This window comes from Syzygium oleosum, unplaced genomic scaffold (assembly GCF_021117445.2).
Source record: "Syzygium oleosum isolate NSW1041296 unplaced genomic scaffold, Sole_v2.1 Sole_v2.01, whole genome shotgun sequence".
NCBI lineage: Eukaryota > Viridiplantae > Streptophyta > Magnoliopsida > Myrtales > Myrtaceae > Syzygium > Syzygium oleosum.
The window spans coordinates 8,457,335-8,526,935 of NW_026607485.1; the positions used below are offsets into that span (position 1 = coordinate 8,457,335).

At 42.6% G+C, this 69,601-nt stretch overlaps 9 protein-coding genes and 2 pseudogenes across 14 annotated transcripts; 9 read left to right on the forward strand and 2 right to left on the reverse strand.

Moving 5' to 3' along the window:
• Positions 1–15,299: 15,299 nt before the first annotated feature.
• Positions 15,300–16,251, forward strand: LOC115666469 (uncharacterized; annotated as a pseudogene).
• A 3,383-nt stretch (positions 16,252–19,634) lies between these two features.
• LOC130138388 (uncharacterized) lies at positions 19,635–21,588 on the forward strand. Of its 5 annotated transcripts, XR_008816800.1 has the most exons (4): positions 19,879–20,468; positions 20,727–20,801; positions 20,884–20,942; positions 21,293–21,574. XR_008816800.1 is itself a non-coding variant. In XM_056312365.1 (3 exons), exons 1-3 carry the CDS (start codon positions 19,706–19,708, stop codon positions 21,410–21,412), a joined length of 228 nt encoding a protein of 75 aa, XP_056168340.1. In that variant the 5' UTR covers positions 19,635–19,705; the 3' UTR covers positions 21,413–21,573. The 5 variants fall into 5 exon arrangements, 3 of the variants coding, with proteins under 3 accessions (XP_056168340.1, XP_056168337.1, XP_056168332.1); XM_056312365.1 differs by lacking the exons at positions 19,879–20,468; positions 20,727–20,801 and adding an exon at positions 19,635–19,754 and having other exon boundaries at positions 21,293–21,573; XM_056312362.1 differs by lacking the exon at positions 20,727–20,801 and having other exon boundaries at positions 19,864–20,468; positions 21,275–21,588.
• A 975-nt stretch (positions 21,589–22,563) lies between these two features.
• LOC115677622 (uncharacterized) lies at positions 22,564–23,562 on the forward strand. The gene has a single exon (XM_030600806.2). It carries the CDS (start codon positions 22,665–22,667, stop codon positions 23,352–23,354), a length of 690 nt encoding a protein of 229 aa, XP_030456666.1. The 5' UTR covers positions 22,564–22,664; the 3' UTR covers positions 23,355–23,562.
• Positions 23,563–26,618: 3,056 nt separating this feature from the next.
• On the forward strand, positions 26,619–27,604 carry LOC115668112 (uncharacterized). Its single transcript, XM_030589618.2, has one exon. The coding sequence runs from the start codon at positions 26,833–26,835 to the stop codon at positions 27,394–27,396; it is 564 nt and encodes a 187-aa protein (XP_030445478.1). The 5' UTR covers positions 26,619–26,832; the 3' UTR covers positions 27,397–27,604.
• Positions 27,605–29,539: 1,935 nt separating this feature from the next.
• Positions 29,540–30,120, forward strand: LOC115677623 (uncharacterized; annotated as a pseudogene).
• Positions 30,121–35,138: 5,018 nt separating this feature from the next.
• On the forward strand, positions 35,139–35,959 carry LOC130134550 (uncharacterized). Its single transcript, XM_056312336.1, has one exon. The coding sequence runs from the start codon at positions 35,139–35,141 to the stop codon at positions 35,694–35,696; it is 558 nt and encodes a 185-aa protein (XP_056168311.1). The 3' UTR covers positions 35,697–35,959.
• Positions 35,960–38,378: 2,419 nt separating this feature from the next.
• LOC115677631 (uncharacterized) lies at positions 38,379–39,339 on the forward strand. Its single transcript, XM_030600817.2, has one exon. The coding sequence runs from the start codon at positions 38,631–38,633 to the stop codon at positions 39,192–39,194; it is 564 nt and encodes a 187-aa protein (XP_030456677.1). The 5' UTR covers positions 38,379–38,630; the 3' UTR covers positions 39,195–39,339.
• A 1,179-nt stretch (positions 39,340–40,518) lies between these two features.
• On the forward strand, positions 40,519–41,335 carry LOC115677630 (uncharacterized). The gene has a single exon (XM_030600816.2). It carries the CDS (start codon positions 40,654–40,656, stop codon positions 41,218–41,220), a length of 567 nt encoding a protein of 188 aa, XP_030456676.1. The 5' UTR covers positions 40,519–40,653; the 3' UTR covers positions 41,221–41,335.
• A 3,594-nt stretch (positions 41,336–44,929) lies between these two features.
• Positions 44,930–47,623, forward strand: LOC115677694 (protein CDC73 homolog). Of its 2 annotated transcripts, none has more exons than XR_004005311.2 (4): positions 44,930–46,081; positions 46,268–46,350; positions 46,488–46,669; positions 47,228–47,623. XR_004005311.2 is itself a non-coding variant. In XM_030600895.2 (4 exons), the coding sequence occupies exons 1-3, from the start codon at positions 45,007–45,009 to the stop codon at positions 46,578–46,580; spliced, it is 1,251 nt and encodes a 416-aa protein (XP_030456755.1). In that variant the 5' UTR covers positions 44,930–45,006; the 3' UTR covers positions 46,581–46,628; positions 47,228–47,623. The 2 variants fall into 2 exon arrangements, 1 of the variants encoding a protein (XP_030456755.1); XM_030600895.2 differs by having other exon boundaries at positions 46,488–46,628.
• Positions 47,624–47,703: 80 nt separating this feature from the next.
• On the reverse strand, positions 47,704–49,041 carry LOC115677695 (non-specific lipid transfer protein GPI-anchored 5). Its single transcript, XM_030600896.2, has 3 exons — positions 48,349–49,041; positions 48,195–48,254; positions 47,704–48,060 (listed from the first exon to the last, which is right to left on the reverse strand). Exons 1-3 carry the CDS (start codon positions 48,665–48,667, stop codon positions 47,927–47,929), a joined length of 513 nt encoding a protein of 170 aa, XP_030456756.1. The 5' UTR covers positions 48,668–49,041; the 3' UTR covers positions 47,704–47,926.
• Positions 49,042–63,607: 14,566 nt separating this feature from the next.
• LOC115677643 (non-specific lipid transfer protein GPI-anchored 5-like) lies at positions 63,608–64,309 on the reverse strand. Its single transcript, XM_030600832.2, has 3 exons — positions 63,976–64,309; positions 63,844–63,903; positions 63,608–63,747 (listed from the first exon to the last, which is right to left on the reverse strand). The coding sequence occupies exons 1-3, from the start codon at positions 64,307–64,309 to the stop codon at positions 63,617–63,619; spliced, it is 525 nt and encodes a 174-aa protein (XP_030456692.1). The 3' UTR covers positions 63,608–63,616.
• Positions 64,310–69,601: the final 5,292 nt, after the last annotated feature.

The window sequence follows — 69,601 nt, forward strand, 5'->3', positions numbered from 1 at the left end:
ATATTTTTCGCATTCTATAAGGCCTTTATTAATTTATTGAATAAAGACAATATCATAGTTTTATTACATTATGGAATTATCATAAAAAAAGGTGTAAGTATTAAGAAGGAAAATCTGTGCTGGATAATTTTTCTCTTCAACTATTTAAATAATAATTACAAATGCAAAATATAGCATTATTGTTAGGGATGATGATATCACAAAAAATCTTAATCTGGTACACCTACGACACATTATCTCAAATTAATTTTCGTGCACAAAAAATTTATAAATAGTACGTATATCCCTGATAAATTTACCATTAGTTTCTATCTAATATCTCGCTATATTGCTGATGTGGAAATACACGTGGCAAGCAAATTGGCTGACGTGGATTCAATGCGAAAATTCAACATAAATGGTTCATAGAAATGACGTTGTGGAGATTCAGTCTCGTTGGATGAATCAGTCTTACAGGGAAGAGAAGATCTTGTAATGAGTCATGAAACTTCGGCCATTTCAGGGCGAGCATTGAGATCGTTGGCAACATATCTCTTCGCAAGCTTTTTCATGGAAAAAAGCCAAGATAGAATGTTCAATTTTGAGCGAAGACTCTTTGAAACCCTAGCACATTCTATCTCACCGTATCTCCATCGAGCACACTCTTGATGGGTAGCAATCCCTCTCTCTTGTTGCCATTTCCAGGGGGAAGAACAGCATTGGTGCCAAAACTTGTGTACGGAGGCTACTTTGGTGCCAAAAGTTTCAATCGGATCACTTAAGTGCTAAAAGTTGTGAAAAACGATCACTTAAGTGCCACTTCACCGGAAATCCGACGTGGCATTTTTTTATTAATTTCTCAAGCTGATGTGGCTCGCCGGAGACTAATGTGGCTCGCTGGAGGCTGATGTGGCATTTCTTTTCTTTTCTTTTTTCCTTTCTTTTTTTTTTTTTCCTTTTCTTTCTTTTTTCCTTTCTTTTCTTTTTTTTTTCTTTTCTTTCTTCTTATTTCCGATGGCCGGCGTCCGGCCACTAGCCATGGCTGGCCTCGCCGGGCGTCGCCTTCCTCCGGGGGAGGCCCGGCCTCGCCGGATCTGGTGAGGCGAGCCCTCGCCGAGGCTCGCCTTGCCCGGGCGAGGTCGAGGTGGCCTGGGCGGGCGAGCCCCGGCGAGGGCTCGCCTCGCCGGATCCGGTGAGGCCGGCCCTCGCCGAGGCCACGGCTGCCTCGCCGGGCGTCGCCTTCCTCCGGGCGAGGCCCGGCCTCGCCCGGATCTGGCGAGGCGAGCCCTCGCCGGGGCTCGCCCCGCCCAGCGACCTCGACCCTCGCCCGGGCGGGGCGAGCCCCGACGAGGGCTCGCCTCGCGTATCAGCGAGGCCGGCCCTCACCGAGGCCACGGCTGCCTCGCCGGGCCTCACCCGAATGAAGGCGACGCCCGGCGAGGCCGGCCATGGCCGGTGGGTGGCCTCCGGCCACCGGCCATGGTAGAAGAAGAAGAAGACAGAAATGAAAAAAGAAAAGAAAGAAAAGAAAAAAGAAAAGAAAGAAAAAAATCAGAAAAAAATATTTAAAAAATTGAATTATACACATGGAAATGCCATGTGTCATTAAAATTTAACTATAAAAGCCACGTATTAAATTTGGTCGGAATTTCTCGCCGTTGGCACTTAAGTGATCGTTTTTTCTCCGATTTGGCACTTAAGTGATCGCCGGCGTAAACTTTTGGCACTTAAGTGATCCAAATGAAACTTTTGGCACCAAAGTGGCCTCCGTACACAAGTTTTGGCACCAATGCTGTTCTTCCCCCTCCAATTCCAGCAGCTTCCATTTTAAATAAGAGCTTCCTCGTGTTTCGAAACCTGCTTCTATCCCTAATTTTACCCCAATTTTGCCCTAATATTTTGGTGATTTGATACAGAGAGAAGGGGTAGATTCATTTTTGTCACGATTCCCAATCCCAGTTCATTTTCTTCAGATTTGTCTTCCCCACAACAACTTCCTTCAAAGAGAAATATGCCGAATTTTCATGTCGGATCCAAGTCGGATGAGTTGCTTAACACGTGTGTTTCGCATTAGCAATTTTACAAGGATATTTAGCGAAGGCCACATAGGGTAGATCTATCATAAGTGTATTGGTTTGGAATTTTTTGTGAAATAAAAATTAATTTGGGATAAATATGTCATGGTTATGCTAATTTGAGATTTTTTACAATGCAAAAATTAATTTTTGGTGAATATGTTATAGGTGTATTAGTTTGAAATTTTTAGTGGTATTGTCTCTTTTTGTTATGGAAAGCGAAAGTGAAGCCAAATGTACCATATTTAGACTTCAAGAACTTAAATAAGCATATATTGATTGATTTTTTTTTGTACTTCTCTAGGGATTAGACTATAGTATCATCTCCATTATGATTATATGCAACGATAAATAATGTCCATGTCAGCGCCAGTCATCTAGTCGTGCCACATAGAACGACCGGTATTCATGTTTGCAATTTTTGGCCTAAATTGGCCGGATGGACTCAATTGGCACTAATGTGGATAGATTTAGGATTAAATTGTTCCAATTGAAAGGTTTAGGACTAAATTGGTACCAATATAATATATTTACGACTTTTTTTATGCTTTTCCCAATTTTAGGTCTCACGCTAATTTTTGACTCATGGTTCAGCTTCTCTATTTAATCCCCAACACTTTTGATAATTGATTTTGATTGGCTATAGTCGATTCACCGTACTATATGATAATTTTTCCGTTGGCCCAAAAGTGCTAGTATCATCAAATTTTTAGTTTAAAAATTACAATTTTTAGATTAGTGCCGTTGCTCGATCGGGGAAAGAATTGCTCCAGTAATAACCGTGGTCGTTGAGGCTGAGCTTAGTCCTTGGTCGATCGCCTTAGGATGAGTACTTGTCAACAATCTACACATATGTGCATCTTCCGTGTGTTCGTTAACTAGACTGTATATTCGATGTTAATCAAGTTCACTACAAAAAAACATGTTCTTTGCGACGGATTTTGCGACGAAAAAATCGCAAAAATCCGTCGCAAATCGATTTTGCGACGGAAAAAATTCCGTCGCTACTAGGTCGTCGCAAATATTTGCGACGGAAAAAAAAATTCGTCGCAAAATTAGTTGCAAAATTCGTGGCAAAATTCGTCGCAAAATTCGTGGCAAAATTCGTCGCAAAATTCGTGGCAAAATTCGTCGCAAAACTAGTCACAAAATTCGTGGCAAAATTCGTCGCAAAATGTATTGGACGGAAATTAGGCACGAACTTGATTCGTCGCTACTTATTCGTCGCAAATTAGCCACGAACTGTAATGGTCGCAAAATTCGTATGTAAATATTCGTCACAAATTTTACAGCATTTCGGCCATCAAATCTTGTCCATATCAATTGCTACGCATTATTGAACATCATGTAATACATTGAAAACAGTCAAAGGACACGAGAAAACAGTAGATTCCGCTTCAGAAACAGAAAACGAACAAACCAGACACAAAGCCATATAATTGAAAAATGTAACTGAAGGAAAGATGCTAGTTCGCAAAAAATAATGATATATATCAAGTTGCAAAGCCTGACACGATGATATTTGATATCCAATCTTATAATACATTCAAAATATTCATAGGAGGCGGGACAACCATAGAGATGCTTAGAAAATGAAAAATCGACAAACCAGACACAAGATTGGGCAGCTGTGATACTCGGCAGGACACCAAAAGCAGTTACTTTTGTGGACACCTGATGAAATGTGGATACATAAATAAAGATATTCAGTCAGTACAGAATATAAAAGAAGTGCTTATGCATGGATGTGGAACTAGGTATAAAAAAACAAGTAAGAGGGTTAACAAAAAAACGGGCAAAAGAACACTACAAGTGCCATAACTTGTGTACGGCGCTCACTTTGGTGCCATAAGTTTTTTTTGGATCACTTTAGTGCTAAAATTTTTGAAAAACGATCACTTAAGTGCTAAAATTTTTGAAAAACGATCACTTAAGTGCCAACTCCGGTGCCGTACACAATTTTTCTCCGGAAATCCGACATGGCACTTTTTTTATTAATTTCTGAAGCTGACGTGGATCGCCGGAGGCTCGTCGGAGATTGGCACTTAAGTGATCGTTTTTCAAAAATTTTAGCACTTAAATGATCATTTTTAAAAAATTTTAGCACTTAAGTGATCGTTTTTCAAAAATTTTAGCACTGAAGTGATCCAAAAAAAACTTATGACACTTAAGTGATCGTTTTTCCTCCGACTTGGCACCAAAGTGATCCGAAAAAAAGTTATAGCACCAAAGTGATCTCCGTACACAAGTTATGGCACTTATAGTGTCCTTTTGCCCAAAAAAACGTTTCAGGACGAACATCAATGTTCTTACATATGAGTATGAGTCAACTTTGACATCCACTGTAGTTTTTTCACCCTTGTAAACCGTATTTCTGTCACATAGGAAAAATTAGATCCTTGAACCTAGTTGTAAGAAAGTTGTGCACAAAAAGTAATTGTAGGGCAGGAACAAATTAGGTGAAACTGCACTTATGTCATAAAAGAGTGTGAAGCAAGCTTACCCCCGATTTTGGCAATTTCAACTAGAAAGGATCGAGAAAATCATCAGCATCATCATCAATGTCAGCATCATTGTGCTCATCACCTATTGGATTGGCAGGAGGTACAGGAGGAACCTGACCGCGATTGATGTTGAGGTGTTGCATAACGATTTGCATTTGCTGTTTCAAGTCATTTATTTCTTCGTCCCTCTCTACAATTATATTTTTCAGGTGGTTCACTTCTTGGGTCAATTGCTCGTCATGTCGTGTCCTCCTTCGACCAGTCGCATTGGATGATGAAGTTCCAGCTTGATTCGGCATGAACATCCTTGACAAGGATCCCATCCCAAATATTTTTCCTTTTTTCACCCCACCCGTTGCCTCCACCCATAATGCCATACTGTCAGCTGATGGCTCAGACGCACTTGCAGAACCATCACTACCACTAGCATTGCCCATTAAAAGTTCATCATATTTTTCCTACATTAACAATATAGATGAAAATAAAATAACTTCATATATATCTCTACCATAAATATTAAAAGCATTCACGGTTTTCATTCTAGTTTCCATAAAACCCAAAGTATAACCTTACATACCTTAACAGCTTTTGCTTGATCGCCAATCCATGTCTTATCTTTCTTTTGAAATGTGCGTTCAAATGTAGCTGCAAATGTCGGTTCTGTCCCCAATTCTTGTGCCTACAAAATGTAAACATGAGTAATTGAATTAAATTAACTTATAACTTATTTAACAGACTTACCAGTCGTTTGCGATGCTCCCCAATGTTGATACAGCCCCTAGCATATGTGACAGACCCTTCACTAGAACTAGAAGATCGATTCTTTTTATTCTGCTAACTGATTTGCTGACTCTTCTCAGTTTCCCAAATTCTGTTAATTTTCGCCCAATTGTCAGCTGTAATGAAAGCCGGCTTCACTCTCCTGCTCTTCGCTCTATTCATCACATTTCGTATGTGATCACTGACTTTCTTCTGAAAAATTCTTCTCACTTCATTCTCGAGCTGGTCATCCCACATGAACTTCCGCTGCAATCAATACAAGCAAAACTGAAAGTTATTAGGATGGTCACATATCCATTACCATGCACCAGACAATTCGGTTATAGACTTTGTTAAGTTCATCTCGGGGAAAATATTCTTTCCCCTTTAGTACCGAAAACTAAAGAGCTGTTCTGGTCCCTTTACATCATTCTTGACCATCAATATACTACACCGAACTTAGTTGGTAAGAAAATAGAATATCTAAAACTTACCTTGAACTCATTCCACCACAAATCTTTCACCTCTTGTGGAACACTTCTGTAATTAACATACTCCCCCATCCAATAGTTTTTGATTATTTTATTCAGTTCCCTCACAACAAACGTAGCATCCGTGAATCTGCAAACATACGGATATTGTGCAACATCGACAATTCAGTTGACATCCATATCGAAAGCCATAAATATTACATATACTAAAAAAAAAATTGAAGTACTTACGAATCTCCAAATGGGCATATCAGGATTCGGTTATCTTCTTAACCTTCGTTTCCGTCATTATGCGAATGTTGCGCTGAATAATAAGGTGGAACGGAAGGAGAGGGAGCCAAAGGTGATTGAACTGGAGGAGATTGAGCTGGCATGTGGCCAAGTCCCATAACATGTTCTTGAGCGTTGGAGGAAGGACCAACGTGTCCATATTGTGCATCAGCATATCGTGGTTGCGGGTTAGATGAAAGGACAGGAGACGAGGAAAGGGCGGGGGATGAAGACGTTGAAGAGGCTGGTCTTCTATGCACGTGACCTCCACGTTTAAACTGACAAGTAGGAAGGTTAGACAAATATGTAAAAAAATATGAACACGTATTACGGAGACATAATGACATACATGACGAAGCTTACCATTTTGATAGGCTGCAGAAAATGTTCCCTCTTAATTAGCCAATGCCGAGTGTTTATGACGTGCAATTTCCTACGAACAAATATACTATGAATCGCACTCATTTTGATATCAAACATCAATATATGAGCACGATATGCCATGCTAAGCCGACATTAGCCATAATTAACCACACGATCCACTTTCAAACCACACGATAATTCATCAAGTACAAGAACAACCATGAAACATCAATTTCAGCCACATGATCTTCGTTCTCGGCCACACGATCATCAATCAAAGTGGCTGACCACAGGCATTATAAGCCTTTAATTTTTTGGCCATCTAAAAAAATTTAAATTTCACTCAAAGTGGGTGGCCACAGGTATTATAAGCAATTCTGAGGAGTTTTCAAATTTTTTACATATTTAATATTTTTTTGGCCACCTAAAAAAAATTATTTTTCACTCAAAGTCGATGGCCACGTGTATTCTAAGCCATTCTGTGAAGTTTTGAAATTTTTTATTTTATTAGTATTTTTACATTTTTCGTGCACCTAAAAAATTTACAATTTCTCTCAAAATGGTTGGCCACAAGTATTTTAAGCCATTTTATAATTTTTTGAAAATTTTGAATTTTTTATTATTATTCTTTTTTCGGGCACCTAAAAAAAATTAAATTTCACTCAAAGTGGGTGGCTACAGTTATTTTTTGCCATTTTGTGATATTTTGAAATTTTGGTTTTTTTAATTTAAAAAAAACATTCACCAAATTTAATATTTTCCCAAAATATGAATTTTTTTAAATTTTCACGAAATTTTTCGGATTTTTTCAAGAATTGTTCAATTTTAATGCATTTTCTGAATAAACGGTTAATCAATCACCCGATAATCATTAAACGGTTAATCGGCGATATAATGAACAAATTAACCAGTCGAACATCGACCAAAGCCACATGCAATCCTCAAATCGACTCCTAACTTAGCCAAGCAATCAGACACTAAACAATCCATAAACAAGTCCGATTAATACTCATTATAATAGGTAGCATTTAGAGAGTTGCTTACTTGGTTCAAGGCCAACAAAAACCCAACAATAATTAGATTTTGCGACGGTTAATAGTGGCGGGCTCGGCACAGGCGGCGGTGGCGGGTGGGCGGCGGCCGGGTGGCGGTGACGGCGGCAAAGCAGGCGGCGGCGGCCGGGACGGCGGCGAGCCGGGTGGCGGCGACGGCGGCGGCAGCGGGCGGGCCTGGCGGTGGCTGGGCGGCGGCGGCCGGACAACGGCGAGCCGGGCGGCGACGGCCTCTGGGACGACGAGCCGGGCGGCGGCGGCTAGAGGACGGCGGCGACGGCCTCAAGCGGCGGCTAGGCGGCGACGGCGAGCCCTGGCGAGGCCGGGTGGCCGGGCTTACGGCCGGCAACGGATCGGGCGGCGGCCGGGCTGGGACGGACGGGCGACGGCGCGATCGGGCGGCGGCCGGGCGGGGACGGCGAGCTCGGCGGGATTGGGCGGCGGCCGGGCGGGGATCGGCGAGCTCGGCCAGGCTAGGCCGCTGCTGGGCAGCGACGGGGAGCTGGACGACGGTTGGGCGGCGGCTAGGCGGCGATGGCGAGCTCGGCGAGGCTGGTTGACGACGGCTTCAGGCGACTGCGAGTCGGGCCGGCGAGGTGCGCGAGCGAGCGAGGAGGCGGCGAGCGGCGACCCCACGCATGGGCAGACGACGACGGGGACGGCGGTGACGGCGACGGGGGCGACGGCTGGGAGGTTGCGGCGACGGAGCAAAGAGACGAAGAAGACGGTGAGCTCGGCCAGGCTGGCCCGCTGCTGGGCAGCGACGGGGAGCTCGGCGAGGCTGGGCGGCTGCCGGACGGCGATGGGGAGCTCGGCGAGGCTGGACGGCGACGGTTGGGCGGCGGCTGGGCGGCGACGGCGAGCTCGGCGAGGCTGGTCGACGACGGCTTCAGGCGGCTGTGAGGCGGGCCGGCGAGGTGCGCGGGCGAGCGAGGAGGCGGCGAGCGAAGACCCCACGCGCGGGCAAACGACGATGGGGATGGCGGAGACGGTGACGGAGGCGACGGCGGCTGCGGCGACGGAGCAAAGTGACGAAGAAGATGGCGGCGACAGCGACGGTAGTGCACTCGGCGATGAAGACGAAGAAGAATAATTTTAGGTGAAAAACAACAAAAAATGTCAGAGAGGAAAAGCTGACCGGGGCACGTGCGCGTGTAGGCGGGACAGAGAGATTGCGACTGACGGGAATTTTGCGACGGACGGGAGTGGTGCATCGCAAATTTGCGATGGACGGGAGTGGTCCGTCGCAAATTTGCAACGGACCACTCCTGTCCGTCACAAATTTGGGACGGGAATTTTCCCTCCCAAATTTGCGACGGACCACTCCCGTCCGTCGCAAATTTGCGACGGCATTTTTTTGTCCGTCGCAAATATGCGACGGCATTTTTTTGTCCGTCGCATATTACCGGGGCACGTTGTTGTATCTGTTGCAAATTTGCGACGGACATGATTTTGGTCTGTCGCAAATTTGCGACGGACATTAGGTTCGTCTGTCGCAAATTTGCGACGGACTTTGTTATGTCCATCGCAAATTTGCGACGGGATCATTTTCCGTCGCAAATTTGCGACGAAATGTTAGTCTGTCGCAAATTTGCGACGGACTTTGTTGTGTCCATCGCAAATTTGCAACGGATTGAATTATTTTCCGTCGCAAATTTGCGACGTATTTTTTTCCATCCACAATTTTGCGACAGACAATATTTTTCCGTCGCAAATTTGGACGGATTTATTTCGGATTCCAAAAATAAAGGACATTTTCGAATCCATCGCAAATTTTGTGACGGATTCGAACAATTGCCGTGAATTTGCAAATTCGTCAATAATTATTCGATGAACAGTAGCCACGAATAAGTTGTTGTCATAAAATGAGCAACGAATTTAGCGACGATCCAAATCCATTGGAAAATATAATATCGCAAATGTCATCGCACGAATAATATTTGACTTGTTGTCATTTAGCGACAAATTTTCCGACGATCAATTAAATTAAGAAGAATAAGCGATAACAACAGTAAGAACAACAACAATAATGTTAATAACAATATCAATAATAACAAGAACAATAATAATAATTATGACAACCAAAATAACACTTGTCGCAATAATAATTACACATCATTAGTGTTTTGTCACAAAAATTTTAATCTTCGTCTTCGTCTTCGTCTTCCAATTCGTCTTCGTCTTGCTCTTCCTCTTCATCATCTGTCTCAAAATCAGATTCTGAACAGTCTTGTACATTTAATTCGCAAATTTCTGTTGGATCCACATCTATCATAGCTCCACATGGATCTCATAAAGTTGGAATGTTATATTCCTCAGTTTCAACCGTGTTAGAAACTTCCTCTTGTTGATAGGCTCTGTCCTTTCAGTGTTCCTCGATTTTTCTCCGTGCTTTGATTTTACATACAGCCCACCAATCAGCTTTATCACGTTTCAAACTAGGATATGATGCAAAACATACTTGAATTGCTTGTTGTGCCAAGACAAATGGTTCATATTTCATATACATTTTCTTGTGATTTATTTCAACTAAATTAAACTTCGTATGCACCTTCATTCCTTTGACGGGGTCGAACCACTTGCACTTAAATAACACAACCCGCATCATTAATGGTCAAAGGTACTCTATCTCTATGATTTCATCCAATAATCCATAAAAATCATCTTTTGAACTGCCACCATTGGATGACCGAACAGACACACCACTATTCATTGTGGCTTTTCCCATTCCATATTCTTGAGTGTGAAAATTATATTCATTTATGAAATATGCTGGCCAACTCCGCACTCTTAACTGTGGACCCCATGACAGATAATATAGCAATCCTTGCTCTCCAAGTTCATCATGATTATTGTGAACCTAAGGTTACACACGCAAAGTCAATAATATATATTTCAATAAATGATGTATAAAATTTTAATAAGGCAAGTGAACGGTCCATAGGCAACTTACATATGTTTTGAACCATGCTGCAAATTGTTCGTCGCACATACGGTCAAACTCATTTTGTGGTAGTCCATACATTGAAGTTTGGAAAATCCTAGTAATAAATACCATTTATATATTAGCAAATATTTGACACACAATACATATATTTGCAAATTTACACTTACTCGAAGTATGGCTCGACTTCTGGGCAGTTCAGTAAAATATATGTATGGGCTGCATGCAATTCTTCGCCTGTTAGGTAACGAGACTGACATGCGCCGCTTGGTCAACCCAGATAATTGAAAATAGAGAATGCTTTGCAATTGGGATCAATGGGGCCCTCATCATTTCTGCCTGCTCTCCACCTCTTGCACTGCACGTGCGGCTCAAAATAGTATGATGCAAATGTTGTCACTTCTTCCACAATATATACATTACAAATTGAAGCTTCAACACGTGCCTTATTCTTCACTTTTTTCTTCAATGATATAAGAATCTAGTTGCAATAGAAAGAAGTTTATCGGAACATAATATATAATAAAGTAATTTGAACTTTATTTAAAAAAAAAATTTACCTCTCAAATGGATACATCCATCGAAATTGTACGGGACCTGCAACTTTGGCCTTATAAGGCAAGTGAACTAAGAGATGCTCCATCGAATCAAAAAATGATGGAGGAAATATCCTTTCTAAGTTGCAAAGAATAATTGGAATATCTCTCTCTAGTTTGTCCATGTGCGATGCTTTTAACACTGTCGAGCAAATATCATGCAGGAAATTGCTTAACTCTGTAATGGAGCCCCAAACAAAATTCGGTAGAACTTCCTTGAAAGCTATTGGAATTAGTCTTTCCATCAATATGTGACAATCATGACTCTTCAAACCTGTCAACTTGCATTCATTCAAATCAACACATCTTCCGAGGTTCGAAGCATATCCATCAGGAAACCGCACAGATTTCAACCATTGACAAACAACTCGCCTCTGCTCCTTATCCGATGTATAAACTGCTTTTGGTTTTGGTCCCCTGCTGCTTGCATCCACATCTAGTGTTGGCATCCACATCTAGTGTTGGTCGATCACAAATATCTCTCATATCTTTTCTTGCGTTCAAGTTGTCTTTTGTTTTTCCGGTGACATCCATAACAGTATTTATGACATTGTCGAAAATATTCTTTTCTATGTGCATGACGTCAAGATTATGATGAATAAGATGGGCCTTCCAATACGGTAGATCCCAAAATATGCTGCGTTTTGTCCACTTATGTCTACTTCCGTACTCAAAAGTCGTACCGTGAGGGTTCTGAACAACAGTTGGAAAGTCCTGCACCCACTCCCAAATTTGATCGCCGGTCAACCTCAATGGTGGACGTGTTCTTTCATCCTATTCTTCATGAACTCTTTTTATTCCTTCGAAGGTATGATTTATCGGTAAAAATTGTCTCGTGATGTCAAAATAGCTGGCTTCTTTCCATGTTTTAATCTAAATGACTTTGATCTCTCCAAACATATCGGACATCGTAAGATCCCAGCTGTACTCCATCCAGATAACATTCCGTAAGCTGGAAAGTCATTTATCGTCCAAAGAAGAGCAGCCTTCATTACCAATGTTTGATCGGTAGAAACATCATATGTAAGGACACCTTCCTCCCATAGCCGTTGTAACTCTTCAATCAATGGTTGCATATAAACATCTATTAACTTTTTCCGATTTTGCGGGCCAGGCACGATCAATGTCAAAAACACATAAGGTGTCTTCATGCACATACCAGGTGGAAGATTGTACGGCGTTAAGATAACTGGCCAACATGAATAATTTTTTTTGATTTCGCAAATGGGGCAAATCCATCAGAGCAGAGACCTAACCTGATGTTTCGAGGCTCTATCGCAAACTCAGGGTACGTTCTATCAAAATGCTTCCATGCCTCTGCATCTGAAGGATGACACATTAGATCCTCTTCTGGTTCATGATTTGCGTGCCAAGTCATGTGTTCAGCTGTGGCTTGAGACGCATAAAGCCTTTGCAATCTGGGGATTAAGGGCAGATAAAACATTTGCTTGCATGGTCTACGCTTCTGATTACGACCCTGCCTCCTGTTAATCTTGTATCTAGGTTGGCTACAGAATATGCAAGATTCTGCATTTTCATCATCTCTCCAATATAACATACAACCCCTACTACATACATCAATCCTTACAACCGGAAGACCTAAGTTATCCACTAGCTTTTTCATATCGTAACAATCACTTGGCATGCTGTTATCACGAGACATTGTTTCCCGCATTACTTCAACAAAAGAGTTGAAGCAATCTTGCGACACATTATGCTCTGCCTTGATATTTAACAGTCTTGCTGTTATAGATAACTTAGTGTGGTTGTCACAACCTGGCCATAAAGGTTCATCTGCTGCTTTCAACACTTCCCAGAATTGATTATATGAAAAAGCTCCATTACACACATTCTCATCAAAACCCGTTACTCCCATGTCTTCCAATTGTGATGCATGACTAGTACCCATTTGTTCTTTTGTAGGAGTATAACTAGTACTTGCATGGTTCGAATCTGAAATAAAATTCTGACCAATTGCATCAATCACCATCCTCTCGTATTGGTTCAATTGGTCATAATAGCTACTTTCTTCCCCTCCTAAAAATTGGTCACTTCTTCGATATCCTTCATCAGATATAAATGGTTCACCATGGCAAGTCCAATTATAATAATTCGGAGTAAACCCAAATCTACAAAGATGTTCTCTAACTGTATCACACACATGAAATTTACCATTACTGCACTTTCTACACAGACACCTTAACTTATTTCCATCCATGAACTCATATTTACTATTAGCAAAGTCTAAAAATAGCTCCAACCAAGTCCGAAACTCATCGGTCAATCCTTGACGTCCAGGTAAGTTCTTATTATACATCCAAGCTCTGTTTCTTTGCATTGTGTCTGTATTAAAATAAAAAAATATCGTAAAATATTTAAAATATCATATCTACCGTTGTTAATTAAAAAAAAATTATGAAAATTAAAATTTTGTTTTTCACGCAATAATTACTACGAAATTTTAAAAAATGAAAAAATTACCATGTTAAAAAAGACTTACCCAGATATTTGACTGAAATCTTGGTAGCAGAAAGTGGTCAATTTGAAGAGAATTGCAAAGTTCACTTGGATTGCGAGACCTTCAATTGGACATGTACCTAAATAAAAGCAAAATCACTTAACATTCACTTTTTTAAATTTTTTTATTTTTTCCGAATATTTTTTAAAAAAAATTTCTTATAATTTTCTCCCGTTGCCGGACCGGCCACCGGCCACCGGCGAGGTCGCTCGGCCTCGCCATGGCAGCCGGCCCGGCTGACGCCGGCGAGGCGGCTCGGCCTCGCCATGGCAAGCCCGGCCCGGCTGATCTGGGCGAGGCCGAGCGGGTCGCTCGGCCTCATCAGGGGAGGCCGACCGGCCTCACCGGGGCCGTGGTCGACTCGCGGCCATGGCCACCCCGCGCGGCCTCGCCGGCCATGGGTCGACGTCGGTCGGCCTCGCCCAGATCTGGGGGAGGCCGCCACCGCGGCGAGGTCGACCGGTACCTCGCCCTTTCGTCCATCGCAAATTTGCGACGGACGGTATTGGTCAGTCACAAATTTGGGACGGACGAAAGGGCGAGGTGCCGGTCGACCTCGCCGCCGTGGAGGTCCGTTGCAAATTGGTGGCCGGTCGCCGGTCGGCGACCGGTCACCAATTTACAACAAAAATAGAAAATAATGTCAATAAAAAAAAAATTTGCATCTGACGATGAATCAGAAGGACAGGACAATATTAGTTGCACGTTTAAACGGACTTAATTAGCTACGATACTTACCTGTGGAAAAGCTTCACCGAGATTGATTTCTGTGCGCACGGATTATTGAGAGAAATGATAGAAGGAGAATGTGAGAGAAAAGCGGGCGACCTGACGAATCACTACTGAAAGAGAGAGAGAGAAATTGACGGGTGGGGTGGGGTGCATATCACAAAATTAATTTTCCGGTACAAATTTGCGACGAATCCAATTTCGTCGCAAAATCCATCGCAAAATTCGTCGCAAATTTGCAACGGAAAATTAGTCGTCGCAAATTTGCGACGGAACTGGCGACGACCAACTTTCCGTCGCAAATTTGCGACGGATTTATAAATCCGTCGCATTTTCCGTCGCAAATTTGCGATGGATTTATAAATCCGTCGCAAAGTTTGTCGCAAATTTGCGACGAAAATAATCCGTCCCAAAAAACATATTTTTTGTAGTGGTTGTTCTTGCGTGCATCCGAATGAATTGAGCACAATGTATATAAGCCGTTAGATCATGTGGATTCAAGTTGTGCGGCATTGAATCTAATTGTTTAACATGAGCAAGTGTATGCCATAATAAGCAAGACTTGTATATTACCATATTTTCAGGAAAATGATGTAAACAGTCCTTAAACTTTGGCTCAATGTATAATTTGGTCCCTGAACTTTTAATTTGTTCAATGTCATCCTCGAACTTTTGATACATATTCAATTCAGTCCCTGAACTGGCAGTCCTTTCCATTAATTCAAGTTCAGAGACTATATTGAACATTTACATATGAGACTGAATTGAACATGTATCAAAAGTTCACAAATTAAAAGTTCAATAACTACATTGAATATTGAGTTAAATTCAGGGACTACATTGAACAAATTAAAAGTTGAGGGACTAAATTACACATTAAGCCAAAGTTCAAGACCGTTTGTGTCATTATCCAATTATTTTCCTTCTCGTGGGTGGTTAGCCAACCGTGGAGCCCATCCATTAGCCGTTGTCCTCGATGCCACATCGCCACCATGTGTGGTGCTGCTACTCCTTGCCCTCCACTCAAAAGTCGCCATCTTCTTCGACCCGGCCACGACCTCATCAATTCCATCAACTTTAGACCTTTAGTTCCCGACTTCTCCGTAACTTGTTCTGCCGTCATCGCCACGGATCTCGATGAGTCTTTTGATATATAAGAACGCCCTTCTTCTCAACTTTCTCTCGAAGAAGTTATCATCGTCTCATCAACGACATCGACGCCCATTCACCACACTCCATCTTTCCAATGGAGGGGCAGGATCAACAAACCACCCCCACCTCAGGCGGCGGCGGCGGCGTGATATCCCTCCGTCCTCTGCAACTCTCTGACGTGGACGACTTCATGGTTTGGGCCACCGACCCGAAAATCACCCGGTTCTGCAGGTGGGAGCCCTACACGAGCCGCGACGACGCCCTGGCCTACATCGCCGGCACCGTCCTCCCCCACCCTTATTGCCAGGTCATCTGCCTCGACGGCAGGCCCGTCGGGTCTATCTCGGTGATGCAGCATGAGGTCGGGAGCGAGGCTTGCTGCTGGGGCAGCTGGGCTACGCGCTGGACTCGGGCTACTGGGGGAGGGGGATCGCGATGGAGGTGGTGGAGGTGTTCGGTGGGGAGAGGTCGGAGCTGGAGAAGGTGGAGGCCAGGGTGGACGTGGAGAACAAGGCGTCGCAGAGGGTGTTGGAGAAGGCCCGGTTCAGGAGGGATGGGGTGCTGAGGAAGTATCTAGTGGTCAAAGGTAGAGAGGCCGGGGAGAAAATATTAGGTGGAGGAGGGAGGACCCTGGATTTGGTCATGTTCAGTCGTCTCTCCACTGACGTTGATCCTTGATATGTTATATTATTCAGCACGAACGTTGCTCGCATTCTGATGCACCAGTTGACTTTTCGTCATCCATTTGTTTAGAAAACTTCGTACGTAATTGTAAATGCAGTGCGTGCGCTCTTAAGTTTATAATAAATTGTTGGATTTGATCGATTGTATATGAAATTGTCAGTTTTCATTCATATTTTTTCCCAACATTATTAGAGATTTTGCCAATTAGTTCCTAAACAATTGGATGGGGACACTCACATGGTTTTCTGTCCAACTTTAGCTCCCTGAACATCAGGCACACGTTTATCTGTCATGTCATAATTTTAATTTCGAGCATGATGCGTTTGTTAAATAGATTACATGACGTGTTATGTTTCAAAATTTTTCTTGTATTTAATTTAAAAATACAAACAAGTTCACATCCATCCATCATTGGCTACTTCATTTGTAGGGATAAATTGTCCAAAAAATTCTAAATCTATTCTACTTTTGCCAATTCATTTCTAAACCTTTTGATTTTGTCAATTAAGTCCTAAGCCTTTTTACGTTTTGTCAATTGAGTTTACCCTACCAATTTTGGCCGGAATCGCTAACGTGGCATGATCGGCGCTGACGTAAATAATTTTTAATAATATTTAATTTTTTTTCAAAATTGTTTATTTATTCATTTCTCATTTCTTTTTGTTCTTCTTCCCTTCTTCTTCCTCTGGCCGATCGCCGAGCCTCAGCGACCGGCCAGAGGTGAGGACCGATGAGGTCGACCTCGTCAGCCTCTAGCGAAGCTCGCCGTCACTAGGCAAGGTTGGCCTTGCTATGGCTAGGCGACGCTGGAAGTCGCCAAATCTGGTGAGGTCGAGCCTCACCTAGCCACTAGCGAGGTCCACCCTTGCCATCATTAGGTAAGACTAGAGATCATTCTCTCCGATTTTGATTCTCATTGTCGACCCTCCACACAACCAATTAGAAACCATGTCCGCGAGTTCACTCAATTTGCAGCTATCTCATTTCTCGACTTCAACAAGAAAAAGCAATAGCACAATGCTTGAATTGAGGATCGTATGCTCCATCAAGAACCTTAGCTATAGAACTCTGTCCGTGCATTATCGTTATGCCAATCTTTGACAGGAGACAGATCGGCTTTCTCCAGTGCCAGATGCTTGAACTCGAACTCCGCCTCAATGAGGACTACTCAGGTGAGCCTTGGTGTTTTAGAGAGTAGAGCTGAACCGACGATTGATGGCGGTGGCGGTGAAGACAAACCCTGCGGAGGTGGCCGAGGTGGAGGTGACAACGGTGGAGGTGGTGATGATGGAGAGGAAGAGGAAGGGAAGAAGAAGAAAAAAAATTAAAGAAAAAGAAAAGAAAAGAAAAGAAATAAGTTTGAAAAATATTAAAATATTATTAAAAATAGTCCATATCAGCGCCGCCCAGATCACGTAAGACGGTTGACGTCCACATTAGCGATTTCCGGTCAAAATTGGCCGGATGGACTCGGTTGGTAAAAGTGAGAAGGTTTATAACTCAATTGACAAAATTGAAAGGTTTATAACCAAATTTGGTGCAATATGTTTAGAACTTTCACTACAAAAAAACAAGGATTTAGCCACGGAAAATTAGGGACGAAAATTATTTGTTGCTAATTTGCGACGAAAACTAAACTCGTCGCTAATTGCGACGGAATTTGTGACGAAAAAAAATTTGTCGCTAATTTGCGACGGAATTTGCCACGAAAAATTTTCCGTGGCTAATTTGCGACGAAAAAAAATTCGTCGCTGATTTTGCGATGAAAAAAAATTCGTGGCTAATTTAGCCACGAAAATAAACTCTCGCTTCACTTTCCCGACTATTTTTTATTTTCGTTTAGCCACGGATTTAGCCACAGAAATAAATATAGTAGGGAAATGCGGCGATACTTAGCCACGGATTTAGCCACGGAAATAAATATAGTAGGAAAATGCCGCGATACTTAATTTCCGTGGCTATATCCGTGGCTTAGCCACTGAAATAAATATAGTAGGGAAATGCCGCGATACTTAATTTCCGTGGCTAAAAATCCATGGCTTAGCCACGGATTTAGCCACGTAAATAAATATAGTAGGGAAATGCCGCGATACTTAATTTCTGTGGCTAAATCTGTGGCTAATTTGCGACGGATTTAGTCACGGAAATAAACATAGTACGGAAATGCCGAGATACTTCATCGCGACGGAATTTGCGACGAAAAAAAAATTCGTCGCTAATTTGCGACGAAAAATTTTCCATGGCTAATTTGCGATGGAATTAGCGACGAAAAAAAATTCGTCGTTAATTTTGCAACGGAATTTGCGACGAAAAAAAATTCGTGGCTAATTTAGCCACGAAAATAAACTCTCGCTTCACTTTCCCGACTATTTTTTATTTTCGTGGCTAAATTAGCCACGGATTTAGCCACGGAAATAAATATGGTAGGGAAATGCAGCGATACTTAATTTCCGTGGCTAAATCCGTGGCTAATTATCCACGGATTTAGCCACGGAAATAAATATAGTAGGAAAATGCCGCGATACTTAATTTCCGTGACTAAATCCGTGGCTAATTAGCTACGGACTTAGCCACGGAAATAAATATAGTAGGGAAATGCCGCGATACTTAATTAGCCACGGAAATAATTATAGTAGGGAAATGCGGCGATACTTAATTTCCGTGGCTAAATCCGTGGCTAATTAGCTACGAATTTAGCCACGGAAATAAATATAGTAGGGAAATGCCGCGATACTTAATTTCCGTGGCTAAATTAGCCACGGAAATAAATATAGTAGGGAAATGCTGCGATACTTAATTGCGACGAAAAAAAATCCGTCGCTAATTTGCGACGAAAAAAAATTCGTTGCTAATTAGCGACGGATTTAGCGACAAAAAATAATTAGCGACGAATTTAGCCACGGAAAATAATTCGTCGCAATTTTTTTTTATTTTCCAACTTGTTAATGTCAAATGTCGTCGCTAAATCCGTCACTGATTAGCGACGAAAAAAAATTGATTGCTAATTAGCGACGAAAAATAATTCATCACTAAATTTTTTATTTTCTGAATTAATGTTTCAAAAATTAGCCACGAACATAAAAGTTGGTCGCAAAAATTAGCGACGAACTATAAGGGGCGGCGGAGCCCGAAGGGGCGGCGGCTCCTCCCCCCGTCGAGGGCAAGGGGGAATGGAAATGCAGAAAAACAGGTTCATCGAGGACTGGAGCACGGCGCGCGAGAACCTGGAGCACAACTTCCGGTGGACTCGCTAGAACCTCGCCCTCGTCGGCATCTTCGGCGTCGCACCCTCCCCCTCCTCGTCTACAAGGGCATCGTCCGCGAATTCGTACGTACCTCCCCCTCCCCCTCCCCCTCCCCCGATTGATTGGCGTGGCCTTTCGGATCCGTCACTTGCCGATTGATTCGATTCGATCGTTATTCGTGAAATCATGTCCGTCGTGGACCTTCGGCTCGCACGGGGTGGTCCTATTGATTAGCCTTCAGGTCCGACACTGATTGCAACATTTTGATTGCGGTGGTGATTCGTTCATCTCCACTGGTGACTTCTTCGGCCGGAAGGGGGCTGCGGACTGAGAGGGGTTTGGCAATGGGGAAGATCACGAATGGACTTGTGTTGCCAGTGCTTCTTTTGACAGGTACCGTCTTGCTTGTCGAAGTTTACCCGGGAATTTTGATGGTGATGGTGCATGGCAGCTCTGGGATGACAAGGTCAAGGTTATGGCGACGTAGTTGTGTTCACTGAGATCGTTTTTGGTTATACGAGGGGATTAGTTATTAATCGTTGTGTGCTTATGCATAGGTATAGTAATATATCTGTTCGGCGTGATGATGGACAGTGTATCTGTTCGGTGTGACTCGGTTGTTTTAGGCTATCATTTCGATCATGCTGCACATATACAGTATGGTATTGAAGGAATAAGCAAAATAAATGTCCTGAGATTGAGTTATTAATGATCTATTTTGGTCGATGGGATCCTAAATGTTTTAGGTTTTGGTCAATTGTACGCATGATGCAGCAACCTTTAATAATTCAAGATGTGAGTTTAATATTGCGCTGTACTCTAACAAGCTAAGTTTCTGGAGTAATTGGTTGTGCATGTAATTTATTTAACACTTCACTCGGAGAAGTAGGAGTAGAGAAATCGCACAACAAGTCGGTGTTTGCTTTGAGTGGGTTATCATGATGAACATGATTCCGCCAGGGGTTTCTTATAATGTTACTACTTGCCTCTCTAATGGAACTTCATTTTCTTTCATGATCTCTCCAGCTGCTTTACTCAGTTCGAATCTGATATCTCTGGTCGATTTGTCGGCTTTTCTTATCATGCAGTTCGATGGTTCAAAAGCAGGTAAAAAGCTATGCTAATGTTTCTTTTCGCAATGTATTCATCTCCTAGTCAATACCATCTTAGGAGATGTTTTGGTATTAACACTATTGTCGCTTATCTATCTTAGACTGCTTTTTATCCTTGAAACAGCACAAAAGGAAATGTTGTTTTTAGTTTACCTTTTAATCATCCTTGTCTTCTGTGGGGAGTGGAGGTGCTACTTGCCTAACTGACTTTGTATTGGACTTCACTTTCACTCTTTGGTACTTTTTTGAACAGATTGTATTCCTATGCCCCCTCTACGTCTCTTTTACTCGTGCTGTCTACGTCCCCTCTACTTGAGCCATTGAAAATGTTAGTTATTTGAACGCAGTGATACCTCCTTCGAATCATGCATTTGTGGAAAGTCATGTGTATTGTTCTTTGCACGTTGCAGGTGCTGGAAGCACTCCACTTCATTATGCTGCTTGTGGTGGAAGTGTGCAGTGTTGTCAGGTATTTTGTGGTAGCTAAAAGATAAATAGCATCCAATACCATTCTTTATTTTGTTCATCTCACTTACATAAATGTTTTTTTTTTTGTGGTGGAAGTGTGCAGTTGTGGACAGTGAACCAATGTGGAACACCTGCGTTGCACCTTTGTTTCTTTACTTCTATTAGATTTATCACTGAAAGTGAACTTCAACATTTTTCCTCTATATTTCATTTACCTTCGTTGCTTTACTTAATTAAGATTGCTTGCTTCATAGTCATTATGCATCCTTTAGAAGGTGAATATATTAACATTTAATGTGGAAACAATGCCACTAATTTTGTGTCTAATTCCAGACAATTTATGTTTTGTAGAAGAACGGCTTTGAGCAATTCTGCATAAGTTATGCAAATGAGAGGTTGCAACAACATTTCAACCGGCATTTGTTAAAACTGGAGCAGGAAGTGAGCATCTCACATGGACCGTGTCTTTAGTTTTGTTCAGTATTTTATATGATGGGGATTGTCGCTAAAAGCAGGATATTCTTTTTTGATTCAGATCTGTCGTCATTATTTATTTTGCAAGATTATTTATTCTCTCATTATGTGTACTATAAAGAAAAATATTTATGTCATTCTTGTGGAAAATGTAGATGAATGTATTTCATTTTCATATTATTATAATATTTTGATGTTATTAAGTGCTTAATCAATGTTAAATATAAATTCCAAAAATTAATTTTGCTTTTAATTAGGTTTAAAATCAAAAAATAAAATAAATGATTTTATCGTACGATCACAAATTACAAAAGTTCGTTGCAAAAATAAAATTTCGTCGCTAATTTCGTCCCTAAATGATAATCGTCGCAGAGTTCGTCGCTAAAGAATTAATAAAAAATCGTCACTAAATTCGTTCATGAATAATGCTGATGGCAAAAGTAAAAAAATTTGGTGGCAAATTAGCAACGAATTTTGCCACGAATAAGTTCGTCGCAAATTACTGACAAAAGAAAAAAAATTCTTGGCAAATTAGCTACGAATTTTGCCATAAATACAGTTCGTGGCAAATTAGCGACGAATTTTGCGACGAATAATTTTGCGACGAATTAGCGACGAATTTTTTTTCGTCACAAATTAGCGACGAAAATTGAAATTTTGCTGTTGCCCCAAAAGTGCTAAGATCATCAAATTTTCAGTTTTAGATATACCAATCCTTGATCAGTGCCATTACTCGATTAGGGAAGGAGCTGCTCAAGTAGAAACCGTGATCGTTGAGGCCGAGTTTTAGCTCTCGGCTGATCGCCTTAGGATGAGTACTAGCCAACACATGTTCGCATTTTCAGTGTGTTCGTTAACTAGACTGCATACTCAATGTTAATCCGGTTGTTCTTGCAACGAAATGATCATAATATACATATACGCCGTTAGATCACGTGGATTTCAGTTGCGCCGTATTGAATCTAACTGTTCAACACGAGCAAGGGTATGCAATAGTAAGACTTATCAATCAAGTAAGGATATTTTACCACATCTTTGTCTTCTTAGGTGGCTGACAAATTGTGGAGCCCATCCAGTAGCCGCCCTCCTCCATGCCACGTCACCACCATGCATTGCTTCTCCTTCCTTCCTTCCTTGCTCTCCACTCAAAATTCGCCATCTTTGACCCGGCCATGACCTCATCGATTCCATCGACTTTGACCTTGAATTCCCAACTTCTCCGCAGCTTCTTCTACCATCATCACCGTGGATGTCGATGAATCTTGATATACAAGAAGAACGTCCTTCCTCTCATCTTTCTCCCAAGGAAGTTTATCATCGTCTCGTCGACGACATCAACGCCCATTCACTACACTCCATCTTTCCAATGGACGAGCAGGAGCAGCACACCATCCCCGCCTCAGGCGGCGGCAGCGGCAGCGGCAGCGGCGGCGGAGTCTCCCTCCGTCCTCTGCAACTCTCCGACGTGGACGACTTCATGGTGTGGGCCTCCGACCCGGACGTGGCCCGGTTCTGCAGGTGGGAGCCCTACACGAGCCGCGACGACGCCCTGGCCTACATCGCCGGCACCGTCCTCCCCCACCCGTACTTCATGGCCATCTGCCTCGACGGCAGGCCGGTCGGGGCCGTCACTGTGACGCGGAACGAGGCCGCGAGCGAGGCTTGCCGGGGGGAGCTGGGCTACGTGCTGGGCTCGGCCTGCTGGGGGAGGGGGATCGTGACGGAGGCGGTGAGGATGGCGGTGGCGGAGGTGTTCGGCGGGGGGAGGCCGGAGCTGGAGAGGGTGGAGGCGGTGGTGGACGTGGAGAACAAGGCGTCGCAGAGGGTGCTGGAGAAGGCCGGGTTCAGGAGGGAGGGGGTGCTGAGGAAGTACTACGTGCTCAAGGGGAGGACCAGGGATGCGTTCATGTTCAGTCGTCTCTCTACTGATACTGATTGATGATTCTTGAAGTTTATTCAGCATGAATGTGGCTCCCATTTGGTTGGGAAACTTCTTACGTAATCTTGAATGCAGTGGCTGCGCTGTTGATTTTGTAATAAATTGCTGGATTGGATCGATTGCATTTGAAAATTTGGCAGCTCGGTTCCTCTGTTTTCCAACATTATCATAGACTTTTACTTCGTGAACAACTAGATCGGCTCACCCACATGGTTTCCTGTCCAACTTTATCTGCCTGAACATCTAGCACACTGGTCATCGATCATGTCAAAATTTTGATTTCGACCATGATGTGTTCGTTGAGTTTATTAGAAGATATGCCATGTTTCTAACTATTTTATGTAATTCGAATGTCGTCAGGATGGATGAGCTCATTATAGTACAGTCCTGCCGGCCAAAACTTCTCGATCACTTGCGCACCATCGTTGACCCTCCACACCACCGATTAGAAATCATGCCTGCGAGTTCACTCAATTTGCAACTATCTCATTTCTCGACTTCAACAAGCAAAAGCAATAGCGCAACGCTTGAATTGAGGATCGTATGCTCCATCAAGAACCCTAGCTATAGAACTCTGTCTGCGCATTGTCGTTATGGCAATCTTTGGCAGGAGACAGATCGGCTTTCTCCAGTGCTAGATGCTTGAACTCGAAATCTACCTCGATGAGGACCACTCAGGTGAGCCTTGGTGTTTTAGAGAGCAGAGCTGAACCAACGATTGATGGCGGTGGCGGCGAAGACAAACCCTGTGGAGGTGGCGGAGGTTGAGGCGACAACGGAGGAGGTGGTGATGATGGAGAGGAAGAGGAAGGGAAGAAAAAGAAAAAAAAATTAAAGAAAAAGAAAAGAAAAGAAATAAATATATTCGAAAAATATTAAAATATTATTAAAAATTATCCACATCAGCCATACAGGACGGTCGACGTCCACATTAGCGATTTCTGATCAACATTGGCCGGATGGACTCGATTGGTAAAAAGTGAAAATGTTTATAACTCAATTGGCAAAATTGAAAGGTTTATAGCCGAATTGTGTGCACTATGTTTAGAACTTTTTAAATAATTTTCCCTCATATGTATGATAACAATTTGTTATAAAACGGACCAGATTTTTGCAATTATATTGGGACACAAGGAGATGCATTTATGAGACAAAATAAAATGGGGAACAATAAATGACATGAGAGATTTACCTGTTTTGGTCGGAGTTCCACGAAGAGAGCCAACCACCAATAATTCACCAATGAATTAGAGAATTACATGATTACAATCGTTCACACACTCGCGTATTTCCTAACCCTTGATTATGCTCAAATCCCCACAGCATTTAGCCTCTCGCAATTGCTCAATGAATAAATTACCGGGAATTACCTGACTGCTCAAAATGCAAAAGGATTTTCTGACAAGGCCACATATTAACTAGACTATATACTCTATGTTAATTGGGTTGTTCTTGCGTGCATCCGAATGACATGAGCATAATATATATTATCAATTAAATTGTGTGGATTCAATTTGTCGCCTTGAAATGGTTAGACTTGTAAATCATGTAGGGATATATTACCATTTTTTCCTTCTTGGTGGCTGGCACATCCATTAGCCGCTGTCCTCCATGTCACATCACCACCGCTATGTACGCTACTCCTCCCTCTCCACTCGAAAGTCGCCATCTTTGGCCAAGTCATGACCTCATTGGTTTTATATCAGCGATTTCTAACTAAAATTGACGGGGTGAATTATATTGTAAAGTCGTCAAAAGATTTAGAACTCAATTGACACAATTAAAAGATTTATGATTGAATTGTCCCAAACGCAATATATTTAAGAATTTTTTGGTACTTTTCCCATCAATTGCACGAACAAATCAAGTGAAATGAAAGTTAACAAAGGTCACGAGCTGCTACATTCGTGTTAATGCTGAACTTGGGAATCATCCCGTCAAGTAAGGCCTGGCTTTTAGGGTTGATCTGCAACACGAAATCCGGGTTAAGGCATCCTGGTTTAGGACCTGGATTGGCCCTCCGATGATTAAGCCAGTAATTGGAAGAGAATGGGGATGCAGGGTATTCAAATTCACTAGAGTCGAACTCCTCATTTGAAAGAGCCCTTTTAACTTACACAAACATTTCTCTTAGTGGGTCGCGGCTGACAAGTGGTGACTCTTATTGGCAATTGGCAATATGCATGGACAAATGTTCATTAAGAACACTAGAGACCTTTTACTACTGTAGTGCTTTGCCTGCAGCAGTGAAACCGCTTTGATGATCAGTGCATGCGTGGCTTTTGAATGAGTGGTGGCACCGTTGTGGTTGCCAACGAAATAATGGTTAAGTGGTGTCTAATCTCCATGCCGGTCGCAATGAATGACCTTCCGGCGGTATTGTCTCCAGCCCAATTTTGTTACTTTGCCACGTGAAGCGTCTAGTAGGTTACTTAAAATCTCATCTACTATTGCTTAAAGAAGGTTTAATAGACGGGAAACTTGGGGTATACATCTATTCTACTATATTTATATACAATTCATCTACGAAGAAATTCCTTTTCTGACCGTTCAACTTAAATTACCTCAAAACCAAATTGTCATGTTAATCTCAAGTGAATCCACAGGCTATTTTCGTCATTGCCAAAGTGGTCTCCATTCAAATTTTAGGTCTCTCAGTGATCTTTGGCTCATGGTTCCTCGTCTATTTAATTCCCTAACACTTTTGATAATTAATTTTGATCAGGTATCGTCGATTCGCCATACTATATGATAATTTTGCTGTTGCCCCAAAAGTGCTAGGATCATCAAATTTTCAGTTTTAGAAATACCAATCCTAGATCAGTGCCATTACTCGATTAGGGAAGGAGCTGCTCAAGTAGAAACCGTGATCGTTGAGGCCGAGTTTTAGCTCTCGGCTGATCGCCTTAGGATGAGTACTAGCCAACACATGTTCGCATTTTCAGTGTGTTCGTTAACTAGACCGCATACTCGATGTTAATCCGGTTGTTCTTGCAATGAAACTACCCCAATGTACATATGCGCCGTTAGATCACGTGGATTTCAGTTGCGCCGTATCGAATCTAACTGTTCAACACGACCAAGGATATGCAATAGTAAGACTTGTCAATCAAGTAAGGATATTTTACCACATCTTTATCTTCTTAGGTGGCTGACAAATTGTGGAGCCCATCCAGTAGCCGCCCTCCTCCATGCCACGTCACCATCATGCATTGCTTCTCCTTCCTTTCCTTCCTTGCTCTCCACTCAAAATTCGCCATCTTTGACCCGGCCATGACCTCATCGATTTCATCGACTTTGACCTTGAATTCCCAACTTCTCCGCAGCTTCTTCTTCCACCATCATCGCCGTGGATGTCGATGAATCTCGATATACAAAAAGAACGTCCTTCCTCTCATCTTTCTCCCAAGGAAGTTTATCATCGTCTCATCGACGACATCAACGCCCATTCACTACACTCCATCTTTCCATCTTTCCAATGGAGGAGCAGGAGCAGCACACCATCCCCGCCTCAGGCAGCGGCAGCGGCAGCGGCGGCGGAGTCTCCCTCCGTCCTCTGCAACTCTCCGACGTGGACGACTTCATGGTGTGGGCCTCCGACCCGGACGTGGCCCGGTGGTGCAGGTGGGAGCCCTACACGAGCCGCGACGACGCCCTGGCCTACATCGCCGGCACCGTCCTCCCCCACCCGTACTTCATGGCCATCTGCCTCGACGGCAGGCCGGTTGGGCAGGTCTCGGTGACGCGGAACGAGGCCGCGAGCGAGGCTTGCCGGGGGGAGCTGGGCTACGCGATGGCCTTGGGCTACTGGGGGAGGGGGATCATGACGGAGGCGGTGAGGATGGCGGTGGCGGAGGTGTTCGGGGGGAGGCCGGAGCTGGAGAGGGTGGAGGCGGTGGCGGACGTGGAGAACAAGGCGTCGCAGAGGGTGCTGGAGAAGGCCGGGTTCAGGAGGGAGGGGGTGCTGAGGAAGTACTACGTGCTCAAGGGGAGGACCAGGGATGCGTTCATGTTCAGTCGTCTCTCTACTGATACTGATTGATGATTCTTGAAGTATATTCAGCATGAATGTGGCTCCCATTTGGTTGGGAAACTTCTTACGTAATCTTGAATGCAGTGTCTGCGCTGTTGATTTTGTAATAAATTGCTGGATTGGATCGATTGCATTTGAAAATTTGGCAGCTCGGTTCCTCTGTTTTCCAACATTATCATAGACTTTTACTTCGTGAACAACTAGATCGGCTCACCCACATGGTTTCCTGTCCAACTTTATCTGCCTGAACATCTAGCACACTGGTCATCGATCATGTCAAAATTTTGATTTCGACCATGATGTGTTCGTTGAGTTTATTAGAAGATATGCCATGTTTCTAACTATTTTATGTAATTCGAATGTCGTCAGGATGGATGAGCTCATTATAGTACAGTCCCGCCGGCCAAAACTTCTCAATCACTTGCCCACCATATCCCCCCCCCTCCGTGGCTCTCGAGCCCGTGGGAATTCTCGAGTTTGAGAGTAGATAAGCTTCATGCCATGTCTCACATTTTAATCTCGAAAACTGCGTGAAACATACTTCCTTTCAAACTATTGTATCTCTATGAGTCCATCTATACCTATGTTTAAGGCCTGCTGAAGTTGGTTCCCATAAGCACTATTCTTTTTTTCTGATCTTCCTCAACTTCCTTTCATCTCTTCAATCCTTTGGCTTTATCCATCTACAATTGGGGAGATTGATCAAAATGGCAGACTCAGACTCACAACCGGACGTGACATTTCTTTTTGCCTCTTCATCTCCACCGCCGTCCTAGGGGATTTTTATTCTTTCGAACTATTGCATCTCTATGAGTCCATCTATACCTATGTTAAGGCCTGCTGAAGTTGGTTCACATGAGCACTATTCTTTTTTTCAGATCTTCCTCACTTCCTTTCATCTCTTCAATCCTTTGCTTTTATCCATCTACAATTGGGGAGAATGATAAAAAAGGCAGGCTCAGACTCACAACCGAACGTTGCGCTTCCTCAGGGCTGCTGTTGTTTGAAAGAGTTGTATATCTTCATGTTCCTGAAAGGGAGGAATGGGCTTTACCCCTCTAGGTCTGGTTTTCTGCCATCCATGGGGAACAATTGGTGACCGGGCTTAGATTTCTTATTCCCTCCAAATCGACCAAAATTATGCGAGAGGTAGGTCTCCTGCCGGGCCAGTTGAAGGGTCTTTCTTATTTAAAAACGATCTCGATGCGCCTTAGCATCAGGACATTGGTTGCTCAAGTCAGCTAGTATACTACCCATTGTCGAGGATAATACAAACCGCATAGTCCTTTGAACTGGGCCAACAGCCCGGACCTTGACACTTAGGTACACGGAACCGTCTATTCTGGTAAATATAAAAGCATAATATAGTGGTATACAAGGACCGTGGTCCTCGATATGGTTTTGCAGCTAAGAATGGAGCATGACAGAAGAACTGATAACGTTCCGCACTCTCCAATCACCACCGAATGTACCGTGATCGAAGGCAGGCCCTATGCTCCAGGCGAGAGATAGGATCGAGCTCTCTTTACCAGCATGACTTGCTTGAGACCAAGACATACAAGAATTGGCCCAAGTATTAATTCATTCCCGACCACCTACTGTACTGGAGTTTTCCCGAGTTAGATTTCCTCAAAGCAAGTTGCTTCTTGCATCGCATGTCCAAGATTCCTATTGCACTGACTACTCTGATCTCCTCTGTATTTGCCCAAAATATTTCTTCATAACTTAATTTTAAACAAGCTTGTTGACTTTGACCTTGAAACCAATTTACTATCGTCTATTCATAAAATCCCTACTTTGAAATAAAGCAAACTATCCCTTCTTGCAAATCTCCATTCTACCAAACTTTAACTCAAACAATAGGTTCCATCAGCTAGATGGCTAGACCCCATCTCCAAACTACCAAACCATATATACAATGTACTGCTCCATGCTCTCCACTGAAAGGTCCCATCTTTGGTCAGTCCAGGAACTCATTGATTCCATCCACTATAACCTTAATTCCCAAAATTCTCCGCAACATATCTACCATCATCACCATCGATCTCAATGCATCTAATATAACGACACCCTTCCTCTCTATCTTCCCCTAAAGAAATTATCATCATCTCATCGCCTAAATCAACGCCGGTTCACCACACTCGATCTTCCAATGGAGGAGCAGGGGCAACAAACCACCCACACCTCAGGCGGCGGCGGTGGAGGCGAAATCTCCCTCCGGCCTCTGCAACTCTCTGACGTTGGCGACTTCATAATGTGGGCCACCGACCCGGATATCGCCTGCTTTTGCTGGTGGGAGCCCTACATGAGCCGCAACGACGCCCGGGCCTACATCGGTGGCACTGTCCTAACTCACCCTTACCTCCAGGCCATCTGCCTCAATGGCAGGCCGGTTGGGCTGTCTCAGTGACGCGGAACGAGGCAGGGATGGAGGCTTGCCAGGGGGAGCTGAGCTACGCACTGTGATCGGGCTACTTGGGGAGGGGGATTGCAACAGAGGCAGTGAGGATGGCGGTGGCGGAGGTGTTTGGGGAGAGGCTGGAGCTAGAGATGGTGGAGGCGATGGTGGACATGGAGAACAAGGCGTCGCATATAGTGTTGGAGAAGGCCGGGTTCAGGAGGGAGGGTGTGCTGAGGAAGTATGCAGCGGTCAAAGGGAGGACAAGGGATGCGGTCGTGTTTAGTCGTTTCTCCACTGATGATGATTCTTGATATATTCAGCATGAATGTGGTTCGCATTTCATTGCAAAAGTTCACGTTTTAATTGTCATCCATTTGCTTGGAAAACTTCGTACGCAATCATAAACGCAGCATGTGCGCTTTTGAGTTTGTAATAAATTGTTGGATTGGATCGATTGCATGATGCTTTCTTTAAATAGATTACGAGACAATATATGTTTCCCCATTTTCATGTACAAAAAACGCAAATAAGTTCACATCCCTCGTTGGCAACTTCTTTTGTATGAGAATGGATAGAGGGAGTTTTAACATAATTCCCAAGTCATTGGACTAAGATCTGCTTGTTGGAAAGCTAATAGATCACAACACATTCAAATTCTTGGTTGAGAATATAACGATTGAACATAATAATAAACATAATAAGGAAATAAATCATATATTAAATTTACGTGGTTCGGTTGATATGACTTTTTTTACAAAGAAAACAATACTCAAGTTAGTCAAACACTCTCCACAAGTAATATAATAGAAATTACAACTACACTCGAATTAATCAAACACTCTCGTGTTTTCAACCCCCAATTATACCCAATAGATGCATTTGGTCGTCTTGAGATTAGAAATCCTCCGAATATCATTCTGATTGTTGAAATGAAATATCTTAGAAGACTCAATTATTTTTTGTTGTGCCGCAAACATCTTGTGAGTATATTTTGCTATTATTTTATGTGAACGACATGGTGTTATTACGAGCAATGATAATACCGGCATTACAAAACTCCACCAGTATCTCAGTCACCAGTTTGAAATGAAAGATTTTGGACGACTCAATTATTTTCTTGGCTTGGAGGTTGCTTTAGATTCGTGCGGCTAATATCTCACAAGTGAAATACACCGCTAATATTGTTTCTCGAACGGGACTCATTGATAATAAGAATGCTACAATTCCCATTGAGATTAATGCAAAATTTTATGACAAAGATAGAACTCTTCTCCTGAATTCCACACTTTATTGACAGATGGTTGGTAATCCCATATATCTCACTATTATTCTTCTTGACATTGCCTATACTGTTCATATTGTCAGTCGGTTTATGACCACAGTATGTATGCCTCACTTTGATGCTGTCCTTTGCGTTCTTCACTATGTCAAGGGTACCTTATTTTTGACAAAAAAAAGGATACCTTATTTCATGATCTTTGCTTTTCTACTCACTCTACTTTAGAGTTGAGGGCTTATTCCGATGCCGTGCGCTGGTTAGGAGTGTCAAAACCAAACACAATATCCGAACCGAAACACGAACCGACCCGACCCGAACACGAAATTTTCTTATTAGGTCGGGTTGGATCTCAACTTGTTTGTGTTACAATAAAAAGAATTGGGTATTGTTTGGATCTATTGGGCTTGGGTACCCAAGCCCAACCCAAACAATAACCAAAACCCTTAAGATCCCAGGACCCTGCCGCCGACTTCTTCTTCCCCGGGTTCCGCCGCGCCGCCGCCGCCGGCAACATCACCCTCAGCGGCGTCGCCGAGATCGACGGCCGCGGCGTCCTCAAGCTCACCAACGAGACGCGGTAAAACCCAGACTGAACCGATGACCATTTGATCAGCACAACGCGACATCATCGGCAAGAAGAAGACTTTCAGAGGCTTTGGACAGAAAGATGGCCGATGGATTCTAATGACGCATGCAACACCAATCTAATGCACTTGAATTCCACAGGAATGCCGCTCCAAGTTTCAACCGCGAGCGAAAAGTAAACAAAAATTACCTGGTAATCAGAGAGGCTGAGTTCCTGCGCCGGCACGCACTCTTACGTTGGGCTAAAAACATGCAGAGAGAAGAGAATGGCTCCCTCGAAGGATCCGAAACCTGGCATGAGGGGGCGTAAGCCCGGGACTTCGATGCGCTTCAAAGGGTCCGCAATGATCGCCCGAGAAGTCGAGTGCGTGTAGTAGCTCCAAGAGCGAGAGCTTGAGAGAGGCAGAGCTCGGACTCCGAGCGAGCAAGCGAGCTCCAAATGGAGAGTGCGCCGAACTTGAGTTTTCAATTTGATGGAACACCCATCAAGTCATATCAAATCAAATGCAAGAAAAGTGCAAAGTGCAGATGCAACTTTGGAAGAGAGAGAGAGACAGAGAGAGAGAGAGGTGGAACGCGGCGGGCTCGTCGACGACGCGGAGTCCTCCTGCTGCGGCAGCAACGATGCCAGGACGGTGGGCGCAGAAGGCGGCGATGCCGCGGCGGCGGTTGAATCGCTGAGGCTGGGGCGGTGATGCACGGGGTGCTGCTGGGAAGATGATGAATTCGGGATCCGCAACAATGGCGTCTCTCTCTCTCTCTCTCTCTCTCTCTCTCTATATCTATGAATTCATTATTTGAAACACAAAACTCGCCCCGACCCGACATGACCCGGCCCGATCGTGTAGCTTTATCTTGTTCGGGTCTTGTCTCGGGTCGGGTCGAACACATATGTCCAATATTTTGGATCGGGTCGGGTATCATGAAAACCCGACCTGACCCGACCCATTGACACCCCTAGCGATGGTAACCCTCTTGGTCGTTGCTTCACTTTAGGCTATTGCTTCTTTCTAGGTAACTCACACATCTCATGATGTAGCAAGAAATAGACCATTGTCTCTCGATCTAGCATCGAAGCAAAATATTGTGCTTTTGTTAATACGACATCTGAATTACTATGGTTGCGATGGTTGTTAAAAAACATAAGAGTCCGTCATAACTGTGGAATAATCGTTTATTGAGACTATATATATATATATATATTTTGGGCCAAAATCAGGGTGATTTTGAAATAGCTCATAATGATGGTTTTTCATAAGCGCACCAAGCATATTAAAATAAACTATCACTTTATATGATATCACGTGCTTCATGGAATATTAGAAATATTTAGGATATTTAGAAGATCCCTAGTATCTTTCTAAATGATTGTAATTGATATTATAATATTTTATTAATGTATATAGTCATCCTGTAATGACTATAAATAACTTAATGTACTCTTCATTATATACATCAAAATATACATAAATTATACATTTCTCTCTTTCGCATTTTCTCTGGGAAAGACTTCTCCAACGCAATAATCATATTTTTTTAATTTTCAGTTTGAACAGACAAACAAGGGGAGTGCTTTAAATAGAAAACAAAAACGAGAGGGAGAGAGAGAGAGGGCTACATGAGCGGAAATTTTATCTTACACAGACCACAACAAGTTGTTTTATTTAATCAGTTAATTTCTACAAAAAAAAAACTACAAATATCAAATCTTTCCATCCAAATTAATAATGACGTGCAAAATTACATAAATCTTCGATTTCTTTAATCCGAAACGACTACACCACATTATGACAAAGTTAGGTGGACAGAGACATCAATTGGTTGGAAACTTCTTCTCGTAAATACAATTCTCCACGAGAGGCCTTAATCAGATACGATGGATCCTGATTTATTCACTCGGAGCTCGCGTGCTCCGTTAAGTTCTGTAATTGAAGGCCCTGAGCTCCATGTGATATGATAACCATCATGACTTTTTATTTTTATTTTTATCTTTCTTACTTTAGCTCTCAACTCACTCTTAGACTTTTACCCTGCCTCTTTGCAGAGCGTGAAAATCGAAACGCACATCCGAAACTAAACGTTCTCATGCCTAGCCCCCTGAAAAGATGAGAAATCGAACTCCTCACCTCCTTTTTCTCAAGTAGGAAGGATGATCACTAGGGTAAATTCCAGTGGTTTGATTATCATGACTTGTTAAAGAGTCGAGATCAAGACATATAAGAATTGGCCAATAACTAATTGGTGCCCGACCACCTACTATTTTGTTTTTTTTGGCGGATCCCGACCACCTACTACTATTCACAAGTTGATTTCCTCAAAACAAGGTCCTCCTTGCATCGCATGTCCAAGATTCCTATTGAACTGACTCCTCTGTATTCGCCCACAATATTCCTTCATGACTAATTTTATTCAGTATAAGGTAGGCTTTGACCATAAAACCAATTCGCTACCTAAAATCCTTACTTTAAAAAAAGGCAAATTACCATTTGTTCGCAAATCTCCATGCTGCCAAATTTTCTTCCCGCCACCACCCACCACGGCCTAATTTCCTAAAAAACCCCAAACTTTAGGTTAAATCTCAAATCTGCCCCGAACTTTTTTTTGTCTCAGAAAAAACCCCAAACTTTAGGTCAAATCCCAAATCTGCCACGAACTTTTTTTTGTCTTGAAAAAAACCCCAAACTTTAGGTTCAGTCCCAAATCTGCCTCAAATTTTGTTTTATGTAAAAAAAATCACCAAAATTCAATTTATTTTCAAAAATATACCCCGATGATCCAGTTCCAACTTAACGTGGCATTTCCACGTCGATAATAAATGATTTTATTTGGTTTTATTTTGGAGAATTTCAATAATTTTTATTTGGTTTGATTTGTTGTCGAAGTGAAAATGCAACGTCGGTCTGTTCCTATCGCCCCATTACTTTGCTGATGTTGATTTGTTATGACGTGGAAGTGTCACGTCAAGTTGGGACGGGATCACGGGGGTATATTTTTGAAAATAAATTGAAATTTGCTGATTTTTTTACATAAAACAAAATACGGGGTAGATTTGGGACTGAATTTAAAATTTGGGGTTTTTTCCGAGACAAAAAAAAGTTCGGGGTAAATTTGGGACTGGACCTAAAGTTTGGGGTTTTTTTCGAGACAAAAAAAAGTTTGGGGCAGATTTGGGACTTGACCTAAAGTTTAGGGTTTTTTCTTAGACAAAAAAAAATTCGGGGCAGATTTAGGACTTGACCTAAAGTTTGGGGTTTTTTAGGGAATTCACCCTTTTATTCAATATAGGTAGGCTTTGACCATAAAACCAATTTCGCTACCTAAAATCCTTACTTTAAAAAAAGGCAAATTACCCTTTGTTCGCAAATCTCCATGCTGCCAAATTTTCTCCCCGCCACCACGCACCACGGTCCTCTCTATCTTCCCCTAAAGAAGTTATCATCACCTCATCGCCTACGTCAACGCCCGCTCACCACACTCGTTCTTCCAATGGAGGAGCAGGAGCAACAAACCACCCACAACTCAGGCGGCAGCAGCGGCGAAATCTCCCTCCGCCCTCTGCAACTCTCCGACGTGGATGACTTCATGGTGTGGGCCTCCGACCCGGACGTGGCCCAGCTCTGCAGGTGGGAGCCCTACACGAGCCGCAACGACGCCCTTGCCTACATTGCTGGCACCGTTCTCCCTCACCCTTACTTCCGTGCCATCTGCGTCAACGGCAGGCCGGTTGGGCAGGTCTTTGTGACGCGGAACGAGGCTGGGTCGGAAGCTTGCCGGGGGGAGCTGGGCTACGCGCTGGCCTTGGGCTACTGGGGGAGGGGGATCACGACGGAGGTGGTGAGGATGGCGGTGGCGGAGGTGTTCGGGGGGAGGCCGGAGCTGGAGAGGGTGGAGGCGATCGTGGTCGTGGAGAACAAGGCGTCGCAGAGGGTGTTGGAGAAGGCCGGGTTCACGAGGGAGGGGGTGCTGAGGAAGTATGTAGTGGTCAAAGGGAAGACAAGGGATGTGGTCGTCTTCAGTCGTCTCTCCACCGATGATCATTCTTGATATATTCAGCATGAATGTGGCTCGCATTTTATCGCAGAAGTTAACTTTCTAATCGTCATCCAATGCTCGGAAAACTTCGTACGTAATCCTAAATGCAGCATGTGCGCTTTTTTTTCTATTTTTTTGGTTGAAAGCATGTGCGCTTTTGAGTTTGTAATAAATTGTCGGATTGGATCGATTGCATGATGCTTTCGTTAAATAGATTACGAGACATGATATGTTTCACCGTTTTCATGCATAAAAAACGCAGACAAGTTCACATCCCTCGTTGGCAACTTTTTTTGTATGAGAATGGATGAAGGGAGTTTTAACATGATTCCCAAGTATTTGGACTAAGATACGCCTGTCGGAGAGCTAATAGACCACAACACATTCAAACTCAGTTGAGAAAAATAACGATCGAATATAATAGTAAACATAATACGGAAATAAATCATATACTAGACTTTTGTGATAAATAGCTGGATTGGATCGATTGCATCTGAAAATTTGGCAGCTTGGTTCCTCTGTTTTCCAAAATTATCATAGACTTTTACTTCGTGAACAACTAGATCGGCTCACCCACATGTTTTCCTCTCCAACTTTATCTGCCTGAACATCTTGCACACTGGTCATCGATCATGTCAAAATTTTGATTTCAACCATGATGTGTTCGTTGAGTTTATTAGAAGATATGCCATGTTTCTAACTATTTCATGTAATTGAAATGCCGTCGGGATAGATGAGCTCATTATGGTATAGTCCCGCCGGCCAATTTCGTTACTTTGCCAAGTGGATGGGTAACTTCAAAAACTTAATTCTCTATCACTTGCCCCCCCGGATCTCGAGAGTTTGAGAGTAGATAAGCTTCATGCCACGTCTCACATTTTAATTTCGAAAACTGCTTGAAACATGGCAAGGAAGTTAAATCGTTTTCCATTCTCAATCATTGAATTTCTTATGTATAATCGCGACCGTCAATTGCGGATGTAATTGACAGACGTGACATTCCTTTTTGCCTCTTCATCTCCACCGCCGTCCTAGGGGATTTTCATTCTTTCGAACTATTGCATCTCCATGAGTCCATCTCTACCTATGTTAAGGCTTGCTGAAGTTGGTCCCCATAAGCACTATTCAATGTTTCTGATCTTCCACAACTTCATTTTCATCTCTTCAATCCTTTGCTTCCATCCATCTACATTTGGGGAGATTGATCAAAATGGCAGACTCAGACTCACAACCGAACGTTGAGCTTCCTCAGGGCTGGTGTTGTTTGACAGAGTTGCATATCTTCATGTTCCTGAAAGGGAGAAATGGGCTTACCCCTCTAGGTCTGGTAGTATGCCATCCATGGGGAACAGTTGGTGGCCGGGCTTAGATTTCTCATTCCCTCCGAATCAACCAAAATTACGAGAGACGTAGGTCTCCTGCTGAGCCAGTTGGTAGGTCTTTCTTTCTTAAAAACGATCTCGATGCGCCTTAGCATCGGGACACTGCATACTCGAGTCAGCCAGTATACTATAATACACACCGCACAGTCCTTTGAACTGGACCAACAGCCCGGACCTTGACACTTAGGGACACAGTACTGTACATTCTGGTCAATATACAAGCATAATATAGTGATTTAAAAGGGCCATGGTCCTTGATATGGTTTTGCAGCTAAGGATGAAGCATGACAGAAGAACTGATAACGTTTCACTCTCCAATCACCACCGAATGTGATTCCGTCCAGCCAGGTCAATGAAAGTAACAAACCGATACTACTAAATGAAAGGCTTTAAGTCTAAGAGAACTAAATGAATGAAAAATGCTTAGGAAATGGCAGTACCATTCACAGCCTGGGATGTTAAAGGAGAAGGAGCACTAAGTGGAACACCCATTTTAAGACGGATCTTTCGCAGTCAGGGCAAACTTTTTGCAGAATTGCTGCGTTCGGGTCGATGCATTCAAGATTTTACTTCCTATGCGGCATTTCCCGAGTGCAGACCACTTTGTGTCCAGAATTATATAGACTCTCTCTGATTTTCTTTTTCCGAAACGACAGAACTTCTCGCATGATGAAGTTAGGTGGATGGGGACATCAATGGATTGGAATTTTTCTCCCGTAAAAAGAATCTCCACAAGTGGCCTCAATCTATATGATCAATCTTGATGAAGACCATCTGTAGACTGAATTTTTCCACCTCTAACAATGTCTGTTATATGTATAATTGATCCGGTGCAACTTGCTCGGAGCTTGCATACCTCATAATGTACCGGGATCGAAGGCCCTACGCTCCATCCGAGAGATAGGATCGAACTCTCTTGACCAACGTGACTTGCTTGAGACCAAGACATATAAGAATTGGCCCAAGTATTCAATTCGTTCCCGACCACCTACTGTACTGGAGTTTTCCCAAGTTAGATTTCCTCGAAGCAAGGTGCTTCTCGCATCGCATTGTCCAAGATTCCTATTGCATTGGCTACTCTGATCTCCTCTGTATTCGCCCAAAATATTCCTTCATAACTTAATTTTAATCAAGCCTAGTTGACTCTGACCTTGAAACCAATTCACTACCTAAAATCCTTATTTTAAGAAAAATCAAATTACCCCTTCTTGCAAATCCCCAAACTACCAAACTTTCTCTCAAAACCCTAGCTTCCATCACCTAACACACCCCGTCTCCCCTCCACTACTCCCCAGTGTCCACTCACTTCACCAGATGTACAATGTACTACTCCTTGCTTTCCGCTGAAAAGTCCCATCTCTGTTGCGGTCCATGACCTCGTTGATTCCATCCCACTTTAACTTTACTTTCCCAACATTCTCCGCAACTTCTTCTACCATCATCACCATCGATCTCAGTGCACCTGATATAACAACACCCTTCCTCTCTATCTTCCCCTAAAGAAGTTATCACCATCGTCTCATTGCCTGCATCAACCCCCGTTCACCACACTCGAGATCTTCCCATGGAGGAGCGGGTGCAACAAACCACCCAGACCTCGGGTGGCGGTGGCGGGGGCGGCGAAATCTCCCTTCGCCCTCTGCAACTCTCCGACGTGGACGACTTCATGGTGTGGGCCTCCGACCCGGATGTCGCCCGCTTCTGCAGGTGGGAGCCCTACACTAGCCGCGACGACGCCCTGGCCTACATCGCCGGCACCGTCCTCCCCCACCCTTACTATCAGGCCATCTGCCTTGACAGCAGGCCGATCGGGGCCCTCTCGATCACGCGGAACGAGGACAGGATGGAGGCCTGCCGGGGGGAGCTGAGCTACGCGCTGGGCTCGGGCTACTGGGGGAGGGGGATCGCGACGGAGGCGGTGAGGATGGCGGTGGCGGAGGTGTTCAGGGAGAGGGCGGAGCTGGAGAGGGTGGAGGCGATCGTGTACGCGGAGAACAAGGCGTCGCAGAGGGTGTTGGAGAAGGCCGGGTTCACGAGAGAGGGGGTGCTGAGGAAGTATCTCTGGATCAAAGGGAGGACCAGGGATGCAGTGATGTTCAGTCGTCTCTCTACTGATGAAGATTCTTGATATATACAGCATGAACGTCGCTCCCACTGTAATGCACAAGTTGACTTCGCTATGGTCATGCATTTGCTTCGAAAACTAGGTAAGTAACTTGAAATGTAGTGTTGCGCTTTTGAGCTTGTAATGAATTGCTCGATTGGATTTGAAATTTGGCAGCATAATTCCTCTTTTTCGGCCCATTATTGGAGATTCTAGCTCCTAAGCAACTGGATCAGGTCGCTTTCCTGTCCAACTTTATCTACCTGACCATCGTGCGCACCTTCTTCGCCGACCACAGGCGAGAGCCAGCGACACTCGTCGGCCACTGGGCAAGGGTCCCGGCCGTTGTCCGTGACCAACGAGGGCTTTGCGGGGACCTTGGCGAGGGCTTCGTAGCCCTCACGAGATCTAGGCAAGCTCGTGAGGGCCGCGACCCTTGCCCTCGGCCGGTGAGAGTTGGCCGGCCCTCGCTTGTGACCGGCGAGGTTGTGCCAGCGACCCTAGCCGAGCTTGAAAGAAAAAAAAAAGAAAGAAAGAAAAGAAAAAAATAATAGAAAAATATTTAAAAATTATCTACATTAGCAATTTCTAACTAAAATTGACTGGATAGACACAATAGGCAAAACGTGAATATGTTAAAGACTCAATTGACAAAATTGAAAGATTTATAATTGAATTGGTAAAAATATAATAGGATTATGACTTTTTGGACAATTTTCCCATATATTTTGAGTTTTTCATGCATCCGAAAGCACAAACAAGTTCACATCCTTCGTTGGCTACTTTATTTGTATGCGAATGAATAAAGAAATTTTTTTACATCTTTTTGGAGTATTTGGACCAATATGTGCTCGTCATAGAGCTAACAGACTACAAGAATCTTTATGTTTTGGACAGCAAGAATCTCCTCGACCCTTTTGAAAGTCACGAGACCACATGATTTAGGCATATAATCAAGGAAAATTAGAGCGTATTCCACTGTTATTTTTAAAGAAAATTGTACACAAACGGTCTGATCTATATTTGATTTGAGAATTTTAACTATCAACTCTCTCATTAACTATCGAATTGGCGGCGAATAAAGTCGCTAGTCGAAAGTTCTTTTTTACACCGCCAGAAAATGTGATATTTACTCGATAATCAAAGCTAGGATTTCAGAGAAAAAGATTTTCCGGGGTTTTTTTTTTTTAAATTTGAAGAAGGAAAGGTGTAGAATCTTGTCAAAGCAGCAAGCTCCCCATTTTATAGATTTCTTAGATTATTATACTCTCTAGTCCCCATCTTTGGCTAGTCCCGCGACCTCATTGATGCCATTGACTTTGACCTCCATGTCCAACTGCTACGCAACTTCATCTACCATCATTGGCATCGATCTCCATGAAATCTAACATGTAAGAACACCCCTTCCGCTCATCTTCCCTTGAAGAAGTTATCGTCATCGCATCAACAACGACGACGCTGGTTCACCACTCTCGATCTTCCGATGGAGGAGCAGGAGCAACAAACCCCCCACACCTCAGGCTGCGGCGGCGGCGGCGGCGTAATCTCCCTCCGCCCTCTGCAGCTCTCCGACGTCGACGACTTCATGGTCTGGGCCAGCGACCCGGATGTCGCCCACTTCTGCAGGTTCGAGCCCTACACGAGCCGCGATGACGCCCTCGCCTACATCGCCGGCACCGTTCTCCCCCACCCTTACTTCCGGGCCATCTGCGTCGACGGCAGGGCGGTGGGGCAGGTCTCGGTGACGCGGAACGAGGCCGGGTCGGAGGCTTGCCGGGGGGAGCTGGGCTACGCGCTGGCCCGGGGCTACTGGGGGAGGGGGATCACGACGGAGGCGGTGAGGATGGCGGTGGCGGAGGTGTTCGGCAGGGGGAGGCCGGAGCTGGAGAGGGTGGAGGCGATCGTGGACGTGGAGAACAAGGCGTCGCAGAGGGTGCTGGAGAAGGCCGGGTTCGCGAGGGAGGGGGTGCTGAGGGAGTATCAAGTGTTCAAAGGGAGGACCAGGGATGTGGTCGTGTTCAGCCGTCTCTCTACCGATCTTGATTCCTGATGTATTCAGCATTAATGTTGCTCGCATTATATTGCAGAAGTTGATTATAGAATCGTCTTCAATTTGCTTGGAAAACTTCCTACGTAAATTGTAAACCTTCCGGCCAAGCTGAACCAATTAACCGCTTCTCTGCGAAGTAAGGCGTCTACATGGTGTGCGCGCTTTTGAGTTTGCAATAAATTGAGAAAATGATACTAGAAATGTCATAATTTTTGTACGGTGCTTATTTTGATGTCAAACTTTTGAGGAGAAAAAAACGATCACTTAAGTGGCTCTGAAGATAAAATCTAGCAAAAAAATCTTACGTGGCTTTTTAATTAAATGTTAATGCATCTGAAAAAGAAGTCCACATGGAAAAGAAGTCAAATTATTGGATACTTCCCTTCATCAAAGTTGCAAGTGATCTCCTTGCCGCTTCCATGGACTCACTATCCTTCTCTAGATTCCAGATCAAACATAGTCACTTTCTAACCTTTCTCACACATCCAATTTTCACTGCCCTGTCCAACAGACCACAAAAACTCCATCAAAACAAAAACGGGTGCTCTCCTGAAGCTGATCGACGCAATCCTCTTCCTCTTCTTCCTCCTGATGGCCCTCGTCGCACCTCCGTTTGACGCCCAGGCGTGCCTACCCGAGTCCCTCTATCACGTCGTGCTCGACCTCAACAAGTGGTACAACCGCGAGGTCGGCTACCATCCCGTTGCCGAGAAGCCCCCTTGTGTTATTAGTTGGTTTCCCAAACGGCCTTTGTACGACGAGGAGCCATTGAACCAAAGCTCAGATACCCGATTTGAAACTATTGTTCAGCTTCCGAGGTTACATCTTTTCTAGGATCGGGGTGGAATTACGTGACGTGTCTCTTGAAATCTTCTTTTGCCTTGGATACTTTGAAGAGCATGATGAGTGTTGAGAACGAAAAACGAAGGGAAAAAGATCCCAGGCCATGATTTAGGACATGGTTGGCCTGAGTCCTCTCTCTAAACCACGATCACAATCACCATATCAGCACACGCACGCCATTCGACTTTCCAAAATAAAGTCACCACCATTACCGATCCCCGATCGACCACCGGCGATCGCTAGCGTCAACTCTAGAGAGCTTGGTCGAGAGGCCCTGTTTTCGCTTTTCAAGAGCTCGCTTGTCTCCTTTAAACCTTTGTTCACACAATTCCTAAAGTTCCAGACACCCGTCCTGTGCCTTAGCGGCGGCCATAGAAGCCCTGGTTTCCCCTAGAGCCCCTTGTTTTTGGCAATTTTTTGTTTTAATGAGTTCGTGTATTTCGACGGTGACCCACTTCACGGCAGTGCTTTGTCCTCGTGCCCCTATCCCTGGCGACACTCGTACACATAGCAAAGCCTCTCAGGATTGTCAAATCTATCTTGAATTGCCTCGACCTCATCTCGCTCTGTTCCGTTCTTTTTTCGTATCACCACCATCGTTCGTCCTATAGTTGCGAGCACGGAATGCCCGGCTTTCCGTCATGACTTGTCATCGCCACGCGTTTACAAATCGTCGTTGGAGTTTGTCGTAGGATCAAAACGAAGGTTGATTCGTGCTTGGCATCGGCAAGTCTTTGGTTCAAAACGACTTTGGCATCTCTGTGGCCACTACAAAGTTGATAGTCCAAATTAGGGTTGAAAAAGGGGAAATGGCTTGATTTGTTTGAATTAGCGTTTAAATTTGGGGCAGACTTGTTGAACGAACTCGTTTTGGGCTATTTATGTTGACTCAGACCTCCGACAAGTCATGTTGATCTCGGAAAAACATAATAAAATACTGTCATGTCGAATTTTTGGCATCCGACATTAGAGTTGGCATTGAAGCGATCGTTTTTTTACTAAGTGGCACTGAAGTAATCCGTCGAAAAGTTATGGTATTAAGATGAGCCCCCTATTCAACTAAAAAAAAGTGAGCGGTGTACGAAAGTTATGATACTTTTGATATCATTTTCTGTAATAAATTTGTTGGATTGAATAGCATTTTTTTGAATTTTAACAGCTTGGTTCCTTTTTTTTTTTTTCACTCGACATTATTAGAGATTTTAGTTATTAAATAATAAGATCGGGTCACTCACATGGTTTCGCATGCAACTTTTTAACATGGGGGGTCATAATTTTGATCTCGACCACGATGCATTCGACACCTCCCCTCACCGGGAGTCGTCGGATTTGGCCTATGGCCGCGAGCTCGAAACTTCGATGGCTATGGCCATGAGCTCAGATTTGGCAAGGCCATGGTGCGAGCTTGAAGAAGACAGAGAGCAAATAAATTGATCTGAACGAAAACATTGAAATTATTAAATTAAAGAAAAAAATGCAAAGAAATATGCCTCCCTTTTCGGTTCATGACCAGAATAATACCTCTGTTTTTTATAATAAGATTTCCTCTGAACTTTGAAACGATCAAATTGCCTCTTCTTACAAATTCTCGAAACACCAAACCCTCCTACAAACCCTAACCTCCACACCCCCTCCTCCCCTCGCCATGAGTTGCTAGATCCGGTCCATGGCCGCGACCTCCAAACTCCATAGGCCACGGCCGTGAGCTCAGGTCCGGTGCGGCCAGGGCGCAAGCTCAGCCCGAAGGAGATCGAGAGACGAGGGAGTAGTGCCGATGTGGGAGTGAGGGGCAAAGGTATTTTTGAAAAGTGAGATGACGAAATTGCGAATAGGCAAATAATTTTATTGAAGTGAGAGGTATATAAGTAGTTTTGAGAATAGAGATATGTTTTAGGATTCGACGCACAAACATAAGGAAATAGAGAATAAATGCGAGAAAAGAAAACTGAGACATAAGATTTTCATTCCGATTCATCAAGGGTTACGTTCAGTAGATGATTCCATCATAATTTGCACCAGCACCTCTATAATATATCTCTCGATTACAAGAGAATGAGAATAGATATATGGATAATAGTAGCTATTCATGGGTTAAATCCCAAACTATCAATAAAGTACATGCTTAAAATATAAAAGCCCCCTGCTATCGCAGGGGCGCTACCTCCTATGACCCCCGGACCCCATCAACTCACTGGAGAGCGCTGTACCTTACTGTCGGAGCAAAATATGAATCACATCCCAATAATATGAATTGTTTATGGTTTAAAAATGGGGGTAGGATAATGACATAAAGAGTCCTTGAATTTTGGCTCAATGTGCAATTTAGTCCCTAAACTATTAATTTGTTCAATGTAGTCCATGAACTTTAGGTTATTGTTCAACGTGGTCCATGAACTTTTAATTTATTTAACGTGGTCCCAGAATATTTGATACATGTTCAATTTAGTCCCTAAACTACATGAAAACATACAACATAGTCCCTAAACTTGAATTTATGGAAGAACTACATCGAACATTTTTACAAAGTTCGGGGATAATATTGAACATATACAAAAAAAAGTTCAGGGACCACATTGAACAAAATTAAAAGTTCACGGATCACGCTGAACATTGGGTTAAAGTTCAGGGACTACATTAAACAAATTAAAAATTCAAAGATCAAATTACACATTAAATCAAAATTCAGAAATCGTTTGTGTCATTTTCCCTTTAAAAGTAAGCCATCTATATTATATATGTGTGTGTATATATATATAAGTTTCAGGAGCGTTTTGTATTGGCGGGCCTCGGTTCTAAGAAGGAAATATTTCGAGCCCGCCTGGTATAAAAAATTTCCTCTCACTTTCTTCCGCCGTGTACCCATTAACTACAGGCGCACACTACTACCCCCACCGCGCACGCCGCCCTACCCCGCCTCCTGCTCCGCCGCCGCCGCCGCCGCCGATGGACCCGCTCTCCGCCCTCCGCGACTTCACCATGCGCGGCGACCTCGAGAAGGTGGTCCGCGCCGGCGAGGAGTTCCGGTTCGGCACCGACTACTCCTTCCCGTGCGCCGCCGAGACGGCGTACCGGTCCAAGCAGGGCAGCCTCTACACCCTGGAGACCCTCCTCTTCTTCGTCACCCACCACCACCTCAAGCACACCGACTACATCCAGTCCGCCCGCCTCCGCCACCTCCCCACCGTCACCTTCATCGACCGCAAGCCCCTCCTCGACTACCTCCAGGGCAAGATCTCCTCCTCCGACGCCATCCAGCTCTTCCCTTCCTCCTCCTCCTCCGCCTCCGCCTCCGCCGCCGCCGCCGCCGCCGACCCCGCCATGCCCCCCGACGCCTTCGCCTTCGCCTTCGCCGCCGCCCCCGCCTCCGCCTCCGCCTTCGCCGCCGAGCCCGAGGGGGAGGCGGAGGAGGACGCGGCGGCGGTCGATGTGATGGCCCTGGTACGGGCGGTCGAGCGGCCGCTCAAGGACCGGGAGGCGATCCTGGAGTGCAAGAACCGGGACTTCTACTCCGTGCTCGTCGCCTCGACGCGGCGCGAGGAGGAGCGGCAGAGGATCGAGTCGCAGCAGCGGAAGGATGGGCTGGTGGCGAAGAGCCGCCTGATGGGCGCGGAGGACAGGGGGCTGGGGTTCGGCGAGGAGCTAGGGTTTGGGGATTCTGCGATTAAGCCGAAACTGAACCTCAAGGGGAGCAAGATCGGGGAGGGCGTGCCGATAATCCTCGTGCCCAGCGCGTTCCAGACGCTGATCACGATATACAATGTGAAGGAGTTCTTGGAAGATGGGGTTTTTATCCCCACGGATGTGAAGGCGAAGCAGATGAAGGGGCCGAAGCCGGATTGCGTCACGGTGCAGAAGAAGTTCAGTAGGGATAGGGTGGTGACGGCCTACGAGGTGAGGGATAAGCCGTCGGCATTGAAGTCGGAGGATTGGGACCGGGTCGTGGCGGTCTTCGTGTTGGGGAAGGAGTGGCAGTTCAAGGACTGGCCTTTCAAGGACCACGTGGAGATCTTCAATAAGAGTGGGTTTGGTTTGATTGGAATTGAATGTTGTTTTGTGGATTGATGTGTTGAGTTGGCATATATGGAGTTGCTAGGTTTGTTATATAGTTAGTGAGCTTGAGACCTTATCTGCTATTTTCTCTGTGCTTATGGGGATGGAATGACATGCTGATTGTGGATTTTTTTCTATTGTTAATGAGTTGCAGTAATTGGGTTCTTTATGAGGTTTGAAGATGACAGCGTGGAATCTGCGAAAATTGTAAAGCAGTGGAATGTAAAGATTATCTCGGTGGGTACTGAATTTACACTTTGAGCCGTCAGATCATTTTATTACGAGTTCTACAAAGATTGCCTGTAAATGCGGTTGCTTTTTGTTAGTTGCTGTCAAGATTGCTGATATGTGAGCGAATTCAATTCAATGTGCAGATAAGTAAAAATAAGCGACATCAGGATCGGGCTGCTGCTCTTGAGGTGTGGGAAAAACTAGAAGAATTTGTTCGGTCACGATCGCATGCTTAATTGGCCAGGAGTTTGTCGAGAAAGCTTTGTGAGGTCTTCTGGACAGTCGTGAGCTCTTTGACCTTTGTAAATGCTGTCGATTTACTTTGGTACTGTCATTTAATGGACTTGGTTTATCATGTTGGCATACTTATTGGTTGAGTTCTGGTTGATAGGTCGTTTTGTTAGTGCTTTAGCAGTGAGATACTTGCAGTGTTTTGATGTAGTATCTCCTGAATGGAAATCACGTTTCAACATCCTCTTTAAAGGGAATTGTTTCCAGGAGAACCAGTCACCTTATAATTACGTTGGTATTCTTGCTAAGTATTACTATTCTAGAATTAAAAGCTTAAACCAATGAGGTGTTGATGTCTGTACATTTGCAGAAGTAAAAATGTTTTTTCTCTGTACTTTTTAAATCTTATTACTTGTAGTTGAGCAACTGTAGCAGACCGTCACTATGTTCTGATAAACAAGTGTAATATCAAACTGATGTCATACTGCTCGTACAAGTTGCTTGCTCCAGAAATCCTGTTCATAAAAACACAATCGTTGGTTTTGTGCCTTTCTATTTAATGGATGAAGCAGTTGTCCTATTAGCCTTTTGAATTTCAGCTGGTTAAGATTGGCAGATGTGCTCATCCTGCTTCCATTTTTGCAATGGACAGTAAAGACTCAACTTCCTGACTTATCCAAAACTCGGAACTGTGCAAGTATACAACAATCGGAGCTTGCAACTGATCCACATATGCTTGAACAGCAAAGAACAAGAACCAAGGTACAAGTTCCGTGTGGCATCGGGAACTGGAATGATCGAATCACTGCGTCCTGCTTCAAGATTTTTCTCCAGAGGCAAACTCAAATTTGCTGTTGTCATCTCTTAATAAAGAAACGAGGGTGATTGTGAAGAAATGGTTTTATAATTTTGATGTTTCTAGGCATTGAAGCTTCATGGAGTTCTTTGTAGATGTATCCTTAAGGTCCGAATATTTCATGTGCTTTGCACTTCCTAGATTATCTCGTGTGAAACTCAAGAGCTTGATATTAATGGTCATTGTTTTTAATTTTTTTTTTGAATCCACAAAATTCATCATAAAGCAATTGTTGCCTTGTAAATTTGCCATCGATAAGATAGATATAAATATAAAGGCATACAAAGAGTAGGCAGATGCCTGTTTTATTTAGAAGAAAGACAGCCAGTCTCTCTCCAGCAGTAGTAGATACACAAAACTCAAGGTGTAGTAAGAATTATAGAACTCACTCGCCCTGCCTATACTGGGGGTCGAGCTAGAATACAAAACAATAAAGAATACTCCAATGCATTCGGACAGATATTGCGCAGAACTAATTGGTGGAGGAAGAGATGATTAGTGTGAGGACAGCATCGAGACATACGATCCTGTCAAGAGGAGGACAAGAAGCAGAGGAATCGATAGCTTGATGGAGCCTGCATCTGATGAGCCATCTTCTTGTGTCGATGGTATGGTTTTGGATCCATTTCCTGCATGTAGATTTTGTGATCAATTTCATTTCTTTTAACTCATTGCAAGCCATGTTATACACTAGTCTGAAAATCTTTATTGTTGAAGAAACGAGGGTCAATATCAGAACTAAGCAGGATGGATGCTCCTGTACCTGAAGGAACTGCAGTTGGAGATTCTGGAGTCTCTGATGGAGATTCGGCCGGAGAAGTGGCTGCATCAAATCCAGTGTCAATGTGAGTACTATACATCTGATCCTTTTTGTATGGAAAAACTGAAAACCATCATCGTTTAGCCTATTTGCTTACCATTGCAGCTGCTAATGGGCGGGGTCTGAACATTGCAGGCACCCGGTAGAGCCAGAGCTTGAGTCTGATTGACGTTGATCCCTAGCGAAGAGCCGCCTCCAGTAAGCACCTGGCACAAGCACTGAGGCTGGGAGCGGACAACGCTGGCGAGCTGTGTGCAGCAATTCGAGGACGGGGTGGAGGAGTTCCCTGTGATGTAGTTGAGGCACGGGGAGAGGCTTATCAGCACGTTCGTGCAGCTCGACTGAGCCGCCACTCTGACCCAGAGCATGGCCACTGTGGCAAGAACCAGAGCCGCCTCCATCCTTCTATCCGCCATCGATACAGTTAACGTCTCTCTCTCTCTCTCTCGCTCTCTACTCGCAAACCAATGTTCCGAGAATGCTTGTCTAAGTGCTAAGAAAATGTGTTTTGCTGAACTGTAGAGGAGATTAGGAAATGGGGGGTTTATGTAGGGGAAATTGGAGGGAGAGACAAGCGAGAGAGGAACTTATGTGGGTGACCAAACAAACTAGTCCTAGAACTTGCCTGACGATTTGTTTGAGGAAAAAGGTAAATGTCAAACCTGGTGAGTGGTGACAGGGCAATTTGGGCGCGTTTTTGTAGGTGACCAAACCTATTTCTAGCTACGTTCATGCCGCTTATCTCATCCGGGTTGGTCTTTTTCTAGAGAGTGTTCAAAAGGGGAGACTTTTGCGAAGCCTGTCAATTGAAGAAAGCATAACGTGTCTCTGACTCTACCTTTTTCTTGCGACTCTGATGGTTGTGTTACAGCTTTTGCTTTTAGAATCCATGGATATTTAAGCAAAGAAAAAAGGTTAAATGGGACTTGTCATGGAAGAGGAATGTTGGGGGGGATGCATAAAAGAATTTTGTGAACGATGCGGACATCGTGACGTGCTCGTAGCTTTAGCTAATATGAAATTCGTGGTTCTGAACAAAGCCGATCTTTTTTGAAATCATCAACTTAAAAGCTTGACAACTCATAAGTTTCTTTACAATGGATGGGAGTACATGCGATTTTTTTTTTAATCCGTCATGCTCTAACTCTCTTTTCTTTCTCTTAAATTTTTACTTTGCCTCTTAACAGAGCGTGGAAGTCGAATCCTATACTTGAAATCAAACGTCTCCACCTCACTCGATTCACTTACCGTAGGATCGCATGCCCAGTGGCGGAGTACATGGGATTTTGCAAATGAAGAATTTGAGCTTGTTAGCACCACTTAAGACCTAACAAATCGGTGGGTAGTATAGGTTTGGGTGAGTCGAAAATAGGTCTGACCCAAAATGATCCAGATAACCCTTATTGCTTCGATACTTAAGAATTGTTACTTTAAAATATGGGAAAAGCAAATTGACAACAAATCAAACATGAATAAATTGGGAAATGAGATAATAATTAAAAAACTTGACAAATCAAGCTATTAGAACCATCTGACACCCCCCCCCCCCCCCAAAAAAAAAAAAAAAGCCATCAGAGATTCAGAACCCATCTCTTGTTATTTTTCATGGGGCTAGAAATTTGATCTAATTTAACAGGAGACTACACGGAGGAAGATATATATGATGTAAATCGTTGGGATCTTGAACTAATAGCGATACTTAAATCGACTGTCAAGGAAATAACATGGATTTGGAGATCTGACGTCAACCCGAGCCATACGGGTCAGATCTAAAACTCGAGTGCGTCGGCCGAGCTTAGGCTCAAAACGACACCGAGGATGAGCCGTGGCTGAGTGCATAGAGACCAGAGAGGACGGCGGCAACCGTGAGCGTAGGTGTTGGTGGTGGAGACTAGTGGGGGAAAGCGAAAGCTTCTTCTTCTCTCTCTCTCTTTCACTTTTTTCAATCAATAAGTTTTTGGGGGGCCTAAATTAAGTTAATTAATGGGTTAAAGATGGGTCTATCACACCCATTAAAAGCCCATTTTTTTAGTCGGGCTCCCGTGTGACAAATCTATTTCAACCTCTTATTAATGTTTCAAACTAGTCCATTACATGAATTTTTTTTTGGTCAGACATTAAATGAGTTAAAATATGGGTTCTTGACCCATTTTGCCGGCCTTAGCACCTCTTGATAGGATCTCTTTTCTGGGTTAAGTTCGATTTTAGCCATGAGACCGCAAGGCGGACAGTCCAATCTTAGTGCATCCAGAGCAATTTTAGAAGAAACAATAGGAACCGAACTTATAATTTAGTGGCGAAACGATGCTTTTAGTGTTATATACCATTTCAACATCGACTAGTTTTGTTAAAAGGCCAGTTGTGATTAGTCCATTTTTCTATGTTGTTTGAGAAAGGAACATAATTGCGAGTTTGGGGAGACAACAAATGCAAGCATGCATTTGAATCTCACGTCACGCGATAGCGAAAGAATAACAGAAATAGAGCCAAAAAAAAAATCGTCACGACTCCCCTTGGCATTGTTGAGGAAAACTCCTATTAATTTTGAAGTTGACAAAACCTTCCATGTTATTGTAAATCTGATACTTATTCTGAACTATTTTATTCCAGGTATGTAAATATATTCTGAAAACTCAGAAGGAAGTTTTTCAGACTTTACAAGCTGGCAAAATAAGAAGTTCATATCTTATTGAAGACCCAAATAATCTTAGTTCTGAGACACAGACGCATAAATTATTCAGACGCGGACGCAGAATTTATTCAGATGCAGACGTAGATGCTGAAATTATTCAGACGCAGATACAGAAGTTCTTCAGACGCAGACGCAGACGCTGACGCTGAAATTATTCAGACGCAGATGCAGAAGTTCTTCAGACGCAGACGCAGAACTCAGAACAAAAATAACAGCTAGTGATCTGATATGGATTTCACAGAAGGAAAGTTTTGATTGTCTCAATCTCAATCAAATTGATTGACAATCAAATATTACGACAAGTATGCATTACAACGGATAAAACTCTACTTATGGAAACCAAGATTCTGATTGTATGGCGACCAGAATCAGCGGGATTCAAAATTTGTCATCCAACTGTTACTCAATCCTTTTTATACAAATCTGTCCAAGGTGAAGATTGGAAGATGATCCTCTGAAAGCTGTCCAACGGCTAGTTTGGAAGTAGAGGAGTATTTAAAGAGATCAACGAGCAGCAGAAGAAAGAACATAATCAAGAATCATCAACTTTCAAAGTCTGAGCATACTCCGATCATTTACTCTTGTCTTTCTGAGCCAAAAATTAAGATCTTGAGGGATACTTTGTAAGATTAATTGTGTGAGATAGAGAGTCCTATCATACACAAGAGTGCTGTCACTCAAAAGCTGTAATTCCTCTTGATTACACAGTGAAATCCAGCCGGTAGGCTGTCAGCGTCGGAGAGTGGACGTAGGCTTGCTATAAGCCGAACCACTATAAACTTGTGTGTAGTTTTTCTATCCCTTATCTCTTAATTTACATACTGCACATCAAGAGCACTGTCTATATAATCTGTCTTGAATCTGAAGTTTATTCAGACTCAACTGTGATATTTCATTTCCACATAAATTGATAAAAATTGTTTAAGATCACCTATTCACCCCCCTCTAGGTGATCCTTGCTAGCTACATCAATTGGTATCAAAGCAGGTTGCTCACTTATTGAAGTGTTTTACTTCTGAGCTAACGATCTATATGGCTAACTTGAGTGCTCTAGGGCTCATTGAAGGACAAAGCAACAACAGACCATCATATTTCGATGGCAAGGAATATAGTGTCTGGAAGAATAAGATGAAGGCATTCATAAAGTCAATTGATCACATGCAATGGGACGTCATCATCAAAGGAGTCAATCCAAAATCTTCTGATTCAAAAGAAAAGGTAGACGCAAGCAAAGCAGCAAATCCTCCGTTATCTCAAACTGAGATATCTAAAAGAGAAGCCTTAGATTCCAAAGCAATTTATTCTTTCTATTGTGCCTTATCACCTATTAAATATAAAAAAATTGCTGCTTATGAATCAGCCAAGGAAACTCAAATCAATCTTTTGCTTGGTCAATATGAATCCTTCAAAATGAAGCCTGTAGAATCAATTGCTGATATGTATGACAGGTTTACTAACATAGTAAACGGTCTTGCATATCAAGGACAACCAGTCCCAGATGCGATGAAAGTCAACAAACTACTGAGAGGACTGACAAAGCAGTGGGATAATATCAAAACATCTCTTCGAGAGACACAAAGGATCAAGTCTCTATCAGTGAATGAGTTAATTGGAACTTTTCAATCATATGAGATTGAGCAACGGAATGAGGAGAATGAATCCAGAGGTAATAAGTCAATTGCATTAAAATTTAACATTGATTTTGATGCAAATTCTGAAGATGAAGATGTTGACGATGAAGAGATAGCTCTCTTCATAAAGAAGTATAAGAAGATGAAAATCAAAGGAAGAAACCTCAAAGGGAAGAAGTCTTTTGAGAAGAAGAAGGCTCTCAATGAAACAGAAAAATCAAAAGAGGTAATCTGTTTTCACTGTAGGAAACGTGAACATATCAAGTCAAATTGTCCACTTCTGAAAAAGAAGACCAAATTTGAGAAAGCAAAGAAGGCCTTAAAAGCAGAAATCTGGAGTGGTACAGAGTGTGAAGACAGTGATGAAGATATCTCAAATTTCTGTCTAATGGCGAAGTCAGACTCAGACTCAGATTCAGATTCTGATCCTAAAGTGGAGATTGAGGTAAAGCATTCTGAAATGCCTATTGAAGTATCAAATTACATTGATGAATTATGCTTCGAATTTAAGGCTGCTCTTAAAAGAATCTCTTCTTTGAAAAAGGAAAATTCATCATTGAGGCAACAGGATGTTTCACAAAAAGAAAAAATCGATTTCCTTCAAAAAGAATTTCATCAAGTTAAGGAAAGTCGAGATTTTCTTTCCAAAGAAAATGCTTTTCTGAAAAAGGAAGTTTCAGAAATTACTTCCAAGTTTTCAAAAGGTTCAGAAACTTTGAAGCATATCCTTTTCTATCCAAATTCCTTACTACAACAAATTTGGTCTCTGATTTGTAAAGGAAAGTGATAGCTTAATTGATTTTCCAAAGGTCAAGGAGAGATTAAGACAAAGACCTCCTCGACAAGCTTATAAAAATCATTTCAAAAGGAATTTTGTCAAACCTGTTGGCCGAAGTGCTCTCAAGTACTCAAAATGTGAAGATCCACAACATTTTGAGAATAAATATCCTAAGGTCTGGAGTCCTATTCGAAGAGACTTTGTTAAGACAGCTTATACTAATGCTCAAGGACCCAAATAAATTTGGGTACCAAAGAAAACTTGAGTTGTTGTGACTTTTGCAGGTTACCACAAAGAGAAAAAGAAAGTGGTACCTAGACAGTGGATGCTCTAGACACATGATAGGAGATCCAAGCATATTCGTTGAACTACAAAGCCTGAATGGTGGAAAAGTTTCCTTTGGAGGAAATAACAAAGGAAAAATAGTTGGCAAAAGAACGGTTGAAATTGGAGGACTCACAATTAATGATGTGTCATTGGTAAAAGGACTCAACTACAACTTGATAAGCATAAGCCAACTATGTGATACAGATTTCAGAATCAACTTTCAAGAAGATACATGCTCAGGAATAAGCAAAGATTCTTCTCAAACATTCACAGGAAGAAGACATGGCAATATTTATCTTCTAGATGTCAATCCAAACTTCACTCATTGCTTGATCTCAATCAAAGAGAATGAAGATCTATGGCACAGAAGATTGGGGTATATCAGTATGAAACAAATCTCAAAGATCTCAAACAAGGAATTGGTTCGAGGTCTGCCAGATTTGAAATACAAGAAAACAGAATTATGCAATGCCTACACTTTAGGAAAACAAGTAAGAAGCTCTTTTAAGTCTATACATCATGTTTCCACTAATCGTGCTTTGCAGCTTCTTCATATGGATATATTTGGACCAATTAGAATACAAAGTATTGGTGGTAAGAAATATTGTTTAGTTATTATTGATGACTTCACAAGATATACTTGGGTGTTCTTCCTTGCTCATAAAAATGAAGCATTTTCATATTTTTCAAAATTTGCAAAAAAAGTTCAGAATGAAAAGGGCTATACCATTTCCTACATTAAAACTGATCATGGGGGAGAATTTGAAAATCAAAATTTTTCAGATTTCTGTGAGGAAAATGGTTTTCAACACAATTTTTCTACTCCCTATACACCAGAACAAAATGGTGTTATGGAAAGGAAAAATCGTTCTTTGCAAGAAATGGCAAGAACTCTGTTGATCGAAAGCAAGATTCCTTTCATTTCTGGGCAGATGCAGTTTTTACAGCATGTTATATCATTAACAGAGCTTTTCTTAGACCCATTCTTGAGAAAACTCCCTATGAGCTTTACAAAGGTAGAAAGCCCAATATTTCATATTTTCGTGTGTTTGGTTGTAAATGCTTTATTCTTAAGAATCCAAATAACTGCACTGGTAAGTTTGATGAGAAAGCAAATGAAGGATTTTTCCTTGGATATTCTACTACAAGTAAAGCATACAGAGTCTTCAACAAAAATTCTCAGACTGTGGAAGAAACAATGAATGTAAGGTTTGATGAAAATATTCAGATTCACAAAGATGAATCTGAATCATCTCTCAACATTCAAGAGTTATCCGAAGCTCAACAAGAATCTCCAAAGATCGCAGAATCTGTAGAAGAAGGAAAAGAAGATAAAATTCAGACTCAATCAAAACCTTAAGAGTCTGATGATATTCAGAACGAGAAATTTGACAGAAACTAAAAACATAAATCCAGTCATTCGAAGAACCTCATTATTGGAGAAATAGAAGATGGCATCAAGACTAGATCTAAACACAAGGAGAACATCAGCAACTTAGCATTGATATCAGAAATAGAACCAAAAGAAGTTGGTGAAGCATTATCATATGAAAGCTGGATCGAAGCTATGTAGAAGGAACTTCAGTAGTTCAGAATCAATAAAGTATGGGAGCTTATGCCAAGACCCAAAAATCATCCAGTAATTGGAACAAAATGGGTATTCAGAAACAAATTGGATGACAAAGGGAAAGTCACAAGAAACAAAGCGAGACTGGTAGCAAAAGGCTATTCTCAAGAAGAATGCATAGATTATGATGAAACATATGCACCAGTTGCCAGGTTAGAAGCCATTAGGCTGCTATTAGATTATGCTTGTTTCCATAACTTTAAATTATTTCAGATGGACGTGAAAAGTGCTTTCCTAAATGGATATATCAAATAAGAAGTATATGTGGAACAACCACCTGGCTTTGAAGAACCAAGGAAGACTGATTATGTCTATAAACTCAAAAAGGCCATTTATGGTCTGAAACAAGCACCTTGTGCTTGGTATGAGAGGTTAAGTAACTTCCTTCTGCAAAATGACTTCACCAAAGGTAAGGTTGATACAACTTTATTCATTAAGAGAAAAGGTGAGGATTTTTTACTTGTTCAAATTTATGTTGATGATATCATCTTTGGATCCTCTAACGAACTGCTTTGCAAAGAATTTTCTAAGAATATGCAGAATGAGTTCGAGATGAGTATGATGGGCGAATTAACATTCTTTCTTGGCTTACAAGTGAAACAAACCAAAGATGGTACATTCATTTGCCAAAAGAAGTATGCAAAGGAGATTGTCAAGAAGTTTGGATTGCAAAATTGCAAGAAAACAGATATTCCCATGTCTCAATCATCCAAGCTGGACAAAGATGAAAATGGTAAAAAGGTTGATCAGAAGGTTTATAGAAGCATGATAGGTTCATTATTGTATCTTACTGCATCTAGATCTGACATATTGTTTAGTGTATGTATGTGTGCAAGATTTCAATCTGACCCAAGGGAATCACATTTTTCTGCAGTAAAGAGGATAATCAAATACATTGGAACTTATCCAATGTTAGGTCTTTAGTATTCCAAAAATTCAGATTTTATTCTTACTGGTTATTCTGATGCTGATTTAGCTAGATGTAAAGTGGACAGGAAAAGTACTACAGGTACATGTCAACTACTTGGAAACATGTTGGTATCCTGGTACTCAAAGAAGCAAAATACAGTTGCACTTTCTACAGCAGAAGCAGAATATGTAGCTTTGGGAAGTTGCTGTGCACAGATTCTGTGGATGAAGCAGCAGTTGCGAGACTTTGCTATTGAAGATTCAAGTGTTGCAATCAAATGTGACAACACAAGTGCTATCAATTTGACCAAGAACCCAATTCTTCATTCACGTGCTAAGCATATTGAAATCAAGCATCACTTCATTCGAGATCATGTTCAAAATGGTGATGTGACTATTCAATTCATTGATTCCAAGAATCAATTAGCTGATATATTCACAAAACCTCTTGATAAGTCTTCATTTGAGTATATTAGAAATAAACTGTGCATTACTTATCCATTTTCTTGAAGTATCTGTTAGATAGGAATTTTTCAGACTCAAATGATCTCAGTCTGAATATCCTTTTCAGACTCACAAAGAAAGGTACGTCCTTAATTCAAATTTTGGCGGGTATATTTTTGGCATTTCTGGCAGGATATTTTTCATATTTGTTACTTTCGGAAGCAAATCAGGTATGTATTCTAACTTATCTGATTAATTGTGCTTAATATATTATTATGATATTGTCGTGATTGTTTGTGCTTTAAAAAGTATATTTCCTTCCTACTTATTTGGGTTCACTTATTATATTTTCTAAAAGTGATTTTTCTTTCCAAAACCTGTCCTCCTCTTTTATAAACCTATCCTTCTCTTTTCCAAAACCCTATCAGTACAGAATTTTTCTCTCCCGACCTTTTCGATACTCCGAGTCTCCTCCTCTTCCTTCTCCAAGATCGAATCTTTCTGCTCTAGAAGTGATCAAAATGCCTTTCAAGAGACGATCTTCGCGTATTCTCAACCAAGATTCCAAGTCTTCAGCGCCGGCAGAGTTCATGGAAATTTCAGACACAAAATCAGACCAACATCAAGACCCTTCAGAAGTGACACCACCACAACGATCGTCGCCACCCAAAACCACCGGTAAAACTGATTTTCGCTTCAGTAGCATCAAATTTGTATGGAATGCTTATCAAAGGTTGAAAAGAAGTAATGCTTCTGCATCGGTCCTTCGTGAATGTCTGAAAGACAACGGTTTTCTCTCTGAAGCAAGTCTTACGCAAAGTTATTCTCAGTTTTGTACTAAAACTAATCATGATCAAGCCAGCACTACTCTAAAAGAGCCTACTTCCAGAAAGGGCAAGGAGAAAGTCGGAGAATCATCCACTCCCTTTGACAAGAAATTCGTTCAAATAAGCCCTAAGACCACCAGTGCATCCAAATTTGTTATTCCTGATGATGATGCACGATTCTTTAATATTTTTGAAATGAAGGTGGGAATTGCATCTGGTATGCCAGGTACCAGAGGATTATTCAGAAGCACTGAGCACAATGTCTACTATAAGTTGTTACTTGCTCGAGGAGTTATGAACCATCGGACCGTGGATTTTGACTACCTTGAAAAGGCTGGCATCTCAGAGAAACATCTGTTTGAGAAATTGGGGATTTATGAATTTTGTCTACAATCTACCAATGTATATGCTGAACTGACTGCCTACTTTTATTCTAATCTTTCCATTTTGTCACCCAACTGGCTTCAATTCACTATTGGTGATAAAAAAGTTCGATTTGAAAGCAAACGAGCTGGCGTTGATAATTGGAACAAAAAATTCCAAGTTTACACCATTGGAAGTGAGCCTAGAAGATGCTTCCAAAGAGGCTTCAGGGAATCAAAATTTTGCTCAAGGATCTAAACGTCATCTTTCCTATTCTGATTTAACCAGAAGATCTGTGATCTTACATAAGATCATCATCAACTACTTGAAGCCCAAAGCAGCCTCCAAAACTGACTTATCCAAGTCAGAAATCAAGCTTATTTGGGCAATTTTGAAAGGTCAATCTTTCTCTCTTCCTCATATCATTATTTTTCACATGTACAGAACACTACAAAAGGACAAGGGACAACTTCCGTATGGTGCTCTCATCTCACGAATTTTTATGTTCTTAAAGATATCTATTCCTGCTGAGATATGCAAAAACCTTGTACCTTGTATGTATGTTGGAGAAAGAATGCTTACAAAGATGAAGCAGTTTGATAATATAAGGGAAAGAGTAAGCATAGCAAGAGGAAAGGATGCTCAACCTTCAGAGGCATAATCTGTTGGGAAGACAAGTGATAAAGAGAAAGGGCAAAGAAAAAGACCAGGAACAGCAAGCAAGCAGACTGACTCTCCCAGCCCACTCAAGGTGTACAGGAAGAAACGAAAAATTCTTCTGCAAGATGAAAGTGATGAAGCAGAGCACCTTGAAATAGGACATACTGATGGTCCAGAACATGTTTCTGAACCAACTTCAAAGGTTTCAGAAACAATTCCTGAAGAACATGTTTCTGCAGACCATGCACCTGTTCAGGGGGAGATTCCACCAGAAGCAGCAACTGGGTTCGATCAGTCTGAACAAGCCAATGTCCAGGAACAGCCCTCAGAAAATCAGACCATTCTCACTCTTCTGCTCGAAATTAAAGATAAGCAAGTTGCACATGAACAAGACATGAAGAATCTACAGACAATTGTTGAAGAAAACAACAAGACTCAACGTCTTCAGGCAGCACAAGATAAAGCAGAACTTGAGGAAGCTATTGCTCTGTGCTCAACCAACATGGACAAAGCTATGGGTGAATGTTCTTCGAAGATTGAGGAAGCTATCTCCATATTGGAAAACTTTCAACTCATTCGAACCCCATCCAAAAAAAAGCCTGCTTTTTAACATTTGTCTCAAAAACCATCTTTTTCTCAATTGGTCTGTAATATTTTAACAATTCTTCTTGTTAGACTGTTTGGTTAATTTATATCAATGCTTTATTCTCTCTATTATTATTTTTTGCTGATGACAAAAATGGGGAGAAATCATATGCAGATTTGCCATACTAACATTAAATATGCGGATCATATGCAGGTTATATACAGAGGAAAAAAAGACACAGATCTCAATAGAGTTTGCTCTTTCAATTTCAATCTGTGCTTCATGCGCTTAATATGCTTATTTATTTCAAATTAATTTCAAATTGATTTAATCTGCAAGGAAGTTTTTGTCACCATAAAAAAGGGGGAGATTGTTGAGGAAAACTCCTATTAATTTTAAAGTTGACAAAACCTTCCATGTTATTATAAATCTGATACTTATTCTGAACTATTTTATTCCAGGTATGTATATATATTCTGGAAGCTCAGAAGGAAGTTTTTCAGACTTTACAAGCTGGCAAAATAAGAAGTTCATATTTTATTGAAGACACACATAATCTTAGTTCTAAGACGCAGACGCAGAAATTATTCAGGCGCAGACACAGACGCAGAATTTATTCAGATGCAGACGCAGATGCTAAAATTATTCAAACGCAGACGCAGAAGTTCTTCAGACACAGACGCAGACGCAGATGCTGAAATTATTCAGACGCAGACGCAGAAGTTCTTCAGACGCAGACGCAGAACTCAGAACAAAAATAACAGCTAGTGATCTGGTATGGATTTCACAGAAGGAAAGTTTTGATTGTCTCAATCTCAATCAAATTGATTGACAATCAAACATTACGATAAGTATGCATTACAACGGATAAAACTCTACTTATGGAGACCAAGATTCTGATTGTATGGGCGACCATAATCAGCGGAATTCAGAATCTGTCATTTAACTGTTACTCAATCCTTTTTATACAAATCTGTTCAAGGTGAAGATTGGAAGATGATCCTCTGAAAGCTGTCCAACGGCTAGTTTGGAAGTAGAGGAGTATTTAAGGAGATCAACGAGCAGCAGAAGAAAGAACAGAATCAAGAATCATCAAGTCCAAAGTCTAAGCAGACTCCGATCATTTACTCTTGTCTTTCTGAGCAAAAAATTAAGATCTTGAGGGATACTTTGTAAGAGTGATTGTGTGAGATAGAGAGTCCTATCATACACAAGAGTGCTGTCACTCAAAAGCTGTAATTCCTCTTGATTACATAGTGAAATCCAGCCGGTAGGCTGTCAGCGTGGGAGTGTGGACGTAGGCTTGCTATAAGCCGAACCACTATAAACTTGTATGCAGTTTTTCTATCCCTTATCTCTTAATTTACATACTGCACATCAAGAGCACTGTCTATATAATCTGTCTTGAATCTGAAGTTTATTCAGACTCAACTGTGATCTTTCATTTCCGCATAAATTGATAAAAATTATTTAAGATCACCTATTCACCCCCCTCTAGGTGATCCTTGCTAGCTACATCAGGCATATGACCCATCGACCTTCCTTTTGTTTTACAAAGTCGGCCTTATCTTATGATGTGTATACCAATCAACATCCTCACGTTCTACATAGTTTCCGATGTTTGACGAGCTGATTTGGACCGCTCATAACCTAATAGTTTTTACATCTTTACCTACTACGTTTTCGTTTTTGAATGTTGCAAATGCCGATTTTCGCCTGTCCGATCGAAATTCGGCGACCCACGACCGGCTCCCAAGGCAATTGTCGCCCAATGGCCTAAGTTCAAAGTGCGATAGGATCCGGGGTCCAGATCGAAAAAGATCGTCCCTTTTTGAGAACATAAATTCCGCTTGCATATGTACGATTGATTTTACGGAACTTACGCTTTATTTTTTCCCCTCCTTTGGAGAGAGTGCAAGATTGTGGGGGAAGTCAAGTCTTCTTATTTTATTATGGGGGGGCAAAATTGAAAATAATTTCGAAAATTATAATAGAATAAAGCAAGATAATTTATATTGTTTTTGTCGGTGCCGCGGGGGGGAACATTTGTCAGGATGCACACCGCACGAGCGCATCCTACTCTCTCTCTCTCTCTCCCTCCCTCCCTCCCCTCCGTTAGATTCGCACCTTTGCCTCCTCCCTCAATCCACACAAACTCCACCCCCCAAAAAAAAAAAAATTTTTTTGCCGGTAATTTTTTTTTTTTATAAAAAAAAGAAAGAAGAAGTAGTAGCCGGCAATACATGAAATAAAAAAAAAATAAAATCGCGATAAAATTGCGACAAATGGAGGGTCTTCGGTCTTCCGAACGTCTTCGGTAGGGCTTTCAAGTAAGGCTGTGTATTCCGACCCAAAAAAAAAAGAAAAAGTTAGGCCGTGTAATTTATTTCTTGGCAGCTAAAATATTTTTCACGACAGCTTTTCAAGGCGCTAACAACTTCAAAGCTTTCGCAAAACCACCTCCGTGACGATTCTGCGATGGTTATGTTGTGGGTTTCTTTTTCGTCGTTATGATACACGCGTACGATAATCTCGAAGCAGTCTTTACAACGTACATAAATAATTTGCAGCCACGGTGCGGAACTTCCCGAAGACGTGCGGCTCCGAAGCACCCGCTTCGACATGGCACGGCTACTGCACAATTCCGTCCGCGCCAAACGGGCCCGGGGTAATCCGTGGGGGTTCGTGGCAAGCTCTTCGATCGCTCGAGTAATCCTTCTTGTAAGTAGGGGTGAGAAGGTCCCGGGGGCACCAATCTAATTCCCGGTTCCATAGAATTGGAACCGGTGAATTTCGATCCGGTTCCCCTAATTGGATCGATATTTTTTATTTCTTATTTCTTTTTAAATATGTTTACAAAAATCCTAATCTATTTCCAAGGCCCTTCGAGGCTAGAACGACCAACCAAATTTTGCCACAAATTAGAAAAATATCTGCGTAACTTACCGATTGTAGGAACACCTTAATTATAATAAAAAAATATTCAATTTCGTCCTGAACATTAACGATAAATGTAAAACAAATGAATATAAATAGAACAGACCGGACCGGTCGGCTCAGTCTAGTTCATTTCCAAGGGGGCATCGGTCTCTCTAGTCAGACCGCCTGGGAACTGATCACTCTTACTTGTAACGGCATGTATAGGCGCAAACGAAGTAGATGTGGGGGGAGTGATTCGGCCTAAGCTTTCACTAGATTCGAACCACTTTCGTTCGTTAAATCTATACAGGTTTCATTCGATTTATGTCTTGTCTCGTTCCTCGAAAATACGTGGGGGGATGGGATCTATAAAGGAAGGGAAGACCCGGAAGAGGGAGGTATCCGCAGGGGAGGGGAGGAGGGGGACACGGCCGGAATCCTCGGAAGGAAAGCAGCCCCGATTTGCAGGACCGACCGTCCGTCCATCCTTCGAGGGAAAACATAAGATAAACTCGAAGTCTTTTTGGCACCATGCGTATGTTGCTCGTCTTGTGTTTGTTTTTGTTTGTTCGCGGGGGTGCGCTTCGATTTGGAAAAACTGTCGAAAAGTTCATAAATGAACAAAACAAAACAAAAAAAAAAATGAAAACAAACAATCCCCCACCACGTAAAAGATTAAAAACGTTTAAAAATCTCTGACCAAAAATAAGAAAAGAAGAGAAAAAAAGATAAAGATTTAAAAATTGCCGAGTGGGGGGCCCGCTCCTTTTGGGCGCACGAGCGTCTTAAACAGTGCGAATATCGACCCTTCTTGGGGCCATATACAATAAACCAAAACAACATCTGGCTGTGAATGATAAGACTTAACGAATCATGTACACATGTATGTGTATGTATGTACGCATGTATATATGTATATTGAAATCTTCTTGATGTGATGATCTTTCAATGCTCGAAGTAAATTGACCGATAAAAAAGCAAAGGGGGAAGATAAGGCCGACCCCGATGCACGAACTACGGAACCATTTCGACAATTTTTAAGACGCTCGTTTTTAACAAAACTAGTCGATTTTAGCCAAAAATACGATCCTTTGACGGGCTCGCGGTAATAGAAGCGTCCGGCTTCTTAAGGTCGATCGCGATGCACGAACTACAGAACCATTTCGAGCGTGAGGAGACGCTTAAGCACACTCGAGACTTTGGAAATCAAGCTTTTATGTGCTAGGTTAGGCTTTCGAATTTCGATCGTCCTATCAAGTACCAGATGCGAATACTGCAGTCTGCATCTTGAAAGCGTGTCCAAGAACAGAGGTTACTGACATGCCTCAGCTTCATTTCTTGACCCACTAAATTTAAAGATCGGAATTGGGGGCGAAACCATTGGAAAGTAAGCAAGAGATCAAGTATTCCAATATTAGTATATTGATAGTGGCGAAATGACAATACCAACGAGGGGGAAATAGGTAAAGCGGGATACAATGCATATCAAGCACAAGCACACACACTTCGACAAAGGGATCGAAATGCATATGGTGTAGCACGCGCGGGCTACACGTACATAATTATAGTTCGGCGTTATACATCGCCGGGGAATGTAGAAATTCAGATAGCCATGGGGACATATCCAAAGGTCGCCATGAAGACCGAGAGCACTGCGAGAGGAAGTGGCGGCAGCTTCGCGATTCCGTGGCTGGTGGAACTTCCTGCAGTTGATGGAACTTCTTTGGATCCCCCTGCATTTTCATGAAAAGCAGGAAGAGAGAAGAATTATTACGATCAAAAGGAGAAATGATCACCTTATGAGCCAAAGGGACTACTAGTAGTATCACCTGTAACGTTGCTCGGCGAACTCTCTGGCGAGCCAGCTGCAGCAACGGTTCCGCCGGAAGCTGCACACAAGTTGAAGCATCAAAAACCCCAAAAAGCAACAAAATTCACACTCAGTTTGCGCTCGAACTCACGGTCGCACTGGCTGACGGGCGGGGTCTGGACGTTGCAGGCGCCGGGGAGCGCAAGGGCCAGGGTCTGGTTCAGGGTTATGCCGAGGGAGGACGCGCCGCCGTTGAGGACCGTGCAAAGGCACTGCGGCTGCGACTGGACCACGCTGGCCAGCTGGGAGCAGCACGAGGAGGACGGGGTGGACGAGCTCCCCGTCAAGAAGCTGAGGCATGGCGAGAGGCCTATGATCGCACTGGTGCATCCGGATTGAGCTGCGGCTCCTGCACAGAGCAGCGCTGGGACCACCACAAGAGCCATAACTAGACCCGGACCCATCTTGTTGCCTTTCACAGCCATGAGAGGCAGTTCCAAACAATTTCTCTTCGTGGGTCTGATCAAGAAATCCGAGTGTGCTCGCTTTGTTTGCATGCCCTGAGTATACACTCGTGCGTTGCTTCCTTTATATACAAGATTAGGGTTTGCCATGGACTTCATCAGTGATGCGTTGGTGGGCGAGTGATTCCGGGACGGGTAATTTTCTTTTTTTGGAATTTTCTAGATAAGTGTATGGAATGGAGTGTATGAGGATGGAATTGAAGGAAAAAATGCAGAAATAAAATAAGATAGAACGATCTCCTTCCAAGGTGTAAAGGCCACGCCACCAATCAAGGATGAGGATCGGGATCTACGAAATTCACTACCAAGGCCTAAAGATTCCACCAGCCAAGGATAAAGGACTTCGGGATAGGAGAAGCTCACCACCAAGACCTAAAGATACCACCAGTCAAGGATAAAGGGCTTCTTGGCTCACCACCAAGGAGTAATCCACGCTCCAAGGATAAAGAGACCGAAAGGAGTTATCCACTCTCCGAAGATATTCACTCAAGTAGAGGAAATCTCACAAATTTTCATTCATCAAAATCATCTATCTTACAATGGAGAATCGTCCTCTATTTATAGGAGAAACGAAATCTAGGAATCAACCAAAATATTAAAAGAAAACCTCGGATCTAAGAAACATAATAAAGCACCTAGGTTCTACAAACTTTGACTCTTGAAACTTGTAAAATAGTAAAGACACCTAGGAACTTAGAAATGCAATTAATAGCATGGGAACTTGCATTCTTGAGTCTTCATCTTTGCGAAATTCGTGCTTCCCCTTTGATCAGAAGATAACCTTGTTGAAAACTCTTCAAATGCTCTTTGAAATAGTCCATAATAGCCTCCCATCGATATGTCATCGATATACTTTAGAGTATCGACAAGTTATCGACATTCTTCAACGCGTCGATATGTTATCGATAGATTTTGCTTTATTCAGAATCGTTGGAAATGACCCATCGAAGCACATGATGCCCAAATTCTTTATTGGCTTGAATAAGCATCGATGGTTCCGAATTGTTCGATGGAGCTAAGTCGGATGCTCCCGCATCATCCTTCCCGGGTTGTTTGAGATTTGTCCTCAAATCTGAGAAGTCTTCATCTTCCAAGTAAGGAGAAACGTCTCCCACATTGAAAGTTGCCGAAACTCCAAACTCTCCAGGAAGATCAATCTTGTAAGCATTGTCCCCAATTCGCTCGATAACTTTAAACGGACCATCAGCTCGCAGCATGAGCTTGTTCTTGCGTCGAGATGGAAATCTTTCCTTCCTTAAGTGAAGCCACACAAGATCACCCGGTTGAAATTGGGCCTTCTTCTGAAACTGATTTGCTTTCTTTTGGTAAGACTCATTGGCCTTCTTGATCTTTGTTCGAATTTGCTCATGAAGCTTCTTCATCGATTCAGCTCTATCTTTGCCATCAAAGCTTACTTGAGAGTTAGATGGAATTGGAATCAAATCGATGGGTGTGAGAGGATTAATTCCATAAACAACTTCAAATGGTGATCGACCAGTAGTGTAACTTGGCGATCGATTGTAAGCAAATTCAGCATGCGCAAGCTTCAAATCCCAATCTTTCAAAGATTTACTCACCATGCCACGAAGAAGAGTGGTAAGAGTACGATTGGTTACCTCCGTTTGGCCATCGGTTTGAGGATGACAAGCAGTACTGAATAAGAGTTTGGTACCAAGCATTCTCCATAGTGTCTTCCAGAAGTAGCTTAAGAACTTGGAATCACGATCCGACACAATGGTCTTTGGTACTCCATGGAGACGAATAATCTCTTTGAAATATAAGTCAGCAACATGAGATGCATCATCGGTCTTGTGACATGGCACAAAATGAGCCATTTTAGAGAATCGATCGACAACCACCGTGAGGGCATCTTTTCCCTTTTGAGTTCTTGGAAGAGCCACAATGAAATCCATGCTAACATCTTCCCAGGGCTGCAATGGAACCGGAAGTAGAGTATACAACCCTTGATGGAAATTGCTTTTTGCTCTTAGACAAATTGCACACCTCGAGATAATAGCATGCACATCTCCATTCATCTTTGGCCAATAGAAATGTTCTTGAAGAACCTCAAGAGTTTTGTTAACTCCAAAATGACCAGCCATTCCACCACCATGTGCTTCTCGAATTAGCAACTCGCGAAAAGAACTCTTCGGCACACATAATCGATTTCCTTTAAAAAGAAACCCATCTTGTAAGGAATATGTACCTTGAACTCCTCGCTTACAGTTGTCGATGGTTGATGAGAACTCAGCATCTTTAGAATAAAGTTCTTTCATCAATTGAAATCCAAGAATCCTAGAGTCCAGAACAACAAGCATAGAATATCTCCTCGATAAAGCATCTGCTACAACATTAGTGTGTCGGTTTATACTTTGAGACAAAAGAAAAGGATTGAAGAAATTCTACCCATTTTGCATGTCTCGAATTAAGCTTGCGTTGGCCACTAATGAATTTGAGAGCTTCATGATCAGAATGAAGGACAAATTGCTTTGGCCTCAAATAATGACTCCAATGATCAAGAGCTCGAACAATGGCGTAGAACTCTTTATCATAAGTTGAATAATTCTTCTTTGAATCAGTTAGCTTCTCGCTGAAATATGCCAAAGGCTTTTGTGCTTGCACAAGAATAGCACCAATGCCAACTCCACTTGCATCACACTCAACTTCAAATACTTTATCAAAATCAGGAAGGACAAGAATAGGGGACTCACAAAGTTTTTGCTTGATTACCTCAAAAGCATTTTGAGCAGCCTTTGTCCATTTAAAAACTCCATTCTTCATGCATTCAGTTATAGGAGCCATGATGGTACTGAAATTTTTAACAAACCGTCGATAGAAAGAAACAAGTCCATGAAAACTTCTTACATCAGAAATGGACTTCGGAACCGACCAAGTCTTCATAGCTTCCACCTTGGATTGATCGACGGAAATTCCATCTTTGGAAACTACATAACCAAGAAACACAATGCTTGGAGAGAAGAACTCACATTTCTCCATTTTGGCATAGAGTTTTTGTTCTCTCAAGACATTAAATACCTGTTTTAAATGAGAGATATGCTCCTCCTTGTTCCTGCTATAAACAAGAATATCGTCGAAATAAACAACGACAAATCGACCAATGAAGGAACGAAGAACTTCGTTCATAAGTCTCATGAAGGTATTTGGAGCATTCGATAACCCGAATGGCATTACCAACCACTCATAAAGGCCTCCCTTGGTTTTGAAAGCCGTCTTCCATTCATCACCTTCTCGCATTCTGATTTGGTGATAACCACTCCGCAAATCTATCTTTGAGAAGACAGTAGAACCATACAATTCATCAAGCATATCATCAAGTCTATGTATAGGGTACTTATACTTAATGGTGATGTTGTTGATGGCTCGGCTATTGACGCACATTCTGAATGAACCATCTTTCTTGGGCACGAGTAGAGCAGGAACAGAACATGGACTCATGCTTTCTCGAACATATCCTCTGTCGATAAGTTCATCGACTTGTCTTTGCAACTCCTTTGTTTCCTCCGGATTACATCGATAAGCTAGTTTGTTTGGTAGAGGAGTGTCGGGGATCAAATCAATTTGATGCTCAATACCTCTTATGGGAGGTAATCCGAGTGGCAAATCCTCCGGGAACACATTTGCAAAATCTTTCAACAAGCGATGCATCTTTGGATGAATGGGTCGCTCTATCTCACTCTTTTTCTCTACCATAAGCAAAGCAAATACATTCTTTTGTTTGCTAATGGCTCTTTCAACCCGTGTTTCATTTAAGAACAAACTTTCCTTACCAGTGTTTCCCTCCCCAAGTTGATTTCAATGTATCAATGAAGGATTCAAGGGTAAAAGGGTGATGCATTTTTGTTCCTTTCGAAAAGAGTATGTATTCTTACGACCATCATGCACAGCATTCATATCATATTGCCAAGGTCTTCCCAATAACAAGTGACATGCATCCATGGGAATCACATCACACAGAACTTGATCTCGATAGTTCTTCCCAATTGAAAACGATATAAGAGCTCGTTTGGTTACCTTGAGATCATTTCCTTGATTGAGCCATTGGAGCTTGTACGGTTGAGGATGTTTCGTTATTGGAAGCTTCAGCTTGTCGACAAGGGTTGTCGAAGCAACGTTGGTGCAACTTCCACCATCGATAATCACCGAACATACCTTCCCATTAATAGTGCAACGGGTGTGAAAGATGTTCCCCCTTTGCTCATTATCAAGAGAAACTTTAGTATGCAATGCTCTTCGTATGATCAACATTTCGCCATCATCTGCTTTCTCCACAACTTCTTCTTCCTTTTTAGATTCAGAACCATTTTGGTCCGGATTGCTTTCAGCCTCTTGAAGTGCCAAATTGATCTCCTCAATTTCTTGAAGAGTCATAACTCGCCGATTTGGATAATTTGCTTGAAAATGCCCAAAACCATGGCACTTAAAGCATTTCCTCGCATCGCCTTCAGTTTTCTTCTGGAATTCTTTGGAAGGCTCTGTACTCTTCTCCTTTCCTTTGTCTTTGGTCGACGTGCTCTCGACCTTGCTTGAGGAAGCACCCTGAAAATAGGATGTCGCCTTGGTTGAGGTTCTGGAGGAAAACCTCTTGCCTTTCAATTGCTTCTCAACTTTTATGGCTAGCTTACAAACGTCTTCAAAGGACCAATACGGTTGAAGTTCACCATATCAGCAATTTCTCTATTCATGCCGCCAAGGAAATGAGCGACAGTTTGCTCCGGAACTTCTGGAACGTCGCATCTCATTTTGAGTTGTTCAAACTCACGGATGTATTCTTCAATACTCATCCCTTGTTGTCTTAGGGAATTCAATTTTAGGAAAAGATCTTGCCTATAGTTGTCAGGCAAGAACCTCTTCTTCATCAACTTCTTGAGTTTTTCCCAGGACTTGATTCGGCCTTTTCCTTCTCTTGCTAGCTGATGCTTTAGATTCTCCCACCATAGCGAAGCATACTTTGTCAACTTTAGGACAACAACCTTGCACCTCTTCTCGTCTGAGTAGGACTTGAAGCCAAAAATCCGTTCGATTGTATGTAGCCAATCCACAAAGTCGTCGGGATTGAGACTACCTTAAAATTCAGGGACCTCCACTTTGATGTCTCGATCATTCTCCTTATGCCTTCCTCTTCGTCTTCGGATATGAGAATCAGAATCACTAGAGTTGCCCCTAGTGGAATTGGAATCGCCACTAGAACTTTGACGAGATTCTGAATCGTCATGCCGACGTCGATCATTTGGA

Bases quoted from the DNA above. Each gene is read 5' to 3' on its own strand.
- LOC130138388 (XM_056312357.1), top strand. From the start codon at position 20,300: ATGATGAACATGATTCCGCCAGGGGTTTCTTATAATGTTACTACTTGC. The intron at 20,469-20,883 runs GTAAAAAGCTAT...TGCACGTTGCAG, and splicing joins GTTCGATGGTTCAAAAGCAG to GTGCTGGAAGCACTCCACTT. The intron at 20,943-21,292 runs GTATTTTGTGGT...TATGTTTTGTAG, and splicing joins GAAGTGTGCAGTGTTGTCAG to AAGAACGGCTTTGAGCAATT.
- LOC115677622 (XM_030600806.2), top strand. From the start codon at position 22,665: ATGTCGATGAATCTTGATATACAAGAAGAACGTCCTTCCTCTCATCTT.
- LOC115668112 (XM_030589618.2), top strand. From the start codon at position 26,833: ATGGAGGAGCAGGAGCAGCACACCATCCCCGCCTCAGGCAGCGGCAGC.
- LOC130134550 (XM_056312336.1), top strand. From the start codon at position 35,139: ATGGAGGAGCAGGAGCAACAAACCACCCACAACTCAGGCGGCAGCAGC.
- LOC115677631 (XM_030600817.2), top strand. From the start codon at position 38,631: ATGGAGGAGCGGGTGCAACAAACCACCCAGACCTCGGGTGGCGGTGGC.
- LOC115677630 (XM_030600816.2), top strand. From the start codon at position 40,654: ATGGAGGAGCAGGAGCAACAAACCCCCCACACCTCAGGCTGCGGCGGC.
- LOC115677694 (XM_030600895.2), top strand. From the start codon at position 45,007: ATGGACCCGCTCTCCGCCCTCCGCGACTTCACCATGCGCGGCGACCTC. The intron at 46,082-46,267 runs GTGGGTTTGGTT...AATGAGTTGCAG, and splicing joins CGTGGAGATCTTCAATAAGA to TAATTGGGTTCTTTATGAGG. The intron at 46,351-46,487 runs GTGGGTACTGAA...TTCAATGTGCAG, and splicing joins GGAATGTAAAGATTATCTCG to ATAAGTAAAAATAAGCGACA.
- LOC115677695 (XM_030600896.2), bottom strand. From the start codon at position 48,667: ATGGCGGATAGAAGGATGGAGGCGGCTCTGGTTCTTGCCACAGTGGCC. The intron at 48,255-48,348 runs GTAAGCAAATAG...GATTTGATGCAG, and splicing joins GCCCATTAGCAGCTGCAATG to CCACTTCTCCGGCCGAATCT. The intron at 48,061-48,194 runs GTACAGGAGCAT...ATCTACATGCAG, and splicing joins TCCAACTGCAGTTCCTTCAG to GAAATGGATCCAAAACCATA.
- LOC115677643 (XM_030600832.2), bottom strand. From the start codon at position 64,309: ATGGCTGTGAAAGGCAACAAGATGGGTCCGGGTCTAGTTATGGCTCTT. The intron at 63,904-63,975 runs GTGAGTTCGAGC...ACTTGTGTGCAG, and splicing joins GCCCGTCAGCCAGTGCGACC to CTTCCGGCGGAACCGTTGCT. The intron at 63,748-63,843 runs GTGATACTACTA...ATGAAAATGCAG, and splicing joins TTCGCCGAGCAACGTTACAG to GGGGATCCAAAGAAGTTCCA.